The sequence below is a fragment of the Pteropus vampyrus genome, unplaced genomic scaffold, assembly GCF_000151845.1.
Source record: "Pteropus vampyrus isolate Shadow unplaced genomic scaffold, Pvam_2.0 Scaffold1100, whole genome shotgun sequence".
In the NCBI taxonomy this organism is placed as follows: domain Eukaryota; kingdom Metazoa; phylum Chordata; class Mammalia; order Chiroptera; family Pteropodidae; genus Pteropus; species Pteropus vampyrus.
Genome location: NW_011889881.1, coordinates 124347 through 196117, shown reverse-complemented (window position 1 = coordinate 196117; position 71771 = coordinate 124347). Strand labels below are relative to the sequence as shown.

The 71771-nt window shown below is 40.4% G+C and overlaps 2 protein-coding genes and 1 long non-coding RNA gene across 21 annotated transcripts in view; 2 read left to right on the top strand and 1 right to left on the bottom strand.

Annotated features, from left to right (window-relative positions):
* ZNF3 (zinc finger protein 3) overlaps nucleotides 1-6945 on the top strand; it is an 8773-nt gene extending 1828 nt beyond the window's left edge. For 6 of the 10 annotated variants that reach the window (XM_011386321.2, XM_011386324.2, XM_011386323.2 and 3 more), the window contains 4 exons: nucleotides 1380-1515; nucleotides 2573-2664; nucleotides 2957-3083; nucleotides 4744-6945. In XM_011386321.2, the coding sequence (XP_011384623.1) occupies nucleotides 1461-1515; nucleotides 2573-2664; nucleotides 2957-3083; nucleotides 4744-5813 (1344 nt within the window). In that variant the 5' untranslated portion in view covers nucleotides 1380-1460 and the 3' untranslated portion in view covers nucleotides 5814-6945. The remainder of the gene's footprint in view (nucleotides 1-1379; nucleotides 1516-2572; nucleotides 2665-2956; nucleotides 3084-4743) is intronic. The other 4 variants (XM_023526579.1, XM_023526582.1, XM_023526580.1 and 1 more) reach the window with 1 other exon arrangement.
* A 19548-nt stretch (nucleotides 6946-26493) lies between these two features.
* Nucleotides 26494-63928, bottom strand: ZSCAN21 (zinc finger and SCAN domain containing 21). Of its 10 annotated transcripts, XM_011386318.2 has the most exons (7): nucleotides 63755-63928; nucleotides 56881-57397; nucleotides 56319-56472; nucleotides 54249-54340; nucleotides 53839-53965; nucleotides 50835-51653; nucleotides 26494-27522 (listed from the first exon to the last, which is right to left on the bottom strand). In XM_011386318.2, exons 2-7 carry the CDS (start codon nucleotides 57304-57306, stop codon nucleotides 26915-26917), a joined length of 2226 nt encoding a protein of 741 aa, XP_011384620.2. In that variant the 5' UTR covers nucleotides 57307-57397; nucleotides 63755-63928; the 3' UTR covers nucleotides 26494-26914. The 10 variants fall into 10 exon arrangements, with proteins under 10 accessions (XP_011384620.2, XP_023382339.1, XP_023382344.1 ...); XM_023526571.1 differs by lacking the exons at nucleotides 50835-51653; nucleotides 53839-53965; nucleotides 54249-54340; ... (1 more) ...; nucleotides 56881-57397; nucleotides 63755-63928 and adding exons at nucleotides 29447-29636; nucleotides 29906-30383; nucleotides 33943-34074; nucleotides 38119-38174 and having other exon boundaries at nucleotides 26494-27753; XM_023526576.1 differs by lacking the exons at nucleotides 50835-51653; nucleotides 53839-53965; nucleotides 54249-54340; ... (1 more) ...; nucleotides 56881-57397; nucleotides 63755-63928 and adding exons at nucleotides 29447-29636; nucleotides 29906-30325; nucleotides 33943-34074; nucleotides 38119-38174 and having other exon boundaries at nucleotides 26494-27753.
* LOC111734397 lies at nucleotides 63929-68083 on the top strand. Its single transcript, XR_002778436.1, has 3 exons — nucleotides 63929-64374; nucleotides 67735-67809; nucleotides 67908-68083. It is a non-coding gene; the product is annotated as an uncharacterized LOC111734397 (long non-coding RNA).
* Nucleotides 68084-71771: the final 3688 nt, after the last annotated feature.

Here is a 71771-nt window from a genome sequence, read left to right as displayed (position 1 = left end):
GAGCTCCAGCTTAGGTTAACCCAGCTGTGAGGAGGGAGCATTGCTATTTTTCTCTGAAGTCACAGCCTCTGATTTTCCTTTCTAGGGAGAGTTTAGACTAAGAACTGATTTGTTGAGAGTGTCTGCTTGTAAACAGTCCTGGAAATTGTAAAGTTGATTGATAAGAACAAAATGATGGCTGGCTCTAAAAGTTAAAGGCACCCAGCTGGAAGAGTGATGGTGGCAAGAAGGTGTGTCACCCACCTCAAGCTGGTAGGCCTGGCTCATGCCTAATTCAGTGCTTTTCACTGTAATGGAATTGGTGGAGGGCATTTTATACCCTCTTGTTGACGAAAGACTAGAGTTCTCTTAATAGGGCTAAAAACAGGGTAATAAGTAATCTTGCATTTTTGAAATTACTGGTGTTTGCTTAGGGACTTATGTTATTACCCAGGGACATGCATTAGGAAGGAAGAGAGGAAATAAAGAAAGTTGGCTGCTATTTTCTCTGTTAGAGGAAACACAGCAACTGGGACTAGTCTTTTAGATACATGTAGATATATGTACCCACTCCATGTAATGAGACTCACAAGGATCTTAAAAAGGGCCCAAATCCCTTAATAATATTCCACCTTTGACTGGGACTTGAAGCAGAAAACTGTTTTAGAAAGAAAGAGGAGAAAGAATTTATCTTCTTTAATTTAATAGATTTGAGCTATTTGCCCTCGTTCTGTGAGACAGGTGATGTTTCCCTAGGTTTTTTAAGATGAGACACAGAACTCATGGAAAGTTTCTCTGACCTTTGTTATTTGGGTTCTACCTTATGGCCCCTTTTCCTCTAAGAATAACACTTTAATTTAATATAACAGCTAGAAATCTAATAAAGCAGGCTTTTTCTCCTGGCAATTCTAATGTATATGAGGTTTTTTTTTTTTTTTTCCTCTTCTATAAACAAATAGCTCTATCCATTATCCCAGTTATTCTTAAAAGTTGGTATGGTGCATATACATTTTACAGTCTGTATTTACACTCTCTTTTTATCTTTACTCTGATATTTTTCATGTTTTTGATGATTACTTAGTATTTAGTTCTGTTAATATTATTTGACACCAGTGTTCCCCATTTTTTGTTGTTACAAATATCCCTCAATGTGTGAGGGGAGCCAAAGGTGGGATACTGTTAAGGAACGTGGACCTTTTTACAGATTCTCATGTAATCTCATTACATGGAGGGGATGGATATATTCACCAGGGTCTTGAAGACTAGTCGCAGCTGCTGCATTTCCTCTTGCTGTTCCTGGGTATTAGCTGAAATGCTAGTTCCCCTCTTTCTGTATCTGGGAATTTTTTTTATTTTTATTTTTTTTATTATCTTTGAACCTTGAACTTTTCCTTCTGCAGTACTTCCTTATTCTCATTCAAAACCAGCTTCCTGCCAAGTCTGCAAATAGAGACCAGAGACAGAAGCTTCTGGCCCTATCCATGGAAACTCAGGCTGATCATGTATCTCAGGAACCTCAAGCCCTGCTTGAGAGTGGTAAGGAATAAGGATTCATTCATTTTTTTTTTTTTTAATAAGTCATTCAGCAATTGTTTATTGAAATCTCTTATTCACCAGGTACTAGGCTAATCACTAGAATCCAAAATGGGTAAGCCACAGTTTTTGCTATTCAGTAACTCACAGCTGAGTAGAGAAGGCTGACTGAAGCCAATAATTAATGTACAGCTGAGGCATTTTTAAGGGCTGTGGCTCATTGTCGAGGATTAAGAAAACTGGCAGTCACTGAAATCCATTTTCCAGGCTCTTTGTAACAGCCAACTTCATAGTCCTGATTTGTGCTCTTTAAGACCATGTGCTTAGAGGAGGCAAAAGGGTGAAATGGATAAGATGCCACAAGAGTATTTGTATTTTGCTTTCATAGATTGCTTTCATGACTTTGGATCCAGTTTCAGTCCATACTTACTGGGAAAAGCATTTAAAGACCTTTTTGTCTGGGTGATTCTGTGGAATCTAGGATCTAGGGATTTAGAGTCGCTTAAGGATAACTATGTTAACCTAGGAAAAAAGCAATCAAACAGAAATAGGAAACATTTGTAGTGTTTTGAGACTTGTAGATTGGATGGAGAAGAGCTACGGGTGTTATGTTTTCAGTCAGGATTGGGTGAAGTTACTAGTTTTCCTTAGGTCTAAGAGAATATCACGCAAGAGTTTGAGTTCAGAGATGTGGAGAATAATGGGAGGGACATGAGGAAACAACCTGTGTTTCTGGCCAGGCTTCGGAGAATGGACAAGAACACACTCATCACTAACAGTAGGACTCGGTAAATTTCATTGAGAATAGAGTGATCAGAGAGAAAAGAAGGGACCAGGGATAGATTGGAGAGCAAGAATCAACAGGATTTTAGACATCTCTCCTCAGGGGTAGGCCCACACTGTATGTGTCTATGGTAAGCACCTTTAGTAGCTGCAGAGGAAGTGAATTTATAAATGTCAGAGGGAGTGGATCCTAGGTTGTCACAGGACCCAAGAGGTTTCTGTAGGTCAGGAGGCCAGAATACAGATAGACTCTCATGGACCCCATTGTTGTCTTTAGCTCTTCCTTCCTCAAAAGTTCCTGCATTTTCCGACAAGGGAGGTCTAGGGGATGAGATGTTAGCAGCTGCACTCCTAAAGGCCAAGTCCCAGGTAAGCTGTGGTTCCCCTTATCCTCTTTTTCTTTACCATTTTGGGGACGTGGACGTTGTTGGTGCAGCAGCATCCTATTCAGTGCCCTTACTTTGATTCTCTCCATCAGGACTGTGGTCACTTCCTGCTGAATGATTGACTTTTCTTTTTTGGTCTCTAGTCTCTCTCTAGCTTAATCTCCTTTCCCCTACTTCCCAAATATGCACTCTTAAACCCCATCCCAGATTTTTCTTTTGGTGTTGCCAGCCCCACCCCTCACCCTGAAATTGCATACAGGAACATGTTGTTTCAGGAGTTGGTGACATTTGAGGATGTAGCTGTGTACTTCATTCGGAAGGAGTGGAAGCGTTTGGAACCTGCTCAGAGGGACCTCTATAGAGATGTGATGCTGGAGAATTATGGAAATGTATTCTCACTGGGTAAGGAGTTATTCTTTCTCAGTAAAATTCCCTTGGCATTTCTTTGCTTTCTCGTTTGCTAGTACTAGTTGAGTCACCGAAAATAATTAGCTAAGGATAGATTTAGTCTCAGAAAATTCTAACAATAATAATGACTTCCATTTGTTGGTATACAATTTGTAGTTTATAAAGAGGTTTCGTATAGTCTGTCATTTAATCGTCGCAGTAACAGCAATTGAAGTAGCTAAAATTAGCCTCATTTTATAGGTGAGGAAAGAGTGGTCAGAGGTCTTAAGTGCTTTACATATAGTTCTATAGCCGGTGAGTGGCAGAACTTTAGCCTTGGTCTTTTTAAGTCCAAATATGGTACTTTTTTCCATGTTAGTCTTAGGATTTAACAAAGATTCCAAAGATATTTCCAAAAGCTTAACATATTGGGATCCCTGAACGTGTGAGGTACTGCTCTGTGCCCAAGTGAATAATATGGAACTCTGTCTCTTCCCCTTCTCTTTTGGACTACTATAGGGACTTGTTGCTCTGTTCAGGACCTTGTTCAACTGCTGCTCTCATAGAAATTCTAATTTGTAATAAGGAACAGTTTGCTTCTTAAACTTTAGTTAATTCCTCATCTCTCACCTATTTTCAATGAGAACATTTTCCTGAGTAGTGCCAGGAGATCTTCCTAACTCATATTTGAGACCTCCCTGAGATTTTTTTTCTGTCTCCTGCAGATTCTGAGTCTGGAATTGAGCTCTGGGACTGCTTGGTATGAGCAGGATAAACCTTGTCCCATGAGCAGGATTCCCAGTTAAGAATTTCGACATGCTCTTTGGGCTGGAGTAAGAGGAAGAGCTGAGGGTCCTGGGTTTGAAGGGAACTGAGAACATAAAGGTCTTGAGTAGACATGTTTGGGTGAGACATGTTTGGCCATTTTTGAGTAGACATGTAGGAGTAGACATGTTTGGCCATTTTTGTCCCTAACACTCATTGCCTTGTATTTACTTTTTAAAATGTTGACAAACTAAAAATGCTAACTCTTTACGCTTATTCTCTGTGCCTGAAGTTTCTTTTAGAAACCCCAAGGCAGTGAACATAGAGAAGTCAAATATGGAAATTGTTTACATAGCCTCACATCAGCATAGCCCCCTAGGCCTAAGGCCCAGAGATAGACTAACTCTGTCTTTTGCCTACAGCCATAGATTTGGCACATGTGGCCCAACTGTAGACATGAGTGTTCTTTTAATCTGGGGCTGTAGCAGTCACTAGTGACCTCACCTTTGTTGCTCTTTCTTGTTCTGCTACTGTTTCTTACCTTCCCTACTTTTCTTAGGAAAACTGTTTTGAGAGTTTTGAGAGTCATCATCTCCCTAATTCTATCTATAGTCTCTAACCTCTCTGAGGACTTTGTCACTTCATTAAACGTCCTTCTTCTGTTTTTGGTTCTCTGGCTCGCCTGATCCATCCTCTCCTTAAATATCTAACTTTCTTTATACTTCCAGCTCTTTTCCCAGTTTTATTCCTGCCTTTCTCCTTCCCTGTTTCTTTGACCCAGTTCTTTTATTCTGCCTTAGCTACACACAGCCTGGGCAGATAAGAGGCCTGCACGTGATTATCTGGTCCTCTAGTTTTGATTTTTTCTTCCACAAGGAACAAGTGATTTTTGTATTTTGTATTGTGCCAGATGGTGAGACAAGAACTGGGCATGATCAAGACATTTCTGAAGAAACAGGATCACATGGGATGCTGTTGGGAAGATTCCAGAAGGATATTTCTCAGGATCTTAAATTTGAAGAAGCTTATGAACAAGAAGTCAGTTTAAAGAGGCAGCTGGGGAACTCTTCTGGAGAAAGACTGAATAGGAAGATACAAGATTTTGATCAAGTGACAGTTGAGGAAAAGCTAACCCCCATGAGAGAGAGAAGTGAGAAATATGATGATTTTGGGAACAGCTTCACTGTAAGTTCTAACCTTATTTCTCACCAGAGACTTCCTGTGGGAGACAGACCTCATAAGTGTGATGAATGTAGCAAGAGCTTTAATCGAACTTCAGACCTTATCCAACATCAGAGAATCCACACTGGGGAAAAACCCTATGAATGTAGTGAATGTGGGAAAGCCTTCAGCCAGAGCTCACATCTAATTCAGCATCAGAGAATCCACACTGGAGAGAAACCTTATGAATGTAATGATTGCGGGAAGACCTTCAGTTGTAGCTCTGCTCTCATTCTGCATCGAAGGATCCATACCGGGGAGAAACCTTATGAATGTAACGAGTGTGGGAAAACCTTTAGTTGGAGCTCCACCCTTACTCATCATCAGAGAATCCACACTGGAGAGAAACCATATGCTTGTAATGAATGTGGGAAGGCCTTCAGTAGGAGCTCCACCCTTATTCATCACCAGAGAATCCACACTGGAGAGAAGCCCTATGAATGTAATGAGTGTGGGAAGGCCTTCAGCCAGAGCTCACACCTCTATCAGCACCAGAGAATCCACACTGGAGAGAAGCCCTATGAATGTATGGAATGTGGAGGGAAGTTTACTTATAGTTCAGGCCTTATTCAGCATCAAAGAATCCACACAGGGGAGAATCCCTATGAATGTAGTGAGTGTGGGAAAGCCTTTAGGTATAGTTCAGCTCTTGTTCGCCATCAGAGAATTCACACTGGAGAGAAGCCTTTGAATGTAACAGGGATGAACAAAAGTTCTCTCAGAGTTACTGCTGAATTAAATATTAGAGAGTCGACATGAAAGAGAGCCGTACCCCCGTTTTTCTCACTTTTTCTGAGTCTAAAGAGCTCCTGCCTTACTATAAAAGTATGAACAACTTAGGATACACCCCTTGTGATGCGAACCTTTCACTTAATGGGGCAAATTAGGCAAATCATCCTGGCACAGTGATTAGCAACCTAGTCTATTTCCCCAGGAATGATAGACCAGCTTTGAAAGATTATGAGGCAAGCAGCAGATTAAGTACTGGGAATAGAGGGAATCTCTGGGACCAATCACCTTCTATTTTGGAAGGCAGTTTGCACTAGACTGTTTCTCACACCAAGGGAGCCTTTCCAAGGTGGGGATGGAAGCACAGTGGGAATAAAATTCTAAGGATTCTTTTAGTTAGAGTCAATATAGTCAGCACAGAAGGCAATGGAATGTTCTGGGTCCTGTTATTTCCTAAGAGTGGGAAAAGGCTATATTTGAAAGCCACTGTTTCTAATCCACCTTTAAGTTTTGATAGGGAATGTATTATTTTACTTCATGACTTCATTAATTATGGAAATTGGATGCTGAGGGATTTGTTATTTTACTGAGGGAGGTTTTCTGTGGTAACTGTATCCTCTGGGGCCCTTGGAGTAGCAAGACCAAGTTTCCAAGAGCAGACTGGCAGTTTTGTTGGAGAACCCCCCTCACTCCCTTTTGTGATAAGACTAAGTGGGAAATCTATCTAATCAGTGTGTCTAACATTAGGGAGTGGGGAATGGATCAAAAGCTTTTATCATTGGCCTCTTCATTTCCTCTCACCACATTCTGCCTCTCACTGCTCCTGTGATATGTGATTTAATCTAAACCCCTAGTTACTAAGGATACTTTTAAGAAGCTCATTCAGCCTGCTTGCCCTGCCCTCTGTCACCTGTGACCTGTGACATCTGGCCCTAGCAGCCAGACCTCGCCTGACCTCCCCTCTGACTTCAGTAGCAAAGTGTGATGCAAATAAAGAGCAAATCCCAGGGAAGGAAGGCTTTGGCCTGAGCCTGATGGCAGGGTTAGGATGGAGCTCCTGAGTTTTCCCTGCTAAAGGGATAACTTTTCATTATGTTTTCTCAATTCTGCTCATCTTGTAGCATAAATGAAGTGCACTATTAAAGAGAATAGTTTTTCAGAAGGAGAGATTGAGTGTGTTTTTGTGCAGGGGCCAAATTTGTTTAAACTTATTTCATTTTGTACAGGAAACAGTGATTGTAAGTAGAATCTTTAAAATTTTACAGATGATTTCTCTTTTAGTCACAAACGTGACCTTTCTGTCAAGACTCTCATATTTTACTAGCTATTGCCATAGACCAATCATTTACACAGTTCATGTTTATACTCACATGTAGGATTTTATGTGCTGCATATTCTGTGTGATATGATGCTTAAAATCAATAACCCAAACTAGAAAGGTGTTACTGGGCATGGGATCCCTGACAAGAACATACTTGGATATTGGGTAGCAATGGGCATATTTGGATTTCTTAGTTTGGCTGTTGGTGGGAGGATGTTACAGTTACTGAGAATATCAGGAAATGTCTGCAACTCTGGCCTCTGAAAAATTTTGGATCACGTGATTGACCACCTAATAGTTTTTAATTTTTCAAAGTTATAATGAAACATCTTTTTGGCTCTTCTCTGACATTCACCATGTACATGCAGATTGACTTTGTTCCTCAAAGTGTAGATCATGGAGTTATATTAGAATCACTAGGCTGCTCAAGTAATGTAATGCAGGTTTCTGAGCCCCAAAAGCAGATTTATAAGATGATTAATGAGGACAGAGCCTAAAAATTTAACAGAAGAAAGAAATAGTAATGGAATAGAGAAAATTTCTAGGAGGTAAATGAGGTAAGTCTTACAAGACATAATATGTAGTAAGTGAGAGGAGATTCCAGGCAGGACAGTTAAGGTAGGCCTGAGCATGGCCACTTATGTGGAGCTCTGGGGAAGACCCCTGAACAGGTAAAACTACTAAGTGATGAATAATCATTACATGTGAATGACCAACTTCTCTGCCCAGGTGCTGAGCTGCGCCCCAAAAAGATCATGACTTAGGGCTTCTCAGTGGGACATGTGACTGATAGGGACCATTGCATGAAAAATGTTGTTTAAATATCTTTGAAACTATTTCCATAATATTTCATTCACCTAATTCTCTTGATTATTATTCTCATCAATCTCTAACAAAATTTCTTAATGTTCGGTCATGGTATCAGTTTGTCTCTGTGCCATTATCCTTAGAACTCATTTACTTCTATAGCCTCAACTATTACTCTGCCTGGGTGCTTTTCATATATTACATCATTTAATTCTCACAACCTGTGTGAGGCAAATGTTAGTATAATCCCATATTGCAGATGAGGAAATGTGATTGAACTTGCCCAGTGAGATATGACGATATCAGAGAATAGAAGACCTCCCCTGGGTTGCTCTTGATGGGAGGCCTAGGTGGCTTGGATGTGAAATGGGGAGGCACATGTGGAGAGTAAACTTTAGGCAATTATCTTGATTGTCTTGTTCTGTCAATCTGATTCTACAATCTCATAGTTCTAGTTCCTCTTCATTTCCTTTGCTCCTAAAATAGAGTTCATTTAGGTCTTTATTCTCCCCTGAATTATATAGTCTAATGGATTAATATCTTTATTTTCTTTCAAGTTAATCTCCCCAAAGCACTATACCTATCTTGTCACTTCTTTATCAGAAAGTTCCAGTGGCTTCTCCCTTCTTACAGAATAAAATTCCGACTTCTTAGCTGTGTAGTCAAGGTTTTCCTTGAGCTGGTCTATACATATCTGTATGGCCTTATCTCTTACTGCTCCTCTTCACACATCTGAAAACCAGGTGTGTGAAAAGCCAGAGCTGAACAGTAGAGTGGTAAAAACATTGAGAACTACTGCAATAGGGGAAAAGACCTCAGTGTAAAGCTGGGCTCAGTTCTGAACACAGTATGGTTAATGGGAATTTATAGCAAGGAACAGAATGGGGTCAGTGGATGGGAAAGTTGAAAGAGGAAACATCAGGGATAAGGGTTTTTGGCTAAACTGACCTGACAGGATTCTTGCTGAAGACAAGCCAGGGTGATCAGGCATCACCCTGGGGTGATGGTGGAGCATGAACTGGTTTAGGTATTGAGGAGGATCAGACATGGAGGGTGGGGGGCTCTTGTTAAAGTGACTCAGCAAGGTTCTTGCTAAAAACTAGATTTTATAAGGAATCACACAGTTGGACCTAGGAGAAGGTTCTGGAACCTGAGCAAGGTTTGGTCAAGCAAAGAATCTTTATCACATCAAATAGCAAGATGATAACAAAGCCCCCTACACACCCTACATTCACACTTATGAGTTTGTTCGCTCACAGTGTTCCAGTGTCCTGCTCCAGCTCCTCACATCCAATCAATAAAAATCAGTCCAAGAAGGCCTTAAAAACCACCTTCGGCCTCCCACTCAGTGCAGAAACTTTCAATGGTACCTCTGACAGATGACTATCCATTCTTTATTGTAATATCTTCAAGGACGAGAGGGTCTTTGCACTGGACAAAAGCAGGCAATTCTACATGGAGCATTCTGATTGCTAGAAATTAAGTTGACCTGAATTCTGCCTTCTTGTTAGCTTCTGCCTTCCACTGTTGGCTTCTAGTTTTGCCTTCTCATCTGTAAAATGAGAGGGATGGGCAAGACTTTCAAGGACATTATCAGTCATAGTAAAAGCAGTTTCATTCCTAGTACTCCCCCTCCCTCACACATCCCATGTCATGCCTGTTCTTTGAAATCTAATTCGAATAATTCTGGAAAGGGATATTATGTGTTAAGTGTCCACGTAAGGGAAAAACCTGGTTTTACTTAAATGTGTCAGCTGACAGAATGTGAACCATGGAGTGATGATGGAGACATCTTAACAAAATGTTTCTTTTTAATTAAAAGGTTAGTTTTGTAAGCCCCTAAATCTTTTTTTTCATAAATTATTTGTACAGTTGAAATTTTTTCTACTTCAAAAAGAAAAGAAAAGAAAGCCCAATCAGATGCATTATTTTAAATATGTCAGTAATGAACTGAAGATTTTTAAATGAATCAAAAATTACATGGACTATTTTCTATATACAAAGATAAATATGGTCACCAGAGTGGTTTCTCCAGTAATGATAATTTCTTTTCTTCGTCCACAAGCATATTTTTCCTTCTGTATTCCCTACTTTGGTTGCTGACATCATCAACTTCCCAGTTAGCCAAGCCAGAAACCTGGGAATTGTTCTGGATGAATCGTTTCCATCTCCTTACCCCTACAGCTGGTCTGTCTATATCCTAGCCCATCCTTTCTTAACCATTCTTGCGACTCCTGCATGGGCCTAGGCTGTTCTTAACTTGTTCTGGGACTTTGGCACCAGCCATACAGCAGGTCTTTTTGTTTCCAAAGTCTTTCTTCAATCCATTCTTTATACCTATGCATGAGTTATCCCTCTAAATGCTAATTGATGACAGCACCTCAAACCCTTTCAGCGGCCCCTCCTCATCCCCTAGGTCAAAGTCCAAAAATCTTTATCATGTTGCAGGGCTTTTGATTTCCTAGTCTTGCGTACTTTCCCATCCTACCTCCTAACACCCCTCATCCTGACTCCCACCTTTCTTCCCTCCCACATACACTGGAGTGATGAAGAACCACAATTACAGGTGCACAAATGCTGTTTAATGCTGTTTGCACACGCTGTTCGTTTTTCCTGAATGCCCTCCTTGTCCACCTAACAAACTCCTATTCATCTTTGAAAACCTCATTATAAGCTTCACCTTTTCTGTGAAGCCTGTCCAGGGCATCGTGCATGCCACCTTCCAGCCGTGCTTTCATTATTTCCTCCAAGCCGCCTCTGCATCTCGTAATACTTTTATTATTGCAGTTATCCCCCCATCTGTTACTTCTTATTTGTTCATACACTTCACTATGGTGGCAGTTTTCCTACATTTTCACTCTTTTCTACCACAAATATGTATTGCTTTCATAATTAGAAAAAAAATTAAGAAAAAGAAAAATAGAAGTAACATCCATTGAGCACTTAGTATATGTCAGGCATCCTTCTAAGATCTTTATATGTTCATTCATTTAATCTTCTCAATTCCTGTGAGGTAGGTTCTATTATTGCCCTCATTTTCGTTCCTTTCAGGAAAGAAAGAAGGAAGGAAAGGTGGGAGGCACACAGTAAATGTGTAGTGAGTTTCAAAGGCATTTGGGACTCAAAGCCTGTCTTCATCTACCTTATCACACCCTCCTCCGACGACCTCCTCCAACCTCCTCCTCTGAGACCTGCCCCTATTCACTGATCCTTGAAGCTCTTCAACAGCAGTTCACTTAGTAAAGATAAATGAACCATGGTTCCTGCACTGAAGGAGGTGCCAGTCTAATGGGAGACATAATGCCTGTATTGATAATACAGGACAGAATGAGATGCCAGGAGAGGTACAATATTCATAGCTAATCTTTACTGACTGCTTACCTAAGTGCCAGGATGTATTGTCTTAACAACAATCAAATGTAAAATTAGTCCTATTATCTCCATTTTACAGATGAGAAAACTGAGGCATAGAGTGGTTAAGTAACTTGCCCAATGTTAACAGAGCTAGTAAGTGGAGCAGGGATTCAAATCCAGGCAGTCTTAACTCCAGAGCTTAGACTCTTAATTATATCACTGTACTGTCCCTATGAATGAAATGGGGGAGTTCAAAGAAAGCTTGCTTGTGTTCTGCTCGGGAAGGGGTCCAGCACATGGAGGTCACAAAAGTCTTCACTGAGGAAATGGCATTAGAGCTAAGCTGAGAACATGGATAGGCAAAACACAGACAACCATTTCTCTGATAGTCACAAACATGTGACTTCTCTTTCCCTCAAGATTCCATTATATTAATCTAGATACTTCCACAGACTACTATCTCAATCATTACACAGTTGTTGCCACCTTCACACCCACATACAGGATTTTATGTGCTGCATATCATTCTGCACATACTTAAGACCATGGGCAGGCAAGAATCTTTAAGACAAAACTATTTAGTCAGAAATATGAACTACCACTGTCAGCCCTCCCTCCCGTTCCTGTCTGTATCATCATAGTATGGCTGCCAGGATGAAAAGTTCCAGTGAAAGAGAAGTTTAGAATATCTCTTCTGTAGGAAGAAGCTATACACCATCAGAATTATAAAGAGTAACAAAAACCAAAAAAATCGCTTTTTAAAGCTACTTATATTATCTGTCTTAAACCCTGATTTGAACATGTAATTTCTTAGTAATACTTATCTGCTCTGATTATACCATTAAAAAAAACCTTACCACAGTAGCTATACCTGATTTCCTGGGGTATCTTATTGCCCCATCTTCTTCATGTCTCCTGTCTATTCAGGGACTGTCATGGCGCCCTGTCATGGATTTCCATCAGCTACTCCACAACCTGGCGTTAAAGTCCTGTCAGCTCACCAGCCTCCACATCTTCTCTTGAGCTTGCCACCCTGCTGTTCCCTCTGCTTGCAATGTCTGTCTGCAATGTCCTTTTCTCCTTTTCCTGATACTAAAATCCTAGTATGTTAATATTAGGAGTGGGGAGCATTCCAGGCAGAAGGAACAAAAGCTTCAAAGGGCCTCTGGAGAGGAATGTGCTTGCCACATTCCAGGAATAGCGAGGGGCATTGACATCTAGGAAGGGTTGCATTCTCAAAGTCCTATCATCAAATGTGAGGAGATTTTCTCCTATGGAATTTGTGATCCTTAATCCAGTTGAAATTCTGATAGAAAATTTCCCTACAGTTATTACATGTAAGAGTAACTGTTAGTATAAATCTTCATGTCAAGCCATGTCTGACCCCCAGCTTCTCCTACTAAGAAGCAGCATGTGTGGACATCCAGGTTCTCCTCAGCATGAATCCTGCCCACCAAGGCTGGCTCTCCTTGGCAAAGGCTCTGCGTGCCTTATGCTCCCAAGGTATTTGTGTTTGCTTGAGTTTGAGTTTCTTTATGTGTGCGTTTTTTAAAATAATTTCATTGACATACCTAATACGATTCACCCATTTAAAGTGTACAGTTCAGTGTTTTTTAACATTCACAGAGTTGTGCAACCAGCACAATTTTAGAACATTATCATCACCCTAAGAAGAAATGCTCATCCTTTAGTAGTCACTCACTATTTTCTCCCAACTGCCCTAGGCAGCTACCTGTATACTTTCTGTCTCTATGGATTTGCCTATTCTGGACATTTCACATAAATGGAATCGTAATCATGCAATATGTGGTCTTTTGTGTCTGGCTTCTTTTACTTAGCATAGCGATGTCAAGGTTCATCTGTATATTTTGTAGTATAAATCTGTACTTCATCCTTTTTTATGACTGAATAAGATTCCATTTTATGCATATACCACATTTTGTTTTTCATCCACTGATGAACATTTGGGTTGTTTTTACTTCAGACTATTCTGAATAATATTGCTATGAACATTAGTGTACAAGTTTTTGTGTGGATATATGTTTTCATTTACCTTGGGTATATACCTAGGATAGGAATTTCTGGGTCAAATGCTTTAACCGTTTGAAGAAATGCCAGACTGTCTTCCAAAGCGGTTGTTCTATTTTACATTCTCACCAGCAGTGTATAGGCTTCTGATTTTTCTACATCCTCAATAACACTTGTTCTTATCTTTTTTATTATAGCCATTTAGTGAGTTTGAAGTGGTTTCATTGTGGTTTTGATTTGCATTTCCCTGATGACTAATAGTGTTGAGCATCTTTCCATGTGCTTATTGTCCATATGTTTATCTTTTTTGGAGACATGTCTATTCAGATCCTTTGTCCATCTTTTAATTGGTTATTTATATACTTTTTATTATTGAGTTGTAAGATATATTCTAGGTATAAATGCCTTATATATATATGATTTGTAAAAATTTTCTACCATTTCGTGAGTTGTCCTTTTACTACCTTGATGGTGACCTTTGATGCACAAGTTTTTAATTTTGATGATGTCCAGTTTATCTGTTTTTCTTTTGGTTCCTTGTGCTCTTGGTATCTGTATTAGCTAAGGTTCTCCAGAGAAACGAATAATAGGATATATATAGATATATGAGGAGATTTATTCCGGGAATTGGTTCATGTGATTTTGGAGGCTGAGCTATGCCAGGATATTCCACTTGCAAACTACAAAACTAAGAAAGTGGTTGGTATAATTCTGTCCGAGACCAAAGGCCTGAGAACCACTGGGTGTAATTCCTGGAGCCTCAGAACTGAGGACAGCTTTGATGTCTGAGGGCAGAAGATCATGAATTAGCTGAAGAAGAAAGAGAATTTCCCCCCTTTTCTGCTTTTTCTTTTGGGGCCCTCAAATGATTGGGAATGCCCATCCACCTTGATGAGGGTGATTTTCTTTACCTGGTCTACCTATTTGAATGCTAATCTCTTCTGGAAACACCCTCACAGACACACCGAGAAATAATGTTTCACCAGCTATCTGGTCATCCCTTCATCCAGCCAAATTGACACATAAAATTAACTATCACAGTGTCATATCTAAGAAATCTTTGCTGCCGGGAATGTAAAATGGTACAGCCACTCTGGAAAAACAATTTGGCAGTTTCTTATAAAGTAGAACATACACAAACAATGTGGCCCATCAGTCCCAATCCTAGATATCTACCCTAGAGAAATAAGTTATGATCACATAAAAACCTGTACACTGATATTATAGTAGCTTTTCATAAAAAAGATTCGTAATCTCCAAAAACTGGACACAAGTCAATTGACCAAGTGGTGAGTGAATTACCAAATTGTGGTACATTGTACAATAGAATAGTATTAGGCAATAAAATGGAATGCTATGGTTATTCACGACGGCTTGGATAAATTGAAAAAGCATTATGCTGAGTGAAAAAAGCCAGTCTTAGAAAGTTATATACTATATTATCCTATTTCATGACATTAAAAAAAGACAAAACTATAGTGATGGTTCAGTGGTTGCTGGGGTAAGGAGTGGAGGGAGGCTGTGACGATAAAAGGCTAACAGGATAGAGTTTTTGATGGACTCACTCTGTATAATGATTGGGTGAGGGTTCCACAAATCTATACATGTGTTAAAAATTCATAGAACTGGAAAACAAAAGAAAAGCTCACTTTTCATGATAATTTAAAAAAATTTAAATACCTACTTCATAGATTGTTGAGTAGACAAAATAATCTATGTCCAGTGCAGGAAACAGTGCAATTGATGAGCATTTGATATTAATTCGAGTAGTTGATTTGGTTAGACAGGAAGAAACTGTGGATGATGGCTCAAACAGGGGTCCCCAACTCCTGGGCTGCAGACCTGTTTGGGTCCAGTGGCCTGTTAGGAACCAGGCCGCACAGCAGGAGGTGAGCAAGGAGCAAACGAAAGCTTCATCTGTATTTGCACCTGTTCCCCAGCACTAGCATCACTGCCTCAGCTCCGCCTCAGATCATCAGGCATTAGATTCTCATAGGAGCACCGGCCCCTGATGCCAAAAAGTTTGGAGACCAATGGCTCAGAGAACATTGTATGTTAAAGGTAGGGTTGGTGAATCTGCAGGGAAGATGGTTTGGGGACTCCTCGCAGCAGCAGATCAGAAGGGCAGGAGCGGGTGACGGGTCCTAGGAACCCACACAAATACCCTCCTGTCCCTGCGAGGGTGCGACTTGAGATCTGCGTGGAGACTGCAGGTCTGGGAGGGCCCCGTAGTGGGACCCTGGCTCAGAGTTCTTGAGTTGCCAGGTGGGAGTCTGGACTCATGGGGAGCCTGTGAGTGCTGTGGCACCCATTTCTCTGCTGCACCCGATCTGAGGACCCCATGATGGACCCCTTAGGAGGGATCCTGTATCTGGGTGCCCTGTGGAGCCGGGCAGTGTGGAATTCGCTGGGGGAAGCTGCAGTGTCTACACCTCTGGCCACGGCCAAACCCTGCAGTGCTGCAGACTGTGGCACCCGCTCCCTAGGTGCTTGACCCAGTTTCCAGAGACCAAGGACCACAACACTGCCCGAGGGAGAGTCCAGCAGTTGGGAGTGGGGCCTGTGATGTGAGCTTCTCAGCTGTTTTGATGCACAATCAAGTTTAGAAACCTGAGACTTAAATCCTCTTTCTGGTTAGGTGGCGAACCTCAAGGTGAGTGCCTGGTTGGAAGTAGGAAAATCTCTACTTTCTTGGTCTACAGATCCATTCGTTTTGTGTCATGTTTCAATGCTGGCTATAACATGCAGCCTTTTAAAAACATACCTGAACCTCTTGAACCCCAGTGGCCACCGACCTGGAGCTCCCTCTTTCAATCTATCACTTCATCACCAGACAAGCTGACTTAAGCATATGCACTGGACCAGGTGTGGAAGCACAGCCCCAGGTAGGGGCACTGTTTAGTAGAGTAGCAGGACTTCTAGTACCTCCAACCACTGCAGTAAATTTACCAAAGCAGGAAGAATGACTCTCCCCACCAAGCTGGAGAACCCCCAGAGGATATAGGGTTGAAGGGCTAAGAGTGGGGGAGGGTCTGTTTCATGGTGAAGAAACATCAGGTACACTTATCCCAGTTTGGAGAAGGGTGGCTGGCACAGGTCTGGGAAGGAGGGCAGGTAGGAGAGGAGAGAGAGTCCCCAGGAGATGAGATGGGAGATCCTGGCTAGGGTCAGGTTGGGAAAGGCTTTACATGGCAAGCTAAGGACTGATCTCTTTCCTACAGTACCAGGAAGTCAAATTAGGTTTGCAAGCATGTTGATTCAGTGAAAAATGTGAGGGTATATAGTTGTAGCTGATCCCCACCATACAATATGCCTAACAACAAAGCAACTGGGGTCTGAGGCTATGTAGATAGAATGTGGGAGGGACATATATGGAGAATCATGCTTGGTTTGACCAGCACACTCAGAGGGCGCTAGAGTTGGGAGTCAGCGGAGGAATGAGAGTGCTCGTGAAAAATTGGGAAAGGCTATACTAGAAGAGAGATGATGAGGGCTGCACAGGGTTAGGGACCAGGGAGGGGAAGCTGCGGTGAGAGTGGTTTGGTCCAGTGATTAGGTTCTCTGGAATTAAAGGGATGACTTCAGAGAGGTCATCCCCATCACCTCTCGAGCCCTGGAGCTCAGGAGTCTAGGAGGCTGCATGTTAGGGCAGGTGTTCAAGCATCGTATGAAAGGCTGCATATTCATTTATTCGATTACTGTTTATTGAGCAGCTGCCTAGGTACTTTTCTAGGCTTGTAGGTACAGCAGGGAACAAAACAGCCCATGGAGCCTCTGTTCAAGTGGGGATAAACATAATAGGTAAGCAAAGAGGAAGAGGTGAAGCAGTAGAAGGTCAAAGAGGTAAGGGGATGTAATGGTTTCATGTCTTGAGGCTATAGTCCCCTGACATTCAATCAAACACTAATCTAGGTGTAGCTGCAATGTGTATTTAGTCGATGTGATGATCACTTGACTTTAAGTAAGTGAGATTATTTTAGGTAATCTGGGTGGGATTGAGTCCATCAGTTGAAAGGCCTTAAGAGCAGAGCTACTTTCTCAGAAGAAAGTCCACCTGTTTGCAGCAGAATCGGCATGAGCCAGAGAAATCCAGCCTGCCCTTCCTGAAGGCCTGTCTCCACAATCAGCTGAGCCACTTTCTTGTAATAAATTATTTAGTCTATATCTTTGCTCTGACTGATTTAAGAGACATGTCACGTAAGGTAATATAGTCATGGTTGGGGGTTTGATCTGTTCTGGGAGCCATGCATAGTGACCATGGTCTGACTTCTATTGACAAGGGCTCACCACCCTGGTGCCAAGGGGTCATTATTGGAGAGCAGTAAGAAATAGTCTAGATCAGGAATGAAATTACTGTGCCCTAAAGAAGGGCTGTTACTTAACTGTGGCTAGAAAGGCAATGGGGACTCAGTGTTTTTGATTATTTTGAGTCAGTGAATAGCATAATGAACTCTAAATGTGATCAAGTCCTGGTTGGGTTGATCCTATCAGATCCTTGACCTCATGGACATTACCTACCAAGTCATTTCCTTCTTCTCTTGATTTCACAATCTGTTTTCAACACACAATCTTACCACAAACCTAAATAGATTCTCTGATGGTTGGCTAAACTGTCATTGAAACTTGTTTTTTTGAAGAGATGATCCATATCTGTATGGAGCCAATGTGGTGGGATTTGGAGTCAGATGTTCTTAGCTTTGCCCCTTGACTTGCTGTGACCCTCCCTTTGACAAATTACCTTCTGTAAGCCTTGTTTTTTCACTTCTATGAACAATATTTACTTCGCAGTTTTGTGAGGCTTAAATGAGAGCATGCCAATATTTTGCTTACGTAGAGGCTGCACACAGTATGTGCTCAGGAAACATTACTGATCACTCATATCAGTAGGACCTATCAGGAGCAATTCACAGTTTAGAGAGATGCCATATAGGTCCCATGTGTCTTTCTAGACTGAATTGATAACTCTCAAATAATTTTTAAAGAGCATCTACAAGCTTAGACTAATCTCATGTTTGTTACAAGAGTAATATCAAGTTTAAATATACTTTTGAACTGCCATAAAACATCTTGTCTTTAACATACCCTAAATTTCTTCAAAAGATGGACTCTATTTAAGCCTTTTCTAAGGGGTGGGTGTAAAAAATGGGCTTTATTGTACACACTAAGTGTAATATACTTTTTTAATTTTTAAAATTATGGTAAAATATACATAAATTTTTACCATTTTTGAACATTTTAAGTATATAATCCAGTGGCATTAAGGATATTCATGATGTTGGAATCTTTTTGATACATCAGACTCACAAGGTTGTCCTGAAGTATGAGTGGGTGACTGTATATGCCTGATGTAGGATATCTCCCATTTTATAACAATTATAGAGCCCCTCTCTGGAGTGGAGATCCTGAATTATAATAACCTGACATGACATATATACTATATATGAGATAAAATCCTAATTGTGCTTGAAGGCTTTCAAGGTTTCCCTTTAGGTGAACTCTTGAGTGCTTGGTAAGATCCGTCCTGAGACAGAAGGTTCTTTCACACTAACCATGTACATAGGGCCTCTCTCCAGTGTGGACAGTCTGATGATTGATAAGGCTACAGCTCTGGCTGAAAGCTTTCTCACATATATGGCACTGATAAGGTTTCTCTGAGGTGTGGACTCTCTGGTATCTGCTGAGATTCCTGCTAAGGCAGAATGCCTTCTAACACTTTCATAAGGTCATAAGGACACAGTCATAAAGTCTCTCTTTAGTGTGGATACTAATGGGTGAGATGATTTGAGCTTTGACAAAAACTTCTCTCACACTGTTTGCATTAATAAGGCTTCTCTCCAGAGTAAACAGCCTGATGTTTGGTGAGATCTCTACTCAGGTAAAAGTTTTCTCGCACCAGTCATATGCATAGGACCTCTCTCTGATGTGAATGTTTTGGTGTGTGATAAGGTTTGAACTTTGGCAGAAAGCTTTCCCAGTTATTGCATTAATAAGGTTTCTCTCCAGTGTGGGTTCTCTGATCATTGACAGAAAGTTTTCCCACAATGAATGCATGTGTGAGGTTTCTCCCCTGAGTGCACTCTCTGATGTGTGATCAGACTTGATTTCTGATAGGTTTCCCCTCAGTTGTCACATTGATGAGGTTTCTCTCCAGTATGCATCCTCTTATATAAGTTGAGAAAGCCGTGAGCAAGTCCTGAAAACTTTTCTATACTCAGAACATTTATATTTTTTCTCTAGAATGAATTCTCTGATGTATGGTTAGGCGAGAGTTCTGCCTGAAGAGTTTTCCACAATCACTGCACTTAAACAGCTTCTCCCCAGTATGTTTTCCTTATATGCATTACAAAGTGGGACATATAAGGCTGGATTTTCCTACAGTTGCTACATACATAGGATTTCTTTACTCTGGGGATTTTCCGATAATTAGCAATGGCTGAGCAACCCAAGCGACATTTCTTATAGATCTTTCTTCTTGTGGAATGTTGACATTTCTGTCAACTCTTTTATGGTTATAGGCTTTTTCTGCAATGGAGTTTTCTGGGGATGACTGTTGCTCTGCCAGACCATAACCTGCAGGAATTTCAACACTGTGAAATCTCTTGTGGTATTTTGCTGCTCTGTTTCTAAATAGCTCATAGATTTATAAGACTCATGAAGTCTTCTATTCATACCTGCTGCTTCACAATCACCCCATTGTGGAGTATTCAGCTCATTCTTGGTTGTCCACTTTTGGTCTAAGACAATAAATAGGAAAGGCAAATATCACTAATCTCTGTGGTTAGGAAAAGGAACATTCTATAAAATGTCTAGAATGATCTATACGACTCTCAGGTAAATGGGCAGGTGGCCTGGGCATTGGAGGCAGACAAAGCTTCGGTGAGAATTCTAGCTCCACCACTTAATTGCTTGGATATCCTAAGTCCATTTCCACATGTGTAAAATAGGAATATAAAAAATAGGGATATGGTAATTTTTTATGTTATTTGTATTTTACAGTTTAAAAAGTTGAAAAAAATAATTGAAATGTAAAAATATATTTGTTCTGATACTATTAAAAGTAACAATAGGACCATAATTGGTTTATTCATCTAGAATCACGTTGATGAATTGTATATTTGAGCTATATTTTAAGTCATTGTGGATAGATGAGATGGGATGAAATTAAGCCATTATACAGGCAGCTTGTGGAGACAACTGTTCTCATTCTTTCCTGTCATCTCAAGATAGATCAGACCCTTCTGTCTCCTGGTAGCTGACAATCCCACAGAAGAAAATTCTGGAGGCGGGCTGCAAGGAAAGAGCTGCTGCCCTCTGTAATCCTCATATTTCTGGGCTAGCATGTTGAGGTATTCTAGAAGAACTCATAAAGTCACAGTGTATTTCCTGAGATGCACAAAGGTGCCACTTCATCAGCAAATATACATTTTACTGGAGTCACTTAACTGAGTTTCCTCACTTCATTAAATCATCATGTTTGGGTAGACAAAGGCGTGGAGGCATTGCTGCCCACTCATGTTGGGGGTAGGATTGCCAGATAAGATACAGGATGTCCAGTTAAATTAGAATTTCAGATTAACATGGAATAATTTTTTTTAGTATAAGTATTTCTCAAATATTGTTTATCTGGATCCAAATGTAACTATAAGTCTTGTGCTTTTATTTGCTAACTTTGGCAGCCCTAGCCAGGGGTCCATTGTGCATGTATGAATATCAGCATGTGTGTCTGTGTGTGATATGGGGGGATGCTTACAAACATCTTCAGATGAAGCCAGCCTCAAAGTTCCTAGGGACAGTTTCCTTCCCAGTCTACCAGGGGTTCTCACTTATTCTCTTAGAGCAAAGCGGGCACTGGCCTCCTAACCATGGGAGGTGGGCACTATGAAAGGAGCAGTGCTAAGATATACCAGTTTCTCCCATTTGTTACATGATGTCTCTGAAGGTTTCCAGCAGAATGGAGAAATAGTTGCCTACAGAAGCAGCAGTATTGCCTTTTCCTCCTCCCCCCGCCCTGTCTCCCTGCTCCCTCACTCCTGCTTCCTCGAGTCACCTTCCTAAATAAACTATCTGCCCCCTAGCCCTTGTCCCAGGCTCTGTTTTAGGGGAAATCCAAACTATGACAGTTGGTACTGGAAGTGGCCCTAGAAATCAAATCTTCAGGATGGGATACTGGAACAGATCATTCACTGGTCAGATGGTAAAAAAAGGAGCCTGGTAATAAGCGTGGTGGTGATAACCTCTGACATGCTATAGTATGGTGATTACTAAGATTCTCACTAGTTGTGGAAACAATGAGGCATAGGTAGAAAGGGAAGCATTAGCTTATGCAATAGTTCTGTAACTTGAACATTATTGGGATAGTGGCAATAATAAGGACTGTAGACTTTCTCTCTCTCTTTTTAAAGAAACAAAATGATAGGTGCAGGTCAGCCAACTTCCAATTCAGAGCATGCTGTGAAAGGGATCTTCATCTTCTGCAGCAAGCAGCCTGGCCTGAAAATCAGGCACAGTATTGAATTGTAAGGGTGGCAGGACTGCAAAGGTAGTACAAAGCCTTGCCAAGTCATTTATGCTAAAATTCTGGGCCCTAATTGGGAAAGATTAGGATCCTGATATATGGGACATTTGGGTATGTGTATTTGAGTACCTCAAAACCGAAATTCTCTTGAACTCTCCGACCTAACAAAAGCATCTCTCTCGCACTTGCTATAGGAGAGCAACCTCTTTTTGTTTGGAGACCATGCAAAGATCTCACCTGAGGCAAGGGCCTTCCGAGATGCTTGTCCTCCTCAAAATCTATCCCCCCAATACATACAGACAAAATAGCTGTGGTCAGGCTTCGGCATAGCCAAGTGGAAAAGCACAGTCACTGCTGCAAGAGAAAATGTCTCGCTTGCTGGGAGTGTTGCAGAACCTGGATGAAATTACCTGCAGGAACCAGAGGAGCATGTGTGAAAGTGGATCTTGAGGTAGTGAACTTGGGATAGTGGTGGTGGTGTGCTGAATATAAAGCTGGGATAGGGAGAGAATATTGACATAGGTGCATTCTCCCATGCCTCAGGTTTCAATGTCCTGGCAGACACCCAGGGACAGCCTGTGATAGGCAGAATAATGGTCCCCAAAGATGTCTACATCCTAAGCCCTGGACTCTGTGCCTAAGGTTGCAGATGGAATTAAGGTTGCTAATCAGCTGAGCTTAAAATGGGGAGATAATCCTTTTTTTTTTATTTGACATGTAGCAATTTATAAATTTAAGGTTTACAGCATGTTACTTTGATACATTTATATATTGTAATGTGATTTACATTAAAGCAATATTTATCAGATTACGTCATTATAGTACACTATTACTGACTATATTCAATCTGCACATTAGATCTTTATGGCTTAGTTTATTTACTACTTGAGAGATTATCCTTAATTATCCAGATGGCCCTAGTATAATCAAAAGGGTTCTTAGAAGTATAAGAGGCAAGTAGAAGAGTCAGAGGGAAATGTGACTACGTAAGAATAGTATTGCTAACTTTGAAGACGAAGGAAGGGAGGCTATGAGTCAAGGAAGGTGGGCAGCCTCTAGAGCCTGGAAAAGGCAAGGAATCAACTCTTCCCAGGAGCTCCCAAAAGGGGAGCTTGATTGCAGCCCAGTGAGAACCATGTTGGAACTCTAAGCTACAGATAATTAAGTTGTGTTGTTTTAAGCCACTAAGTTTGTGGTAATTTGTTATGGCAACAACAGTAAACTAATACAATCAATACACTCTAGGGTGGCTCATTAAAACTTGAACATAAATGATGTAGAGATGCTAGACCTAATTAGCAGAGCACCGAGAAAAAGGTGAGCAGGCTCATGAATGTTAAAGTGAACTTATTACATGAGACCAGAGAACGCAATAACTATGTTACTGAGAGAACCCAAAGAACTCCCCATTCACTATGACAGTAAGGTTACCAATGCAGAGAACACAGGTATTGCTGAGAATTTCAGTGGTGACTGTCTCTGTAGGCTAGGATTAATAGGAGATGCTGTCACCGAACTGAGTTCCTTAGTGTAAATGGGGTTGACTGTTTTCTAGAGTAGCTACTATGATGAGCGACAAGGCTGGAATGGCCACTGGGTTGTCTTGACCCACAGGAACCTGTGACAGTGGCTAACTTTTGGTGTTCCTAGGAAGGACTGAGGGCCAACAGGGTAATGCTTGACTTGTATAAACAAACAAAAGATCAAGAGCTGGTGAGAAGGTTATCAGTGTTGCTATGGGAAACTGTAATCCCTCACCAACTTTCCAGATCTGAGCTAGTTCTCTAATCCAGAATCATCAATTAAAGGAGAAGATATGGGTTTCTTTGGGGAAGAAACTTACAATTCCACTACAACTATATGCAATAAATATTCCTTCACAGGGTCTTGTGGCTGTTTACTAGGGTAGGATACTAGGGAAAAGGAATGCCCAGACCTTTGAGGCTATTGGATACAGTGTCAGAGGTGACACAGATCTAGAGAATCCGAAACTTCCATCATTGCCATCCAGATAGATGCCAGCTAATAAATTGAGTCCTGACCCAAATTCATCTCAGTGGGCCCAGAGACACATCTTATGGTTCTGTTTCTGAAATGATCATTAGAATGGAGATACTCAGCAGAAGGGTGGATGATTAGCACATTGATTCCCTAAACTGTAGCCTAAGTCATTATGGTAAAGGGCCAAGTGGAACCCATGAAATTCTCCCTGTACTAAGCCAAGATTGTAAATCAGAATACTAATTCCTGTGTGGAATTAAAGTGATTAGTCTTACCCTCAAAGATATGACTCAATTCTTCTGTATTACTCCTGTAAAAAAACAAAACAAAACAGATTGGATTTGTGGCCGATGATGATTGTCTACCATAAAGTTAATCACACAACTGCTGTACAGTCCTTACTGAAACAGGTCAACATGGCCTCTGGCTCATGGTATGTAGCTAGTGATCTGGTGAATGCATTCTTTCCCATCCCCATCAATAAAGAGGGTCAAAGAAAGTTCACAATTAACTAAGAAGGACAGAATACATTCAATTTCTCGACCCAGGCTTCTCAATCTTCCTGCTACTTCACACAGGACCTTGATTTTCTGGACGTTCTGTGGAACATCATTCTAGTGATGACATAATAATAATCAGACCTGGTGAACAGGAAGTAGCAAGTGTACTTGGATCCCTCAGTAAAATACACACATACCAGTGGATGGGAGATAAACCTTACAAAGATTCAAGGGCCTTTTATATCAATGAAGTTTTTAAGGGTCCAAATGTCTGAGGTATCCTGGGAACTTCTACGGTAAAGGACAAATTACAGCATCTTGCCCTCACTACTAAGAAAGAGGCAGTGTTTGGTGGGCTTTCTTGAATCTTGAAGGCATCATATACTTTCAAGTGTGGCCGTCATAAAACCCAAGTACCATATGACTTGGCAGATTCAGATGGTGTTAGAGGTATCTATGGGTAGGTAAAAATGTTTTGTAGAGGTCTGGCAAGCCCCAATAGGAGCTTACCAATAAAATTCTAGAGCAAGGCCATGCCTTCTGCAGCAAAGAACTATTCAATTTGAAAGGCAGCTCCTGGGATGCTACTATGAGACATCGACCATGTAACTGGATCTGTCAATCACATCTGAATATGCTCTGACCCACCAAGTCATTAGATCTGGATCAGGTGGACACAGCAACAATTCATCATATGGAGGAATCGTCACATTTGGGATCAGGAATGAGCAGGTCCACAAATCACAAGGTTTGTAAGCAGGAGGCTCAGACCCTATGTCACCTGCCTTTACTGAACTGATGCTTCAACCTCTGCTCACACCTGTGGACTCATGGAAGCCTCCCTTTGACTTGGTGGAAGAAATTGGGGTGTGTTTCAGAGGGGTCAGCTCAACATGTTGGTGTAACTAAAAAGGCATTGATTCACTATGGCCTTCCTTAGGAGTGGTTGTAACAGCCAGTGAGAAATCTGGTACAAGCAGTTTATTTGGCACCAATGTTGTATGGAGGGAGAGTGGTCTGAGGTTATGTCATGGCCTCTTGGGTGATGGCAAACAGCCTGTCTAGTAGACAAGGGACCTGCAAAGAAGGTAAGTCTGGAAACAAGATCCGAGGAGGATGTCTGCTTACGGACAGACCTATGGAAGCCGAAACAAAGTGTGTAGATCTTTGCGTCCGACATCAATGTTCTTCAGAAAGTACCCACTGCACAGAAGGTGTCAGGATGATAAGGGTAGCATAGATGTGGAACCCATTCACCTTTTGCCAAACTAGGAGGATGAGAGGCAGGTCTTTGGGCTTAGCAGGGCTTACTTCCCTTATGTGGAGCAGCCCCAGCAGGAGCCCTACAGATAGTCAGCGGCTGCCTAATCGCTAAATTCTCTGTGGGCCTCCATCATGGTTAGTATATAAACATGAAACCTCACATGAAAAGGTACTGAATTATAGGGCTGGCAAGACATCCAGAAGATTGTCAGCAAGCTACTGAACAGCAAGAACATTTCAGATTTCAAGCACAACTGATTTTTTTTTTTTTCAGTAATGATCCCCTCCCTAATACATTTGGCTGGCGCATAAAGACTTATTACCCATATTTTAAATGATTTCAGGATGGCATGCAGGCAGTTTCCACAGATCAGAACTGGTAATAGACATGGCACTTTCTTGCTGGCCCTAATTCTGGCATGTCAGGTTTGCCTGATCACTATGGCTGTAGCAGTAGACAAAAAGGTATTTTAGTGACTACTAAACAGAAGTGAAAAAACTCATAATATGAAGAGAAGCAATTGATAGGAAGGAGTGAAGAAGTTGGGTTTCTAGGTAACAAAAAGAACAATTGGCCAAGAGTTTACAATGTATATATAGAGAAGTATCTTAAGAAATCAAAGAGAGTGCAGACAGAAAAGAGTTGGGATTGATTTAAAGTAATCAAATTGTATATTATTGCCTCCTGGAGTTTAGAAAAAGAAAACTCAGGGAGAGTCAGATTTCCAGACTTTGGCAGAAATATCCACAACCACAATGCAGATGAAGCTGACAAAATGTTGAACGATGAACAAGATGCAGCTACTCTACAGTCTACTGCAATTTCCTAATACACATATTCACAAGTGCTAAATGTTCTATTTACCCCAAATCCAATTTTTCCAAAAGCTATACCAGTATAGTTTTGTCTCTAGAACAGTATTCAATAAACACACCATTTATTATGACAGTCCTGAAGCATTACAAGATGTTATAAATTTATTCGGAATCAGATTGTGTTCAACATGGCTCAAATCTTTACAAATCATAATTCTTGTTAGTGTAATGTTTCCTCCATAATTATACTACATACACATAAGTTTAACTATACAAAAGGCAATGCTGGCATGGTTTGTGGGACCTGATGTGTGGTGAGAGGACCCTGCTCCAGTTAAACTGGGGAGCGCGGAATCCACTGACACCCTCCAGGGCCTGCCTCCTACCGTGCCATTGCTTGAGCCCTTGATGTTGAGTAAAGCATAATCTACCACTGGAGTTTATATTGTAATCACTGGGCTTCTCTCTAGCATTAATGTTCTAAAGTTAAAAAAACAAAAAGAACTAAGAGAGCATATTTTGACGGTTAAAGTACTTCTCCCTCTCCAGTATGGACTCTCTGATGTTTGGAAAGATTTGACTTACTACAGAAGGTTTTTCCACAATTATTACACCAATAGGGCTTTTCCCCAGTATGGATTCTATGATGTTTATTAAAATTGGAGCTGTGGTTGAAAGCTTTCCCACACTCCTTACATTTATACGGCTTCTCTCCAGTGTGGAGTCGCTGATGAGAACTAAGACCTGCATGCTGACTAAAGCTCTTCCCACATTCATTACACTGATAAGGTTTCTCCCCAGTGTGTATGCGATAGTGTCGAATGAGGCTGCCTTTACCACTGAAGGCTTTTCCACAATCTTTACACTGATATGGTGCCTCTTCAGTGTGCATTCGCTGGTGTTTAAGGAGGTCTGAGCTCTGACCAAAGGCTTTTCCACACTTACAGTCATAGGGCCGATCCACCAAGTGTGTTCTGTAATGAAGGGTAAGGTTTGAGCTGTGGCTGAATGCTTTCCCACATTTGGTGCACACATATGGTTTCTCCCCAGTGTGTGTTCTCCGGTGTTTAGTAAGATTTGAGCTATTACTAAAGGCTTTTCCACACTCAGCACATATGTAACGTCTCTCTCCAGGGGCAGGTTTAATAGGCATTAATTCTCTACCTTTCTTAGAACCTTTGTCTACAACAGGGGTTTTTATTCCTCTTTCTTCTTCAAGGTTTTCCCACTGCTTTTCTAACCTGGCCTCACATTTATTAGTAATAATCATGGGGATAATATCCTTTTTGAATTCTTCTGCATGAGACTCTTCAGAACTTTTCTGCATATCTGTTGATTCCTCATTCTGGGTGTTCGATTTACAATCTGAAACAGTAAGTAGAATAAGACATGTCAGTTGTATTCTGTTCTGAGAAGAAAGTGTTAAAAGACAAACAGAATGATCAGGTGACACTGATGGGTTTTGAAGGCTGCCTACATATTGCTCGATGAGAGCTCATAATATCAGAATAATACATATAAGTCATCATCAAATCTAGTTTACAATGTCAGACTTCCACAGAAGCCCCCTACCAGAAGCTATTAGGGTATGATGAGTACATTGCTTTTTCTGCTAGGAGAAGAACTTCATATATAGAGGGTAATAAGGCAAAACCAAGCATACTGGGATAGCTGCAAGGACATGGTTAATGCTCAGGCAGAAGGAAACAAGTAAGAAAGATTGATGAAGGGTCTTTGATTAAGGAAAATAAAAAGGATAATTATGTGAGAAGAGACTAATGGCAAACTCACAAAAATCTATATGCTCATAGAAGCTGAATATAAAAGCAATGAAAGAGAACATTCAGTCCATTTATAATAATTCTAGTCCCAGATCCTTATTAATTTGAATGAAAGTACTTAACCCCCCACCAGGGTTCAACTCTTAGCACTTAACCTGTATTGGCTTTATCTTGTAATTCTTTTCATTATAAAGTAACACTGTTGAAATCAGATCGAGGTAGTATACCTTTTTAGAACATTTCACTAGGCAGTCACACTTCTAAAAGTCCATCTAACCACTCACATACATAGAAAAAGTAAGTAAGTTCCCTCTGAAAAATGGGCTCTGTTTAAGCAAGGTCGTCCCTCCATGAGTACAGAAACCCTAAATGACAAGGTACTTTTCTCTCACCCCTCTTTTCCTTGTCTCTCTCTAACTGACTTTCTAATTCCTTCCTCTGCCAGCAGTAACCACTCAGCTGCTTCCAGGCTCACCTGCTATTTGCTGTCTGCTGGTGACCAGCAGCAGGAGTTAAAATCCCTTTCACTCTCCATGATGAGCAATCACTTGGCTACTCATACAGACTTCCCTTTAAGTTGCCATGAACTATGTGTGGAAAATAAGTAACTTAGTAAAAGTTAAAAACTTTAAATAGCCAAATGAGGCAGAAAAAGAATTTACCAGGGACCATTTCTGCATAATCCAAGGCTGATTATAACCAGTTCACTAAATTATTAACAAAGGAACAAGCACCATCTCTTATTAGTTTATTCAGCCTGTCCACACCTCCTTAATCAGTCCCTTTATTAGGGACTGATTAAGGAGGCAGTTTGGGTACCATGGTACCCAAACTGCCTGAAAGGACTTCAGCTGTCCTTTTTATAGTGTGTCATCTGTTCTCACACTAGGACTGACTGAGACACACCTGAGGGAGGATTGAGAACTCATTCTGTCTAGTCGGCCAAAAGAGTCAAGTCAATCTAGATCAAGGATCCCCAACCCTGGGCCACGGACGAGTACCGGTGTGTGGCCTGTTAGGAACCAGGCCACAGATCAGCAGGTGAGCTGCAGGCAAGGGAACAAAGCTTCATCTGTATTTGTAGCCGCTCCCTAGCACTAGCAACACCGCCTCAGATCATCAGGCATTAGATTCACATAGGAGCAACGGTCCTGGTGCCAAAAAGGTTGGGGACCGCTGCTCTACGGGATTGTCTCATAACCAGTAATCAGAATTAGTCTGTTTCTTCAAACACAAAGGCCTGGGGTACTGACTGGGGCCTGACAGATGGTTCCCACCTTGAATCTGTCTCAGCTCAGGAGTGAAATCCTGTTCTTCGCCAGTCTCTTGGATGTATAGTGGTCCCCAAGATTCGTATTTGGGACTGGTCTCCACAGACTGTGGTTGTGTGCTGCTCAGGGATTCCTTTGCTGTTCCTGAAGAGGACATCGCCCACACTTGTTTATGTTTATTTGGAGGTGGTGAGACCTAGAGACAATGAGGAATGGCTAGGTTTAAGAACTAGAATAAAAGAAAATCTCAGGAGAGCTATGTAGAATCTCTAGGAAAGAGAAAAGAAAAACACCCTCCGATTTAATTAAGGCTAAAGTTAGTATAGGATAGTAGGGAAAAATAGGAGGAAACATGATCTAACTCAGTAAAAACTTCCATTCGGCTATTATTATATGGACAAACCACTCCTGCCTGGAATGCTATGCTCCCAATCTCACGGTTCAAAAAAATTTCCTGCAGCCTACCTGCTGTCCTGGTTCATCCAGTTCTTGTTCCAGATCTTCCAGGAGAGTGACAGCCTCTTCAGCACTCTCTGGACAATGCTCCTGCACCCAGGCCTGCAGCTCCCGGGGCAGGATGGTCAGGAACTGTTCCAGCACGAGTAGCTCCAGGATCTGCTCCTTGGTATGGATCTCAGGCCTCAGCCACTCACAGCAGAGCACCCGGAGCTGGCTCAGGGCTTCCCGGGGTCCAGGTGTGTCATGGTACCCAAACTGCCTGAAGCGCTGGCGGAACATCTCCAAGCTAGGAAAGCATTTCTCTTTCTCCTCCCCGATTTTCAGCCCCACCTGCTCCTGTGGAGGCCTAGGGCCCAGACCTGTGGCCATGCCCAGTACCTTGGTCATCATATGGACTCCAGAAACAGCCTCACTAAAGATGGGACTCTGTGTAGCAGAAATATTGGTTCTTTTGGGTTTCTGGTTCTTTAGCTATAGGTTAAACCTAAGAAAATACAGTTAACATAAAATTACCCAAAGAAAAAAAATGGGAGTGGGGGAGCGGGTGTTTACAGCCACATCTTTAGCACACGCAATTATGGAAATCATGGCCATCATAAAACTATCACATAAAAATTACTGTTCAAAATTTCTCTGGAGTTAGCTCAGGATATCCTACTTTGATTTTACTTTGTATTCACTCTCCTAAAAAAGGCACTATGACATAATTTAAAAATGAAATTTAAATTAACTTTGCTCCGAAAACTGTCTCAGAATCTTAGAACTCCTTAGATTTCGATAGGCTCTCTGCTGGCCAAATGCAGTCTGTTTAAACCTAAGACTTTTAGGGTCATCGTTCAGAATTTACTGGTCAAATGACTGGGCTAGTCAGCATAATTAGGAATCATGTTATGAGGCTGGAATTAACTCGTAAATTTAAAAATGATTGAGTATAATTAGTGATGTAATTTTGAGCTTCACCTGACCCATTTTAAATAGGGCATACTGAAGTTTTTAAATGCCTTTTACCTTTAGCTTTCACCAAAAGGCAAGTAGAATGACAGAGATTAGACTAAAAAGTAATCTATATTCTTATAGAAGTATTTATTTTGATGATATATGTATTACTGAGAAGAAATTACTGAGGGAAAAATTAAGTCATAATAGATGATACAAACAAAAATGTTTAAAAATAAATTTTTCCTTTAAAATTTTAAGTATTCTAATAATTCAGTCAGTTGATACATTAGAATACCAAAAATTGCAGTAAATATAATTACTTCTTTTTCTTCATTTACCATAAAAGTGAAGTCCATTCATTCAACATTTAATGAATATCTGCTATGGGCCTCGAGCTAGGGTTGTAATGACGAATAAGACAAATACACTCCTACCCTCACAGAGCTTTCTAGTTAGTGAGGGAGACAGAAAATAAATGTGTAAACAGATAATAGAAGCAGTCTGTCATAACTGACACTCATTAAATAATTTTGAAAGAAAACTACATGAATTAGTAGATTCATGTAAGATTTTACATGCTGTGACTGGCCTTCCTGAGCATGTTTTCAAACTTTAAGCAGCACCTTTCATGTCACATAGATGCTTCCATCCTGGATTTGGATAATCTAGAGAAGGAAAACTCCAGCAGTCTCAATAAAGAGCCAAGCAGATTAAAATCTATGTGGGTGTTTGTTACATGAAATTATATTGATAACAAAGGTAGAGACCATAGAAAGGAAGCATAAATGGATTATATAAGCTGAAGATGAGGAAACAAGAGTTGAAGATAATCTAAATCTAAGGTATTTAAAAACTGAGTACGCTAATTTCTAGCATGCATATTCACACACAAACCCCATAATACACACATAATCACAATGAAGGTAAAAGAACAAAATATTAACAGTGATATTTCTACGTTTCATTTTTTAAATTCTTATTTTTGATTTTTCAAATTTTCTATAATGGGCATTATTACTTTTATAAATCAGAAAGTCTTTAAAGGGATCATAAGCAGTCTTTTGACAAAACAGTTTTACTACTAATGCCCAAATTTCATGGCCTTCAAAAAACCCCAAAACCCAGGAAAACAAAAATGCAGCAATTCCAGCCTAGGCAGAAGCTCCCCCCGCCCCAACAAATGTACATTTATGTTAAAGCTTTTATATTAGGTGTTTAGATTCACACATTTAGTGAATATCTATTAAAAACATGTCTTTTATATATGACTGTTTCCCTTCACTTATTTTTGCAACCAATTTTGGTAATTTTTAAAAATATGAAATGAGATTCTAGTAACAGGACCTCAGTACATAACCTTGATTTTATGAAAAGTTATTATTAGTAATTATCAGAATTCTAGGGATGCCAGTACTCGGATTCCCCTCCACTGTGCCAGTTCTGATGCATCCTATTGAGATGCCAACAGGTGTTCTGACTGGGTGAACCAGAATCAGCACCGTCCACCTGCTAATGCTGTCCTACACACACAATACACTGCTAGAGCGTGGAGTGCCCAAGTTCAGGATTACGTTAAAACTGAGCCAGGGGAGAAGGACTGACATCTAGTCTCCTAAAATAAAGGCACTAGCACCCAAAGCATTTAAAATAACTAAAAATAACAGATGTAGCAGTGCTGGGAGCATTCCTTAGAAATGCTTAAAAGTAGGCCTCTGTGTCTGAGTAAATATATAACTGGTCACAAAATTTCACACTCTAGCCAGAGAAGGGCATCCCAAGAACAGGAAAGACACTGGAACCTGTTTGGGCTGCTCAGCTTCTGGGATCAAACCTGGGAAACTCAACAGGACACTAGGAGTTATACAGCATAGATGGCATGAAACAGAAAGTATCCTATATCACATTCATGTGGATCTGTTCCCAGAACTTGGCAAATCCAATCTCACACATGCCACTGTATAACATGACTGCCTCTGCAAAACAGGTACATAGTTATAATTAAAGAAGAACGTTTCCCTAAATGTTGCTGCCAGGCTGCTGGGTGGGCTCACAAGCTAAGTGATTCATTCTAGTGCATTAGTTCTGTAGTGCTCACAATTAAAATTCATGTCTCAGCAAGACCACAAACAAGTGGTGGGCTGGGCACTGGGACCTTTTCTTCCATGCTGTACTTATTCTCCTTGGAAATTTCATCCAGTCATGTGGCTTTAATTACCATCTATAGCCTCACAATTGCTAATTTATCTTCAGCCTGGACCTCTCCTTTGAACCCCAGACTCATATGACCAACTACACACTTGACATTGCCACCAGCCCAACCAATGGCATCTTAAGCTTTATATGTCCCAAACTGCACTTCTCATCTTTCTCCTCAAAGCTGTTCATCTCAGTTAATGGTAACTCCACTGTTCTATTTTCTTGGACCAAAAACCTGGTCATCCCTGACTCCTCTTTCTTTTACACTCTACATACGATTCATAAGCAAATCCTGCTAGCTTACGTACAAGAGATAGACTTCAACCACTTCTCTCTACCTTCAACACTGTCATCCCAGACCATGACCTCTTGCCTGGAACGACAGTCTCCTACCTGGTTCCTAACTGGTACTGCAATAGCCTCCTAACTGGTTCCACCCTTGCCCCCCCAGTCCATTCTTAGCACAGAAGTGAGAATGATCCTGTGAAAATACCAGTCAGATCACATCATTCCTCCACTCACACCTCAAGGCTTCATTTGTGTGTTATACAGAGTAAAAGCTAAGTTATCATAATGGCCAGCAAGGCCTCACAAGATCTCAGCCCCTGTTGCCTCTGATCTCATCTTGTACTTCTCTTATTCATTCTACCCCAGGCACATTCCCATCTCAGAGCCTTTGTCCATGCCGCTCCCTCTGCCTAACACTTCCTGCAGATCACACTTTCTCCAGATTACACATGACTGGCTCCCTCACCTCCTCCAGGTCTGTACTCAGATGTCATCATTTGGCTGAGGCACCCTGACCACAGTTTTAAACTGCACACTACCCTCCCTCACTCCAGAACTCCTTATCCTCCTATCCTTTTCCTCTACATCATTTACCACCATACAAATATTATATATTTTACCTTTTTTTAAAAAAACTGTCTGTCTCCTTCCCTGAATATCAGCTCTTGAGGGCAGGAACTTTCATCTGTTTTGTTCACTGTAATATTCCAAACATCTAGAATATGCCTAGTACTTTGCAGGTGCTCAAATATCTGTGGAAAGAAAGAATGTGATACATGGATCTTTGGGGTTACCCTTAAAGAGTAAAAACTATAAAATTGGGTTTTAAAAAATACTACCGATACAAATTTAAGTTAAAAGATATGGAAGTATGAACTCATATTTAGTGTAATATGAGACTGATACAGAGTATGTACATAGGTTAGTATACAGACACTTATTTCCTAGCTCTGTATGCTGTGAAGGTCTAGAAGCAATCAGCACATTCAGTGCCCAGATCTCGGTTTCTAAATATCATTCTCCCCTAAAAAGAACTAGAAATGGAAAAATGGATGATTCCAAGGTTGGGGAATACACAAGATGAGCCTGGGGCATCTTGTAATGCCAGAAAGTGTTTGAAGAAACAAAAAACAAACAAAACACTAGTGAGGCATGTCAAAGGGACACAGTATCTAACATATAAAAGCTCCCAATGGCCACAGATGAAATAATTTGAGCAACAAAATAAATACTGTAGTACTGGATTATAACTCTAAGTGTAAAATAAATATCCATAAGCCCATACTGAGGTAAAACAAACAAAAAAAAAAAAGGTGGCTAAATAGAGAAGAAATGACAAATCTCCCATACAGAATTTTTCCAAATAATTTATGTAGATACTCCCCCCTCAAGAAGGTGGTACTTAACTCCACACCCTTTGAGTATAGGCTGCACTTACTGACTTGCTTCCAAAGAGTATAGAAAGGGGCTGGGAGAAAGTAACTACAGTGGAGAAACAAACACTATCTCAGCCAGTTGATCAAGATTAACATCATCACGGTACACACCACACACACCACACACACACACGCACACGCATCCACACCCACACACTCTCTCTTTTTCTCTCTGAAATACTATTCTACCATAAAAAAAATAAATGAAATACTGCCATCTGCAATAACATGGATGGATCTTGAGGGTATTGAGCTAAGATAGAAAAGGACAAGAACCATAGATTTCACTCAAGGAATACAAAACACAAAAGTAACAAATAAAAACTCAGAGACAGAAACATCAAAATGGTAGTTATCAGAGGAGTAAGGGCAAAATGGAGAAACGGGGTCAAATATATGGTAATGGAATGGAGACTAGACTTTTCGTGGGGGAGTATACAATAATGTACAGATACTGAACTATAATGTACACCTGAAACTTATGTTATTAGCCAATGCTACCTAAAAAAAATCAATTTAAAAAAGATTAACATCACCACTGATAAAGTGCCCTGATATATAATGATAAAAGTACTTCATCTCTGTGGTCTACCTCCTCAAGAACCATAACCCTGGCCGAACCATGAGAAAAACATCAGACAAACTCAAATTGACGGACATTTTACAAAATAACTGACCAGTGGTCCTCAAAATTGTCAAGGTCATAAAAAACAAGGAAAGCCTGAGAAAATGTCACTAACCAGAGGACACTAAGTAGACATTAAGACTAATGTAATGTGGTATCCTAAATGGAATCTTGAAACAGAAAAAGGACATTAGGGAAAAACTAGTAAAATTCGAATAAACTGTGGAGCTTAATCATAATGTACCAATGTTGGTTCCTTAGTTGTGACGAACGTAAGCAATAATGTTAAAAATAAGGGATATTGGGTGAGAGGTAGTTAGGGACTCACTGTATTATCTTTGAGCTATTTTATAACTCTAAAACTGTTCTCAAATGTTATTTTAACCCTTTTCCCATTTAGGAAAAAAGTGCAGCTCGCTGCCAGTGTTAACTGAACATCATGAGTAAGAATGCTACGCTTTCTAGGATTTGACATTTTCAGTGATCGAAAATTACTATAGTTTGTAAGTGGAAAGGCCACTACTAAAAACAGAATGCTATAAATAGAATGATGTCATTTGTTTCCAAAGACTATTGATATACTAGAGCGATGTGAAAATAATAATAAAAGTAAGATATTTCAAGGCAAACTCTGGGGGTAAAGTTAGGACTGTAATCTGTGAATTATTTCAGGGTAAACGTTGCTGCTGCAAGCACTGCCAGCGAATATTCTTGGGGCAAATGGGAAATGGGTTAAAAAATAAGGAGTGTTGAGGCAAACAAGCAGTTTTGGTAAATGCTGTCTATTATGGAGAGGAAGTAAAGAGAAATATAGCTGTTAACTTCAACAACACATGATGTTGAAGCAGACCATTCCTAGACATTTAAAAAAGCTGTGAAGCCTTTTTCTTTTATGATTAATTTTTAAGAGACACATGCCTTGTCTCTAGGAAGAATAGTGAATTTCTCGCTCTCCTAATAATTGTCAGAATATTGGCCTAATGAAATTGTTTCTAGCAGATCTATTACAATCGTAACACAAAAACTATTTTTATCTAATATTTTTAGCTTTGAACTTGCTGGCAACATAATGACAGCATCCCTTCATCCTTTGAAATCACATAGGCCATTTTCCAGTTTAGCAATTCTATCTCCACAAGCTCAAAGGCTATCTGTAGAGTTTTAAAACACCAATCTGCTCACAAAACCCAGGTGTCTGAAATCACTTAACTTCTTTGGATGGCAAACAAATCCCAATCTGGCCTCTGCTTCTCCATTCAGTCACCACTTCCCTTCTCCTTTCCTATGCTCAATCAGCGACCAATTCTCATAGCAGGCTTCTATTTATCTTTTAAGTCTCAGCTCAGTAATTAATCCATGAAAAGATGCTCAACCTTCATTATAATAAAAGAAATGCTTCAATCTCTCAGACTGGCAAAGATTAAAAAACAAATCTGATAATGCTCTGCCTTGATTCTTTTTTCCCCTGAAGGAAATCAGTAATTTCACATTTGGCCATGTTACGTTTGTCTAAAGGTACATTTAGGGATACCCTCTAGGTCTTGGCTTCTGAATTTTTCTTAATAAAGTGCTCATCAAAAGCATGTGGATAGAAAATGGAGGCTTCATTACTAACTTACATTACTAACCACAGTAAACTACTTTTTAAAGGCTATTTAGAATGTTAAGATAAAAGATCCATCAAGCAAACGCTCATGGTCTACTACTAGCAAAAGGCCTTTGTTCTGTTCCAAGTTTTTTCCCCTTTTATACCAATTTCCCAAAGCTTATATGCTCTTATAAAGGTGCCTCAAATTCATTAACAAGACGAAGCATCAATGTATCAAATTATCATAGATTCTAGTAAGTTAATGGGACTTACCAACTGATGCTAGAATGCCTTTAAAACACTCAGTCTGTACCTGAAAACTCCTAGGCAGGCAAATTTGATAATTCTTGAGGCACAGAATTCTGTTAGTTCTGTTAGAGGTTTTCTTTAGACCGAACCAAATTGTGTATAACTTTTTATCTTCTAACGTCACGGATCCTAGCTCAGCCCTACATCAATACTTACTTTCTCCGCAGTAGCTTTCCAATTCCTGAAAAAACAATCATCTTATCACTTAAATCTTTTCCACAGTTGTTTCAACTCTTCCTTATATAACATAGGTTTCCAAGTACCCCGCCCACCAGATCACCTTTCTCTTGACAAACTCTATTAACGGTCCTCTAATGTTGTTTCCGAACTTGAGCAGATCCCCGTTATTTGTATGCTTTCTAACCTGAACAAAGCCCAGTAGGACTATTCCCTCCCTTGAATCAGATAGGATCCTGGATTTCTAACGAGGTTCGTTTTCTAACAAGAGGTCTCCAACCCCCTTGGGCGTGTTCCACCAATTAGCCCTGAGTTCGGACCTCCAGTTGAGAGCTAGGGAAAAAGAGATGGCAGCCCAGATCAGACTGATGGCTCGGCTCAGGCAGCGCACACACGAAAAAACTGCTCTGAAACACGAAACAAAGTTTCATTTGTTAAAGCCCTTGGGGGAGGAAAATACTTTCCAAGGAGCAAGCGCCTCCACCATCTGGGGCTGGGCAGAGATGCGGGGCTCCTCCCCACAGCTCTTCCAGGACGGGTCTGAGGAAAGGGGTGGTCCTCGGAGGCCACAGGTGGTACACCCACTCCTCCCTCCCCGAACCCTTTTGGCCAAGGTTCCCTCTGTCTCCCACCAACCTAACTGGGAGATCAGGAGGCTCACCGTGAGTCAGAGCCGCTCGCGGGCTGAGACACCTCGACGCGCACCGAGGCCAGCGCAGCCGGAAGTGCGTCATAATCCCGCCCGCGGACAGTTGTGCGCGGCCGCAGCGGCCCCTCTAGGGATTCGGAGGTCTTCTTGGCACCTCTGTTTGGGGTGCGTGGGAGATTGAGGTCCTTATCAGGCGAGCAGAATCACCCCCAACGTGAAGGGGCAAGGATCTTGTTCTCTTTCCTTCTTATTTTTCACTAAGAAAGGTCTGAGAAATGAGCAAATCGGGAGGTGTGAGGTCTGAACACCATACCATTTGACCTCAGAGAATCTGGAGGTTTTTTTTTTTTTTTTTTTTTTGCTCTGGAGTTTTTTTTTTTTTTTTTTTTTTATAACTTGGGTAGGAAAAGATGAGGGAGAATGAGGGATAAAGCAGTCTTAGTTTTCAAATATGTAAAATGCTATCATTTGAAAAAGAAATTTGTATTATGGAACCCCAGAAGACCAATGAATGGAACTGATGTGAAAAGGTCAATGCAAGGAAGGACCTTCTCAAGAAAGAGTAGCTCAAAAATGGCCACTTTCTGCATCGTATTGTGCTGTTTTGAAGAAGTTGAGCCCTGGGGATGGGGATGACAGGAGTTTCGCGGAATGAATTTTTTTGGGTTAAACGACCCAAAAAATCTTCCTACAGCTTGCTCCAAATTCCTATTAGTTTCCCCTTAATAGAGGAAAAACTTTTTACAACACTCCTTCATTACCACTCCCTCTACACACCTCCTTTGAGTACTTACTATGGGCCAGGTACTATGTTTTAAGCATTTGGTTGCAATTCTTTATTGCATTAAAAAACAAACAAAAAACCTTAGTGCCTTAACACAACAATTATTATTTCTCACATTATCTTAACGAGTCTGAATTGGGGTTTGTTCTGCTTCCTGTGGTGTCAACTGGGGAGCTGGGATGGCTGGCAGTTGGTGCTGGCCCACAGATGAACTCAGCTGGGATGTTGGCCTGGGTCCTTGATACTCTTCCGTGTTAGTCTGTTGGCATGGCTTATTGGGCTTTCTCAGGCATGATGACTGGTTTCCCCAAAAGGAGCATTTTAAGGCATCAAAATGGGACTCATAGGCGTTTAGGGACCAGCCTTGGAAGTTGCATAGCAACATTTCCACCACATTCTATTGTTAAAACAGGTCACTGGGCCAGATTCAAGGGGAAGAAAAACACTCTATCTTGGTCAAATAGCAAAAGAGTATGTGGGGTGGGAGATGATTTGACTATTTTTGGAAACAATCTACACACATTTATCTTCATTATATCAATCCTATGAAATACTATAATCCTAAGAATGCTTACCCCTGTGAAATAGTAAAATATGTTCTATAGATTAGGAAACGGGCTCAGAAAGGTAAGGAATTTATCCAGTGTCATCTTACTGATATGTGGGAAAGTCAAGATTTGAACCTGGCTCTTTTTCTCCAAAGCCTATGATTTTAAGCACTATGCTGCCTCTTCATTAGGCTAGAGAAAGAAGAAATGGTTAAAAGGAACAATAAGTAGGGCTGAGGGAAAAACCAGGAAACCTGCATCTGTTCCATTAGCCACATGTGTTGTTGTTTTGGTAGCGCTCTTTCAGCCTCTTAGTCAAAAGATCTTTTGCCTAGTCATGCAACCAGTGAGTTGTGATGCTGGGGCTTGAAGCAATCCGTCCAATTCCAAGCCCATTGTTCTTCCTAAAGCAAAGGGGGTCTAGAGTTGCAAAATATTAACACCAAAAGAAACCTTAAGGACAATCTGGATAAGCTCTTGTTTTCAGATTTAAAAACCAATGCCTGGAGAAGTCAGATCTGAGGTACACTAGTTAGCTAATTAGTAGTAGAGCCGACAGTAGAATCTAGATTATCTAATTCAATTCTGTGTCTTTACTATATCTCAACAGATTTTTAAAGATATCATTAGAAAGATCACGATGCTGTCCATCCACAACATATTATATTAAAACAAGTTAACTCGGGGTGATCCATTATTCTCTTCCATTAATATATCAATGACCGCATGATAAAACCAGGAAAGAACAAAGGAAAAGTTAGCTAATGTAATGGTAGATCACTGTGTGTGATGTGTCACCTGCATTTCCTCTTCAGAACGGTTTTGACTTCCAAGAACCTCATATTCTTCCAATGAATTAATTCAACAATTGCCAAGAACCTATAGTGTGTCAGCTATTGTGTTAAGGCACAAGAAAAAATTGAAAAAGGAAAAATATATGCAGTTCTTGGCAGACATTATGGATGAAAAAGGGGTTCTACAGAAAGTAACCACATAGGATAGTCTGATCATAAATTCTTAACTGGGCAAGTCGGGGTGGGTAGTTACAGCCCAGGCCTGTAACTTCTTCAGTAAGAAGGTTTTTAGGCCAGCACTGTCCATTGTTCTTGTTCATCTAGGCTAATAACAACTTTGAAATGCCAGAAGTAATATCCCTTGAGGGCGTAACCACCCTCAAGTGAGCATAATCTTAACTATCCTAACCAATCCCCACTTTGCTTTCTCCCACCTTCATGTAATCTTCCTTAAATTCCCTCAATTCCAAATGCATTAAAGGAATTAAAAACTGTCATTCTCCAAAGCATTTGAGATCTTGCTCTCTGGCAACTGTCATCAGTTTTGGCTTAAACTCTTTAAAAATTCTCTTTTTCATCTGACTTGAAAAAGGATTCTTTGCCCTTTGTAGCAGAAATCTGGAAAGGGAAAAGCTACCAACGGTTTTTGTAGGCCTTGGTTTCCTCTTTCCTTTTCCATCAGGGTGGTCATAGTTCTCTATAAAATGGTTGCTTTCTGAATCTTCTCGCTCCTTCTTGCCATCTATTTTTGCTGCCATCGCTGTGGTTGGCCAGTAGAGGGGGATCAAACCTTGATTTCCCTTAGAACAAAGCTGGGTAAGCTTCTTATCTATTGCAGCTCTGAAAACTTCCTTTTTTTCTTCCTGTAAGGAGTCTCCACATACAGCATGTTGGGAAGCTGCAAAGATATTTTCTAAAGAAACAGAAAGGAAAAGAGAATAAAAGTGGTGTGGTTAGATAGCCCCACAGCTTAGCGCTGGAGCTCTGTTGCTAATGAGCCTTGGGAGATGTGGCTATGCAACCTGATTATGTGGAAAATAGATATAATAATAGCTGCTCTGGCAACTCTAAAGCATTTGGATCATGTGAGAGTCAGCTTTATAACTAGCTATACCAATAGTAAGGGATTTTTAATCTTCAAAACTTGCTACAATATTATTTTTGATCTCCTTTGTTTTAATGTCAGCCCCCCATCCCAAGGGATAGATGTGGCTCTACCTATCATAGGTCCTTTTTTCCATTTTGTCCTCCCTGGTGAGGGCCACCTGCCTTCTCCTTAATAAGACAGGGTAAAATTTCCTGCCAAGACTTTCACAAGAGGAGGTTACTGGCTTGTTACCCCTTGTTTGTGGAAGAACTCAGGAAAAATTTGCATAATCTCAGTATAAGGAGATCACAAAGGATATCTGCCCAGTCCTTCCCCATGCAAGATCCTTTCCTGCCCAGGACCCCTGAGTGTCCCCAGCCATACCTGAATGCCTGAACGGATGCAGGCACCTGCTCTGGCTGGCTCTGCAAGGTTTTTTCTTTTCCAGTGGTTTCTACAAGGGCCACTCCTTGTTGTGCAACTTGTGCCATCATTCATCTTATCAGAGAATTATCAGGAAATTGTATAGGAAATCACAACTTGTCAGCAGAAGGTAGTCAAGTGTCCTGAGGAAGGGGTGCCTTTTTCTAATTTGCCCAAAGTCCTGCTAGTGGTTAGGCAGAGCTGGCTTTACTTATCTGCCTTACGCATTGCTATGTCTTTCTTTTTTTCATTCTTAACAGCGTGTGGCCTGACAATAATGTTTGTTGAAAGGGATTTAGTTTTATTTCTTGGAGTCAAGCAGGACAAACTGAAATCCTCTTCAGATGAGAGTCCTTTACATCTTTGATGGCAGAGACCAAGTTCCCAGTGAGTTTTCTCCTCATCAAGCAAAACTCTTGATTGTACGTATGAGGTGGTTTTGCTTTTACCATTCTGCAGTTGGTCTGTCTCTTCTTTAAAATGTGGAATCCAGAACCAAATGCAGGGCATACAATGACAGATAACCCAGGTAGGGTGGAGTCAGACTAACAGCTCCTTTGTTCAAGAATCAGGGATGGATGACATCTGAGGCAGGCAGTGGTAGTTAACTACTAACAAAAGGACAATTTGAGAGAATCACAGAGGCCATATGAAATTCTGTCCATTCCATCTGGGATTAAAATGGGCCCAAAGCCTGGGTCCTCAGTTTTCACAAAGACCTGATTTCAAGGTTGCGTGTTTTAGGTACTCATGGGATAGAGGACACTGCCAGCATGTTTCACTTTAAAAAGGGAGACTTTAGTGAGGGGTAAGTGAATATTCAGGAAAGAGCTAGAAGCCCATGAGGAAATAATAGCTAATATTTTTGGAACACTTATGTCAGGCACTATTATAGATGCTTTACATGTAATGGCTTATTTAATGCTTATAATAACTCTATGCCCATTTTGCAGATGAGGAAACTAAGACATAGGAAGTAAGTGGTAGATAAAGAATTTGATCCTAGGTAAACTGGCTCTGATGCCCATGTGCTTAACCATTATGCCAGGCAGCTCCAGAAATGTAGTTGTGGAATGATGTAAGTGATGCATGAAGGTGGCGAAATGATTGGACTCATAAAGGAGCACAAGGGATGACAAAGTAAAGAATCTGGTTGCTGGAGTCAGATACACCTGGTTTTAAAATCTAGCTCTGCTACTTAATGGGTAAACCACTTTTCAGTCCTGTTTCCACATCTGTAAAATGCGGGCAACTGTCTTTGCAAAGTTGGTATGTGGATTAGAGAATATTCATGGTTATTATTCCCGCGTGGAGGAGGAAGGGAGAGAAATTGAAGGACAGTCTAATGAGAACCAACAGGGTTTCAAGGAAATGGTCAAATGTTATAGCAAAGTAAGGAAGAATTAAAATGAGAGAAAAATCCTCTGTCAAGAACACCAGCAACCTTTAACTGCCATGCAAATGGTTAAGAGCTGTTACAGGGGCTTGAAGAGGGAGGATATCAGCAGTGAAGGGACGAAAACAGTGGTTATGGTCCACCTGGTAGAGGAATTTGGTAGCAGAAGGAAGGGACAATGTCAAACGAAAGATTTTTAAAATTTGCTTTTGCTCCTTAAAGCTACAGGTTTTTGCTCATGATGATGTAGAATAAGTGCTGAGGGGTTAGGAGGGGCCTGGAGGCACCAGAGTGAGACTACATTTATCTGCAGGCAGCAAGGTGAGGGGCACTAGTGAGCAGGAAGGACCAGAAAGTGAAGCACATCTGGATGGCCTGAGGCCCTTGGGAGAGAATATTGAGGGGTATCTGATGAGAAAGGGTTAGGTGAGGCTGTGGTAGGTATAGGAGTTTGGGGAGCAGGAGAAACTCTGAAAACCCAGGACGACAGCAGAGAATAGGATTGCCTAGCAGGGGCAAGGGTAAGAATGAAGGTGCCCCTGTCTGCACATTTTCCTTCTGCAGCTCTGTAACTGAGGCACAGGAATGGAGAAAGTGGAGGAAGTCACCAGGGTTTGAAGTGGACTGGACAGAATAAAAGGTTGAGAGCAGCTCTTGGCAGGTAACCTCTGGCCTTTATGAATGCTGGGGCCCTTGACTGTCCTGGGAGCACTGAAGTCTCCGGTCCTCTTCACACACATCTTTAACAACTTGGGACCAGTCTCTCTCACGGGGCCTTGTCTACAACAGTGACCACTACGTTCAATAACATAACTAGATTTCTTCCCATTTCTGTCAACTTTGTCCCTCACTTCTGTTCTCTGGAGTCATTTTCTCAAATACATCTCCTGCACAGGAGCCCTCAACTCAGGTTCTACTCCCTGGGGGAACAGAGGCTAAGACAGACAGGATAGGGTGGAGTTCCCTGGAACCAAGATTTGGTTGTGAAGATAGCTGTGTAAAAATATTTTTATATGTGGTACTTTACTTTTTTTTTAAAAAAACTGCAGTTTCAATATATTATGCAATAACAAAACAAGGTTATTAGGTTAGAGGTCACAGCTTGAAGGTATCAACTATCAGATTACACGCTGTACCTACAAGCAGGAAGTTGTCATTTTTTTGGATGTTCAGTTTTCTAAGTCATAAACTGGTCAAAGGTCATTTCAATGGTTCCATCTTATGAAATTATTCTGGGGGATCATTAAAAAGCTACTTTATTCTATGGCTTTTCATCTTGTTGCCCTTTCCCAGAAGCCACCTAGAGCTCTAAGGTGATATTTCATAGGAAGCTCTTATAAAATTAATTTAAAACATGTTCATTTGTGCAAAGATTGTTTGTGGGTCACAGTTCGTTTTTAATTTTGAAATTATATTTTACCAAAAACGTGCATTTTTGCAACCAAGAACAAAAAAACCCCACAAATATTGTCACCTAGAGATAATTTATTGTTTTACCATGACCCAGAAGAGAAACAACATAAAGAGAATATTTATTACAAATCCCCACAATTTCCTTCCCCAACCTCACTACTCTAATTTCTTTGTCAGATACCACCGGCCTCCTAAAATGAACCATTGACTAAAAATATAAATTTTATTTTGCTGCCATTCCTCATGATTGAAACTTTAGTCCTCAATCAAGGTTTCAAATTATTATTTTCAAAGGAAGAGTTCTCTAGCTTAAAAAAAAAACCCCATCTTTCCCCTAAGAGTCCATTATTTACTAAAAGTAGCCTTTCTAGAAATGTTAACCAGGATTTTAAATGAACAAATTAAATTTAAAAATCATTTAGTGAACATCTACCAACCATCAGGACTCTTCAAAAGACTAGTGAAACAAAAAGGCCAGATTTTAACAACAGTAATTGTGCAGGTATACAAAGACGAGTTTCTTCTTTTGGTCTAATTCACTCTTAACTAAGAAACCAGGAACTGATGAAACAGAAAAGGTTTGTTTTATCCAGTCTACAGATAAACAAGACAATGCCTGAGTTAGCTCTCTATATACTTAGGCTTATCATGTTGTGTTGATTGTAATAATCTATATTTAACTAAAAGTTAATAAAAATACGTTTATTTTAAAATAACTGATTTTGCTTGCATATCCCACCCGACCCTAAATTCATATTTAGATTTTTCTGCATACTCACAATCTGCTTCCTCCCACCCCACCCTCTCATATGTTATCCTGTAATAACACCTGCTAACTCGCAGAAGCATCTCTAAGTCTAACATGCTTTGTCCTTGTCAGGGCAGACTAAAACTTTAAACTATTAAGTAGTTTAGGTGAGGAGCAAGGCAAGGGAGCACTGGTCTCAACACATCCCACGTTTCTCTAGCAGGCCTTGTTATTTACTCTTCCTCAGCTGGGAGTTCTGGGCTGTTACAACCCTTCTTCTCCACTCTCCCTCCTAACACACCTGAACTTGTCTGGAGGCTAAATGATAGTTATTCAAGGTGATTGCAGCTGCTTAGTCCCTCCCCTGGACCAAAGGAACTTAAAACCCAGATCGGAAACTGGAATAAAATCCAAGTTTTAATACCACCTTTCAATCACTCATAGATCTATCTTAAAACAGTCAGCCTCACTGCTTAATGAGTGCTCGGTGAAAGGAGAAAATAAAAATTTACAACCAATTAACTTTGTTGATTACTGTGTAATTTGAAGTGAGTCATGATTCCTTAGTAAATGGAAGTGAGAATCTCAAAAAGATTTTTTAAAAATCTGTTCAAGTAACAGGAAACCACTGTTTAGAAGTCAACTTAATGCCCACTCTTTACCTTTCACTGTTTTAAGAGAAAAATATGAGGTTTGTGGTGTCCAAAATTAAATAGAACCAAACAATATGAAACTAAGTTCTCACGTTAAGACATTGTTTTATGAGATGTTCAAAGTATTTCCCTAGCTTTTGTTTGACCTGCAGAATTGGAGATGGCTTACCTCCCTATAACTTCAAGTTTGTTTTACAAAGCTTTGAAAAGTAAAACAGATTTCATTTTCAGACACAATAAAAAATTAATTTGAATAGCAAAATAACTGCTTTTAAATGTACAGTAGTATCCATTCTAAAAATGAAACCTAAATCTGTTAGGAAAAATTTTCAAATAATGTTTATTAAATTCTCCAGTAGTATTTGAAATAAAAATCCACTCTAACTTCTACGAAAAGATCTACTTATACGACTTAATTTCCTTTTCTCTGATTCTAATTTCACTTGCAACCTGCAGACCTTCATTTGGTTTACCAGATGGGGAACCCCAGCTCCCTCATAAATATTTTTTGAGAAGTTGATCAGGGTGGGACACACAAAAACATGGCTTCCCTGGCAAGTACTGCCGTCACTATTTGACTATATTTTAATACTGTTACTCCAATTCACACAATGGATTTTCTAGGATGGTAAAATGAACCTGGTTAGCTAGCTTTAGATGAGTACATTAACATGACCAGACTCTGGAATAAAGGTGATGAACTCCAGGATAAAAACTAGGAAAAAAAAAAAATCTTTCACAGCTATAAATCTTCACAACTCCTCTCTACTAATAGTCATAAACCAGGGGAAGTAAATGGGAGTAGGGAAGGTACACAAGAGCACAGCCAAAAGGAATACTGCAAAATGCTTATCACAAAAACTTCCTGCAATGCTGGAACTGGATGCATCTGTGCCTATTTTCCAGGAAAGAGCTCATCTTGGTGTTTTCCTATCCCCAACTTTTTAAGCACAGAAATTGAAGAGTTAGTGGGTGGGGGATTGGGGAGGAAGCAGGACTATGGTTTACAGAATCTGGTCAAATTAAGTGGTCCCATTGATTTTTCTGGTACATTCCCCATCCTTGATTCACGAAGACCTTATTCTCTTTAAAAGCTCAGAAACACATTCTCTGCCTGAAATGATGATCTGGCAGCTAAAAGGTCAACTTCCTTGCTTTGAAAACTCTCAGGAAGCTACAGATGTTTCTAGGAATTGTTCCATTTTATACCCTATTAACCTCTCTCCTTATCAATCTACTAACCTCCTCTCTGAATTTGATAAGCACCAAACTATGAAGGTTTTCCTCATATTCCCTCTCCTCAGTTCTGTGAATTGATTTGCTGTCTATAATGACATTGACTTCTTCACTACTCACTCCAAAAACTTTGCTCTTTTGGAGTGATGTGTTCTGTCAAGTAGATTAAAATAAAATACATCATCTCATCTGTTTACAAGGAATATACAGAATAACAGGGGCTGGAGGTACAAAACACAGACACTGACATTTTGGTCATACAAAATATAAAGAAGTACCCAATACTGACAATTTTTGTAAGAAGTTGCACATTTTGCTATTTCTTTAGCATTTCCCCACATTTTTTTTCCCCCTCTGTGGATCCTCTGGAGTTAAGATTGAGCGTCCTCTGCAGTGTTTCTGAAATTCATTACATGATTGGAACATACTGATGGAATTATTTTTCTGTCCAAAGCAATGAGTGCTATACATGAATGTTTTCCTCACATATATTAATAACATTTATTTACAGTGTAAGCTTTCTGATGCTAAGGGCTGAGATGTGATTAAAGGCTTTGCCATATTATCACATTCAAGATGTTCTCTTCTGGAATGTTCTGATGTACATAAGATGTGGATTCTCACCTATCAAACACACTGACCTCTCTGTACATATTTAGCAGTTTCACTTTTACGCCTTTAATAAAATACTAAGTGCCTTACATATCAAGATGACTCATGCATCTTTATTCCTAGGCTTTCGCCTTGCCTGCCAGGCTGGATTAGGGACAAATACCACACAACTTAAAAGAATTTTACTTTTCTTCCCAGCAAGGTTAAGGTTATTTTAAAAAACCTTTTGAAAACTTCCATTAGGTCAACTAACATACTACTGGTTAACTATAGTGTATTTAAAGTTAGCAGACTTCAGCCAGGCAAGAATGTTTGAATGACTACCCTGAGCACTAATTAGATGTTGTAAACCTTTTTGACCATGACCTAATTACACTTTGCACTGAGCAGCTGATAAATGCAATGCAAATGGTTTTAATTCAACAGCTGTAGCCTGTTTTCTTCAGAAAATGTATCTTCAAATAGCTGCTTCAAGGAGTGCATCTGCTGAAGATCTGAGGCAATCGCAGTGGCTATCCCACAGTCAGTACGACGTCCCAGAAAAATGGGAATTAAATGTGGGGGCACAGATTATAGTTAACTTGCATTTAAAAAAATGGCTGAATTACATCAGCATGTGGTTGTGGTTAAAAAAGCCAATGTGGAACCAACCAAAGTTCTTTTCCTCTTAAGAACAGTCAGTGCTTTGATCAGTGCCTGGAGTTAAGCACCTCACTGCTTTGTTGCTTCCCAGCAACAAGTCTTTGCTCAAAAGCACTGGCAGTTTACCAGACAACCATCACTGTGGCTCACTCTTTGAAGAAAATCCCGAAAGCATTTCTTCCACCTTCACTTTACTATAAAATGTTACTTAGGTATACTCTTCTGGAGTATCATTTGTTTTTCTCAAATTGGATGGACAGAAATATTCTGGTTACCAGCTGACTTCCTTGGAGTTTCCTTCTCCAGGCAACACTGATGAAACGACTTAGAAACAACAGGGAAGCTGTGGTTGGTCCAACTTATGGAGAGGCCAAAGAATTACTGCTGTCCAGAATTTTAGTTTGGTCTGGAGCTGAGACCACAGCTGCTCCCATCTGACTGGCTCCCCATAAAGCCATGGGCTTGAGTTGTTGGTTAGGGATCAAAATGATGACAGCTTTAGTTCTGTTTCTTGACGGGAAATCTCAAACTCTATGTGGGGTTCTGTTCTGGGGTTAGTCTTCAGGTGTTTGTAGTCTATGCGTCTAAGTTCTTACAGAGCTGTCCACAATCAGGACAATCAGGTGCATGCTCTCATGAGCACAGTCATCCCTGAGTCCCAGATGACTACCTATGTAGCCCACGATACCTGGGTCTCATGTCTGTTTATCTGAAAAGTCTTTCTAATAGCTTCCCAGCAGCCAATTGCATCCTCCTGCACAGATGATGGAAAAGATCAAAGTTTCATAACCTCACCTCTGTGATGAGAGAGAAAAGACACTGTGCAGTATGACTATGATACAACCAACCAAATCTTAGCACATTGGTGAACTTCTCAGAGCAACACATTTAGTAACTGCCAGCTAATGTCATATGCTTTTGTGGAGTTTCTGCAAAGTGTGGGGGAAAAAACACTCCCTACAACTTTCTTTTTTCTGAAAAGCAATAAAAATTACATCTTCTGAACTATATTAAGTTACAAATGATTCAGAAAGTGCCCAAATCATTGTGTTGTTCAGCAGTTGACTGAAGAGAATTCTGGCTAAGATCTTTGCCATAGAAAGATGTCGAAAAATGGCCTTATTAAAGTTTTTGTATTTTTAAGATGACAACAGAGTCATTTCTGACACTTCATGGTATTTATTCACTGATCCGTGTTTAGAAAAAGTCTATGCAGGTGGCTAACCAGCATCTTTCTTTTCTATTTAGGACTAAAATAGAATCAGACCCTAGAGCTTTAGCATGCCTCAGGCTCTAAAGGTCCTCTTCAAAATTTGGGCCAGGCTACCATATTTCAGGTACTCATGATTCACAGGGCTTTAGCATAAATGTAAAAGTCCTGTTAGAAGTCAGTCATAATGAGTGCCTCTTATGTGTTCAACACTGTGTCCAGTGCTGTGAGAGATAGAAAAATATCCCTTGGTGATCAAAGCATCTCTTTGGGGGCGGAGGGGAATGAAGACTTTCATACACAAAACAATGAAGGATTAAAAGACAATATGTAATTAAGTGCTAACTTGTGGAGAAATGCATTTAGGGGTGTGATAGTGCTTTAGGGATTTCTTCCAGAAGGGAGATGTGTTTTGAATCCCTGTTGCCATTTCAGTAGAATTTATCTCAGCGATGAGGATAAAGCAATCTACATTTGTGGCAGTCCTTTGGAACTGTAGACTGGTGCACAAACCCTCTCTTTAGGAAGAGATAGAAATCTTTGGTTTGATACTGATCAGCACAGTCCTAGATTTCTATAGCTTTGGTAGGCTACCAGTGTCATATATATAATGTATTGTATATATAACTAGTTTGAGCAGCATGTCCCAATGTAGTTTTTAACCATACTTCTTTTTTGAGAAATAAGGTACAGCAAGATGTTAGCCAAGCAGGGCTTGTTTGCAGCAAGCAGCTTTTAACCTCAGTTATCATTTTCATGGAGCCAATCTTAATCTTTCAATTCTATATTGTGGTTGCTGAGAGTCCAAGAGCACCTTAAAGGTATCCTCATTACCGAAAAGCTTGACAATTACTGTGTGTGTGCTTTTACTCATGTGGAAATTCCATGTGGCTTATCCACAGGACTAGCTTTTCCCTGCAGGGACTGTGGGGAAGAACTACATGCCCACAGACTATGCAAAGGCAGAACACTGCTCATCTAACTATAAGGATCCTTAAGTGTGATTTTTAAAAATCTGTTGAGGATGTTTTTTTCCCTTTCATGGGCACACTTTTCTGAAATAATTTTGGAAACAAAAGGGGAAATGGCTTGTTGACAAATTCTCACTTTACACACAGCTTTTCAGGAATGCTCCAAACGCATCAAGGGAGGCTGGACTGTACTCGGAGGCTCGCTCTCTGGTATGGATTCTGTGGTGCAGAGTGAGGGTTGAGCTCCGGGTGAAGGCCTTGCCGCACTTGGTGCACTTATAGGGCTTTTCGCGGGTGTGAATTCGCCGATGCAAAATAAGGTATGAGTTTCGGTTGAAAGCTTTTCCACATTCACTACATTCATAGGGTTTCTCCCCTGTGTGGATTCTCTGATGTTTTGTAAGGTCTGAGCTCTGGCTGAAGGCCTTTCCACACTCATTACATTCATAAGGTTTCTCTCCAGAGTGGATTCGCTGATGCAGAATGAGATTTGAACTATGACTGAAGGCTTTGCCGCACTCATTACATTCATGAGGTTTTTCTCCTGTGTGGATTCTCTGATGCAGGACAAGGTTTGAGTTCAGACTGAAGGCTTTCCCACACTCACTACATTCATAGGGCTTTTCTCCAGTGTGGATGATTTTATGGCGAATAAGGCTTGAACTCCTTGTGAAGCATTTACCACATTCATCGCATCTATGAGACTTTGTTCCTGTCGGAACTTCTTCAGGGGTGTTAAAGTTGGAACTCAGACTGAAGCTTCTTCCCAATCCTTTACCTTTCTCCCTGGGACCTCTCTCTCCCGTGGTGGGTTTTTTTTCCTTGACTGTAGCTGGCCCCGAATCTCTCTTTTCTCTTCCGGTTTTCTCCTCAGGATTTCTTTGCTGCCTTTCTGCTGTTCTACTCTGCTGTTCACGTTTTTCTCCAAAATCTTTCTGAATTCTTCCTCTTGTCTCCGCATGTGATGTTGAGTCTTCTGCGATTTCAGCCTTGGAGGTTGACTCCTCATTCTCATTCCTGTTTTCACAGCCTAACATAATAAATAAAAATACAAATAGTACCTTTTACTTTTCAATCTATATGTTAATCAAGTAACACTGTTTTCCAGAAAGCTCCCACATGCCTGCAAAATAACTTCACAATATTAATCGATAAAATAAGGGAAAAAATAGAGAAAACAGGGAATACAGTTGGGAAATAAGAGAGCAGGCAAAGAGTGGAAAGGGCAACAGAAGGAGTGTGCAGAGAGGATGGGAATGAACAAACGCACAGTAGGGGATGAGCAGAGGAAACAGAACCAGTTAAGGAGGGAAGGGATGAAGAATTAAGGAACATAAGTGGTCAGAATTCAGTTTTATTATTTGGTCACCCAATAATTAATTCGAAGGAACAAATATACATTTAGAAAATCAGGTTCCATTTCTAATATATTTATGAGCTTAAATAGAGAATGGGCAGATCTTTCCTAGAAAATGGTAAGTGGCATTAGCAGAAATAAAGGAATATAGTTAATAAAGAAAAAGCGAAAACTCCATTCTGTGAGATTTTTATCAATGAGATGGTTCATGGGCAAAACATGCAGCTCTGAACTTGGCAGGTTATGTGGCCCTTCAGACACAAAAAATAGTTTCTTTCTAGTAGGGAGAGCAGCATAAGGCTGACAATGCTCAACAGAAATGAGGAGAGGGTAAAGAAGTTGGTTAAGGCATTAGTAAACATAAATAATACTTTCAATGAAAACCAACTAAGAATAACTGAAGACAAAAAAAAAAACCCTGAAAACAATCCCAGAGATAGTCCGTGAAGGAAATACTAGAAGAAAACAAAATTTTACAAATGCAGAACTTATCTTCTCATTTTAACATTCAGCATATTAAAACACTGAACTATATTTCTATATGGACTGCAACAGTCACTTTGTTTTTAAGTACAGATTAAAACTTGTTCAATGAACATATACTATTTGATATGTGTTTACATTTATCTAGGAAAAAACCCCCCAAATATCCCAACTCTACTTTTTACTTATCTGGCCTTAAGAAACCTGTCCAAGAAGGTCTGCAGTATGCCAAACAGCCCGCTGAATGTAACTCCCGAGGGAGCTGAACAACATCTAACCCCTGACATTACTGATGAAATCGTCATAAATACTGAACCGATCTTAAAAAAGAGGAAATTGGTCTACTTTTTTTGAATTCCAGATAGTCAAGGTCCTTCACTATCTGGATAGTTCTCAGGCTGTTCCCAATTTTTTTTTCCGTTATGGAGTATGTAATACCCAGCTCATAAACACAGATCAGTTCCTTGGCTTAATTTTCATCTAGTCCAAAGAGCAAGTATCAAGAAACCATAAACCCCAGTTATCTCAATGGTTCAAAACAAAACCTGACATTTCTTTAGAACATCCTTTCTTCATGAAGTCTTCCTTCATTTGCCATCCCGCTGCCCTCCCCAGGCAGAAGCCTCACTGTGAACTCTCCTATGACAAGACTTAGTTCAGAGCTTCTTTGCAGTACTGTCTCCCAGAGGTTGAGATCTACCAGAGACAAATGGGAATGTTTGTCAACTGTGTCACTCTGTTTTATCTGATTTTTGCCTCTTAGGATTTGTTTTTACTACACACCCAGGAACCAGAGCTCTTCACAGATTACTAGTAAGTTTGGAAATTGGAAATCTTGAACATGAGAGGTACAGGTGCAAGTTCATAGAATTATGCAAAGCTGTCACAGAGCGGCACTCAGAGGATGGAAGAAGACAGCCCACGGACGGATGCTTGCTTGGTAGGTTCAGGAATGTGGTATCAGGTTAGGATTAGATCGATGATCAATTCTCATCTGGTCCTCTACACTAGGAAATACAGATACTCCCCACCAGAGGCACCTAAATCGTAACCTACGACAGGTGGAGCAGAATCCTCCCAGGTAATGGAATAGTGGAAGAGATGAGGACTCAGACTACAAGAGTATTTCTGATTTCAAACAGCAAAAACTATCTAGAGGTAAAAAACCCACGTGGAATAAGTGAGTCACAGCCCCAGGCTTTTGGGGTTACATGAACACAAATTTTCTCATTTTCTATCTGGTCTGAGGAAAGGGGCTCAGTAGTCTCTAAATCCTGTCAACACTCAACTAAACACATCAGAGATCTGAAAACTAACAACAACAAAAAAAGAGTCAAAACAATCTTATCAGACAATAATCCTGCATCAGTCTTACCCTGGGAAAACACGTTCCCATAATTCTCCTGCCTGTTGTCCCTACTGAGATTCCTCCGAGCCAGGTTCTGACATCCCCATTCCTCCAGGATGAGAGACACGGCCATGTCCTCGATCTTCACCATTGCCTGAAATAATATGAGATCCCCACACTCAGTTTTCCCAAAGCTCAGGGACAAACCCACTGCCCAAACCTGGAGTTAGGGACAGAGGTGACTGCAAACCTACAGGATGCTGGGAAAGAAACAGTGACCATGCCAGGCTCTGGTGGATTGGGGTGGGTGGGTGGTTGGGGCTATTCTGTGGGCAGGGATATCAAGAGTGAGTGTCCTGGGTGGAGACTGCTAAAAGAGCTCCAGGAAGAAAGGCAGGTACGAGGGACTCAGGAGGGCAGAGGGGCCCACAGCTCACCTGGGAATCTGCTGTGAATAGTGCAGATGCCATCGCCTGGTCTCTGGGACTCCCCTCGTGATGAGGGGCAGGAACATGGGTGGCAGGGAGAGCTGAGGGAGGAGAAAGGGGCTGTGAGTTAAACCAGCTCTGCTTTGGGCCTCCCATCAAAGAAGGGCCCAGGGACACTCTTTTTCCTGCACCACCATGTTCAATGTTTAACTACAGAATAGAGAACTAGAGAGAATATAAATATATAAAAAAGTGATCTCTATTTTTCTAAGACTTCTATTCTTAAGCAGGAGTCACAAGGAGTCATAAAAATAAGTCCTTAAAATCGCTTGGTCTAATCCCTTTGTTTTAAAGAAGGGGAAACTGAAGACCTGAAAGGGCAAATGACTTGTCTAATGTCACACGGTTTAGGATGGCAGAGCCAGATCTAGAATCCAGGTTCCTACTCTCAGTTACATAAGTGGGTAACACTCAGCCCGTGATTCAAGCCTGGCTCAAAGTTTAATTTCCTCTAGTCCAAGGAACAAGTACCAGGACATCAGAATTCCATTTATTTGTGAAAAATCCAACAGAGGTTTAAAAATCTTTAGTAGTAATATCTTGAAACACAAGATAGAAAGGGGGGTCTTCTTACTTCTGGGTTAAGTTTTGTCGTTTTTTGTCCCTCTACTTTTCTCCCTCACTTATCCAGTTTTTTGATAAAATGTATACATGGTTCAAATGTTAATGAGACATTTATAAGTATAAAGGTATGGGCTGACACTCATCTAATAAAAGTTATTTATAATGTATCATATGATCAAACTAAATGCAATGGGTAAGAACAATTAGAAAAATTTTAAACTGTAAAATTAAAATCCCCCTTTGCCAAGTAATATTAGATCTGGAAATGTTACAGATGTTACTGAGCTGCAAAGATATTAGAGAAATAAATTTGAACCTGAATTACTAGACTTGTAGCTATTTCAGATGGTACAAAAATAAGATAAGCAAAAGCACTTTAACCTTCCAAGAGTTAGGAAACACTCTGGAAGATGAATAGCATGAAGAAGAAATTGAGAATAAAGGCATATGCCTCAACTGTTTGAAGAACTATTTGCTAAGTAATAATTATATGTACCAGGGTCTCTAAAACGGTTACTATGGCAACCTGAAGCTCTAATCTGGCACTTTAAATCATAAATAGCCTCTTCAATTTCCTGACTTCACTCCTTGTAGAGTGTGGAGACATTATAAGCCTGAGAAAGTCATAACTGGGACAATGTGGTCAATGGTGGGTTAAACATCACAGTGCATTGGTTTCCACAAAATTCTCCAGCATATGATAGCTGACTATCCTCCAGAATCCACAGAAGAGAATGCTTCCGTAAGCTCTGATATTCATACCTTAAATGTCATCACAAATAAACACATTGGTTAAAAAAATGTGCCTTTAAAAACTATTTTTGAACAACTATACTTTTAGAATGTTATTGTTTTTGCTGATTTCTATGCAATATTTTGATTTAAAATTCAGTATTAATATTTCCCCAAAAGGAAAAATAATCAAACTGATTATTTATGACTCTGAAATGATTTTTCCCTCGTTTCTCAACCAAAAATAAAATTTTTCCATCCTTTCTCATTCTTTGAAAATTCTGAGAGTAACCTAGAAAAAAAGTGATGTTACACAATCTTTTTATACATTTTAAATAAAATGAACTTTTAAAATGATCCTTTATAAGGTGATTTATGACATATTATAATATGTTTCAAAACTCAAGCTGGAAATATATTGTCTCTTCCCAGCACTTTCCTGTAAAAAAAAAATCTGTTAAGACATCCAGAATGCAAACAATTCAATAAACAATGTAAAGTCCTTCCAAGTTCATTATACACATTTCATTTACTTCCTTAGTAACATTATTTAACTCCTGACATTGGTGTATAAGTTATATTTCCCCTAATATTTAAAAATAATGACAATAATGTATGACAATAGAAACAAACATGCTTCTTTATTACAGGCACTTAGCAACAGAGAGAGGGCACACCCATCTTGATAGTTTGTTTCCTATCCCAAGAAACCTTGCTTCTTACCCCGTGATTGTAAGAGGCGGGGTTTCCGAGATGATTGCTTGAAATGGGACTGGGTGGCCTCATGATGAACATCAAAGCTCGAGGACTCCTGTATTGGATCCAGAGGCACCATCCCCCTTGCGAGCATCTCAGGTCCATGAACTTGACCTGGGACCTGAGAACAAACAGGTTGGGTTTGTGGGTAAATCACTTTTAAACAGGACTTTAAAGGAAAAGACCTTAAGTATACCAGTGGATGCAGGTGGGAGAAGGCCATGATACTTTTTAATATCCAAGCAAAGCAAGGGGAATAACCACCATTGACTACTAATACTAGTTTGTATTAATAGTAGCTTATATATTGGTAGTTTATTATATGTGTAATATTATATATACATATATAGCTATTATATACTATATATATAGTAGCTTATATATTAATACTAATGCTACTAATGCCAGTCTAATACTAAACTACTAATACTAAGACTATTAATATGAGCTTTAAATCAGTAACTTTCTCTTTGCTCCAGTCTCAAAGTCCACGTGCTACCCACACATAACAGGTTTCACCTCTTCTTACCTGCTGTCCTGATAAATCAAGCTCCAAATCTTCTAGAAGGGTCACGGCCTCCTCCCCACTATCAGGACGGTATTCCTGAAGCCAGACTTGGAGCTCCTTGGGCAAGATGGAAAGGAACTGCTCCAGCACCAGCAGCTCTAGGATCTGCTCCTTCGTGTTTATCTCTGGTCGTAACCACTGATGACAAAGTTCCTTCAGTCGACTGAGAGCCTCTCGAGGCCCAAAAGTGTTCTGATAACAGAAGTGCCTGAAACGTTGGCGGAAGATCTCTGGGTCAGGAGGAGGAGTCTCCTGCAGGCTGGAATCCTGCCCCCACATGTGGTCTTCTTCATCTTCCTCTTCTACCTTTACTATTACAATACCGTCTTTCTCCTGGGCAGCCTGTGGGGACAGACCCGTGGCTTCCCTTGATTCAGCAGTCATCATTCAGGTTCAGGGAACTGACTTGATCCAAATAGGGCCTGTGCTCTCCTTTCTGTTCTAGGAGATGTTTTCTGTATCTGTTTCTGTACTATTCCTGAAGTATTAAAAAAAGTTATTAGTACTTTTATGAAAAGTTAACGGTGCTAACACTTTGTACAAGGCTATACACCAAGGCACTAGGAATAGTTAAAAAACTCTGAATAGTTAAAAAAAATAGTTAAATAGTTAAAAAGTTAAAAAATAGTTGAATAGTTAAAAAACTCTGAATAGTTTTTTAAAAAAAACAAACCCTCAGAGCTGTACAGTTTACACTGTCACTTTGCACATTACGGTTTGCAAACAGAAACCTCCAATGCGGGAATTCCACCCTTAGAGTGTGTTCGCCTGAGTCTGAGCACCTTACCTCCAGGATGACAATAGGTTATGACACGATGCCTTACAGTGATGGCTGAATGTTAGCTGGGTGCAAGCAACAGGCTTCTAGCAGTACACACACACTTATTTCCTCCTATAATAACTACAGCAGATTGGCACAACTGCTAGTTTTTTTTTTTTTTTTTTTTTTAGGCAAGGCAATCCTTGGTTGACCTCACAGATTGCAAGGACCTTTCCTTCCTTCCTTTAATAAACAGGTGATCTCTCATCCAAGTACTAACCAGGCCCGACCCTGCTTAGCTTCTGAGATCAGACGGGATCGGGCTTGTTCAGGGTAGCATAGCCGTAGACATTAGTACCATTTTATAGATGACATGACTGAGGCTTAGATAACTTATTTGCTTAGAGCAAATGGCTACCTACCTAGTGGAGTAAATTTGAAGCCCCAGACTTACTAATCTACTATCTAGCTATTTCTATTATTTTTACAGATGCCTCGCTAAGTCTAAAGGGAAGAGCAGGAGCCCCTGTTCACTCACACAGAGGGCTGCCAAGGTACCCTCATTCACTTGTTCATTTTTAGGTATTGTGATGTTTCCTGGTTTATGAGACCAGTTATATGAAATAATGGATCATTTTATCTGGCTCTGAATAATCTTGCCTTCATAAGAGACAAGCACGGGGGAACAGGAAGTAGGTGAAGTGAGTGAAGGACGTCAAATGATACAAACTTCCAGTTATAAAATAAGTAAGTCCTGGATGTAATGCACAGCATGGTGACTATAGTTAATAATATTGTATTGTATATTTGAAAGTTGCTGAGAGTAGATCTTAAAAATTCTCATCACAAGAAAAATATTTTTAACTATGGTGACAGATGTTAACTAGCTTTATCGTGGTGATCATTTCACAATGTATATAAATATCAAATCATTATGTGGTACACCCGAAACTAATGTTATATGTCAATTATATCTCAAAAAAAGAAGACAAGTAGCTTTAAAGATTCTTGCAGAGAAACTACAATTACAGGAAATACTAATGACGCAAACACACATGAACAAGAAAATGACACAGCTGAAGTTTCTATCTAGAGCAAGGTTTTACTCAGCTAGATTAGGAGGCAAAAACCAATGTTGATCTAAATCAAACAAGAAGTCAACCAATAAGTGAGAAAGTAGCTGCTTTAAAAAAAAAAAAGGAGTGTGAGGAAAGAACTATTATGAGAACAGATGTATGCTGGGAAATACTTCTACTGTTATTTTAACTGCCAAAAATGACTAAGTATCCTTATTACCTACACATTTAAAAACCTTGGAAATATTTTTTAATCTGTTTAAAATCTCCCAAAGAATTTAGTGGGTCTTAAGCCTGTTTGTTAAAAAATCTAAAATACTTTTTGATTAGTTTGTAAGAACAGGTGATTTAAGGTCATGGAAAATGGAAAAGCATTCCAGTTGGGTTAAGCTGGCCAAAGGGGTGATCTCTTGGATTTCAACCACAAAAATCTAATTGGCGGACAGGACCAATCGTGAGTTACTAAACAGAGTCAATGATGTATTTCCTCCATCTGAATTGACAAATCTTTGTGAAGCATCTTTTTCACCTTTACAACCATCAATATTAAGCATCAAATATAAGTTTTAGAGACAGCATTCAATTACTGTATCACAATGAGTTAGGCCAAGAGTTTTAGCAAAGCATTTTTAATCTATGGCTCTCATTAAAAAATCATTAGTAATTTTGGTGGCAAAGGGATCATGTACATTTAAAGTATAAAAGTTAATTTTAATAGTACAATTTAATGTCTTTTAATGTACTTTTTGTTCTATTATACAAAATGTTGGTATAAAACATTTATGTAATTTTTATAAATAATTTTTACTGATAGGAATATGTGACCATAAAAGTTTGGAGATGACTTTTAATCACAAAGAATATGATTTCAATCTGAGATTTATCACAGGATTAGTTTTTCTATATCATTTTTTTTCCTTAATGAAAAACAAGAATCTTATTAAAATAGCAGCCTATAATAATAAAGAATGCTACATTCAAAAATGCTTTTACATAAAAGTAAAGAGGATGAGGGAATTAAGTCATTTCACCAATGACTTTAAACTGGTAAAAGTCCTATTGCAAACCATCTTCTAGCTCTTCCCATTGATTCCTTCAGACTTGTTTCGTATCCCACCCTCCTTCCATTTCCTAAACATTTCTACATATCTATAACATGCAAGGTTTCCCGCTAGACTGACTGGAATAAAGATGAGAAGCCCATTCCTATTTTTACACAAATAATTAAAGTATAAAGCAGAATGTCCCAAAAGTTCTAAGAAGGTTTCAACAGGAGCGCTAGAGGAGCCCTGAGAAGTAACTGATGCGTCAACAAGGTAGCTTGTAGGAAAAGGACCCCTGGAGCTGGGGCCATCAGAACAGCCAGGACCTCTGCAGAAAAAGGCAGGGAGTAGGTAGTCCAAGAGATCATCCCTTTGGTTATCTTAACTCAACTGAAGGCTAAATAATTCCTGTCGGCCTTAGTTTATTTTTTTCTTCTGAAAAGTCAAAAGAAAGACTGTCTTTTCCTGCTATATATATGTCCCACAATTATTTTCACTACCCTAAATGAAGCTTCGTATCTCCTGCCTAGTCTAGTGCCAACACCCTCCAGTACTCAGTATCTCCGTATCTCCTGCCTAGTCTAGTGCCAACACCCTCCAGTACTCAGTCCCAGTTTCCCCTCACCCTTCATTTCTCATAATTCTCCCTCTCCCCTGCATGAATCTTTTCCATCCAGCAAAATGAGTCTATGCGGTATTTCATAAATATGCTTTGTATTTTGATTGCCATCCTTTCCTCACATCATACTCAATGCCTACTTACCCATCAGAGCTAAGCTGAAATGCAAAAGGCCACTTGCCCCTCACTGCTGTTCAATTCAAGAAGCCTCTAGTAGGCATGATATAGTAAGAGCCAATGTTTACACAACAATCTTAAGAGGTAGGTACAATTATCACAATTTATAATGACAAAACTAAGGTTTACGGACGTTAAACAACATACCCAAGGTCACAAGCAATTAAACGGTAGAGCCAGGATTTGAAACTAGGTCTGTAGGACTCCTCAGTTCAAGCTCTAACCATCATGTCAAACTCACTCTGTCCCAACATGTGGGGTAAGAAAGGGTTTTTGTATACACAGATTCTAAGAGGAAGGCCTATGAAGGATGACCACTCAGGAATAGGAATAGGCCTCATTTGCCATCCATAATTTTCACTAGAGAGCTGTGTGACTAAGGAGACACAGCAGGAGATGCAAGCAGGGAATAATCTACAATCAGCCCAGTGGGATCTTCAATCAGGATAACTAAGCAGAACTAGTGCAGTAACTAGCCTAGCATCAGAAGACTATTTTTATGAAAATTCTATCCTGTCTCAGCTATATTAAGGAGAATAAAGGAAAGGATTCTTGATTTGTGCCCAAACCTAGGTCAGAGTTTTAAAGAGTAGGATACTCTTTGGGTCAATGGGACTTAATAGGAAGAGACTCTGGAAATGAGACCTCAAGGGACAGAGACAAGGGCATGGGCACCTTCCCTCTTCCCTTAATTTCAACAGGTCCTCTCCTCCATCCCCAACATTTCCCTGCTTCTACTCTGGATGAGAGAAAAGTCACAACAGAAGTTGCAGGGCTGGGTTTTATTTTAGGTTTCCCAGATAATGTGAGCACACAGCTTTTCTCCTCTCTCCAAACCTCTGGCCCTAATGGTCTCCACCAAGCATCTGCTATGGAAGTTCTCATGCTGTTTTTCTTTCTTGTAATTTAATTTTTCATGCCTTCCCTCCTCAACTGGACTATGGTTAAGGGTATGCTTCTTTGTACTTAGACCACTTAGTTTGATTCCTTGCAAGCATTAGTTTTTAAAAAATACTTGACTGAATTTACAATGTTACTATTTTTTGCCCATTCAGACATCATTCAATGTTGCCCTCAAATTGGTTACTTGGAAGTTTCATTAAGCTGTCCCACCACTTATCGGCTGACGATTTTAGGCAAATTAATTTCTTTCTGCATGTTCCTCATCTGTACAATGGGGATAAAAACAGTATTTGCCTCACAGTTGTAAGGATTACAACTGTTAACATCCGTAAAGCACTTAAAAAGAGTGTCTGCCATTTAGTAGGCACTAGAGAAGTATTTTAATTTTTTCAATAAATTTAAGAGATGATACTGTACTTTCCAATTTTCAGCCTGCTTAAAAGATTAAGCAATAGGAGAAATCCTGCAATAATGAAAGCAGTACAGGTTGGAACATCTGAATTCTAGTTTCCCACAAATAAGTTGCACATCCCTGAGTGAGTTATTTAACCTCTCTGGCACTCAGTATCTTTATCTGTCAAACTTGGGGAGAGGAAAGAATGCAGAGGAGCAGAACACTACCTCTGGGTGCCTCTCAGCTGAATTAGATAAGATAACTCCCAACAACTGGTTCTCACCAAGAATAAATATGAACAATTTTTTTACAAAAGGGCTTGGAATTACAAGCTCAGCGTATTCTAAATGCTATTTTCTAAACAAGCCATTATCCTTCCCAGGGTGCAGTCTTCAAAGTTTAAACACTCCCCTCCCCAGCCAATTTTTGAACAAAGCTATAACCCATTTTAAAATATAAAAAAGCTACCTTTAAAAACAGCTAGCTACACAAAGAATATTGCTATCTCAAAATGAAAAAGTAAGATTTAACACTAATGTGTATTTAGATGCAATATAAAGGCATAAAAAATTTAAATGCATAGATCAAATAGGGAATAAGTAAAAGACTATGGTATCAAGCAGCTAGCTTCCCTGTTTGTATTTTAAGATTGGTGAAAACTGCCTGAAATAATGAACAAAAATCTTGCACAGTAATTCAGAGTCAATACAAACTTGGAGGAACATTCTGGGGCAAATAATCATTATGGTTCCCTATGTAATAAAGCTATTTTCATTCAGCCAGCAGTGCTTTGTTCATTGGTTTACAATAAATTCTCCACAATTCAATTCAACAAGTATTTAGTGACCACCTCCAAACCGCCTATCACTGGCCTGTACAATAAATGCTTTCTTTGGTCCCAGGCCATGTAACAGCCACTCTATAACGAAAGTATCTTATTTTGTAGGAAAGGCATTGCAAGAAAGGGAGGGCAGGGAGGTAGTAGCGTCAGGGTAAACTGTAGCTGACTTTTTCAATTACAGAGACTAAATTAAATAATTTCTAAGTTGGAAGGACCTTTTGAGAAAACCTAGTTAATTTTATTGATGACAAAACAAAAGCGAGAGTTGGTGAAATCTTTCTTATCCAAGGTCACTCAGTCTCCTAATGGCCCGGTGCAATTTCCACAAATTCCCTTCACTCTTCACTGCCAAGTCAAGCGGAGCCACTACCCAGAAGCGAAAAGTCCATCTAATCTTCCTGACAGCTCATGTCTAAAAGACTTCATAATATTCCACACAGCTGAGAGAGTGGGTTCGCAACACTTCTTTTTCCACTGACTAGGCTTCAAATACTCTTTAATCACCACTCAGGGAATACGGGTGGGGTGAGAAGCAGGTGATCTGGAAACACGTATGCGGCACTTCAAAACATGTCCATTTCTCGGCCTTTCTCATTTTCCACCTCAAGGTCCTGAAGGAGCCCGAAAAAAATCTCACTGGATTCAAAGCAAATGGCGACGACGGGAGAGCAGAAAAATCAGACAAGGGTCATCGGTTCGCTCGCGAAACGTCAAATGACGATGATGACACTGCGGGCGAGGGGCCCGGAAGGAGCCCACAGCCCGCCTGCCCCCAGTCTCTGAGCACCCCCAGTCACTAGACCCTCGCCTCCTCCCCGCATGGACCCGGGGGTGGGGCGGGGACGTCTCCCTGGGGGGACGGCGCATCCTACGGCCAGGCCTGGAGACAGGGACTGGGACTTTCTTCACACTCCGCCCGGGCTGCCTGGAGGGGACCCCGGGGCCGCAGCTGCAGAGCCCACCCTCACGTACACCCCCTTGCGGCCCCGCCCGCCCTCCCCAGAGGCCGGCCCAAGTCTCACCGTGAGCACCGGGAGCGGCCTTGGGGCGCTGGGCGAGAAAGGGGAGCTGACTCTGGGGCTCAGGCCGGCCGAAGGGCGCTGCACAAGGACCTAGGCCCTCCCGACGCCTCCACACAGACACAATGAGTCACAAAGGCCGGAAGTGTGTCAGCACCTCACCTTCCGGGACTGCGCTGCGCTTCCGGGTTCTCTCTAGGAGAGCGGGAGGATTTGGCATCTCAGTTTCTGAATCGTAGACCCGGCGCTTGCGGTCGGGAAGGTGGTAAAGCGTCCGCCTTTGAGGTTCTCGGCCTGTGCTTGTGCACCCTGAATTAATACTGGGGACCGACGAGAAGGGGGTTCAGGCTTTACGAGACTGTCCAGCTCATACGCCAATTCGTATGAAAATTCGATTTCTGCTGTCTTTTCCATCTTGGGTAGTCCTTGTAATTATAGTTATTATCGAGCAATAATAATATTTAGTAATTGTATGTCTGTGGCAGAGGAACTGAAACAAAGGTGTAGACCGAGAAAGATCAAAGTGAAGTCACGGGTGGCTGGTTTCACAAAACTGCCGTGATTGCTTCTCTTGGGCCCTGGAGATGTCTGCCAATTGAGTGGCTGATATTTTCAAATACTTGGTGGGTAGACAAAGGACGGCTTTCCACAACCAAGTTAGTTCTGTGTTTTGTTTATGTGGTATATGCTATTATAGCAGTTTAAAAGGAGTTTTCATAGTAATAACAAGACACTTTTGCCTTCAAGGTGTTTTCACAACTTATAATTATGGCCTTTACTTTTACCTGGCAAGATAAATTGCTTCATTTTATGTGCAAGGGTAACCAAGGGCTTTAATGGTTGTGTCTTAGCTCTTTGTTCCAAGACAAGTTCATGGAAAAATTGAACTCAGTAGCTTGGTTGCATGACTAAAATTGCTTGGGGGAGGTTATAGTTTTCAAATACTTGAAAACTATAAAGCAATTACAGTATCATTAAATGAAAATTCCAAAATAGAGAAAAATAATCGTGTAATTCCTCCACGTATGATGGCTTTCATTTATCCCTTTCCTCTCTGTTTTCATATGTATTTAATACATATTTTAATTTATTATTTTAAACATAGTTCAAAACTATAGTTGTATTAGATAAGTGTCTGGTATGCTTGAAGTACCTGCCACTTTCATGTTGTATCATCACTTTTTGGACCAAAGCTGATGGGATCAGGTTTGGGCACCTGATGGAAGCACAGTTTCTTTATATGCTGACCAGTGGAACTATGGTCATGGCCTGGTCTGAGAGTTCTCATGGAACTGTAGGGAACTAAAGCAATTAGATCCCCTTTCTTGGGTATTTTAAATGTGAGATGCAGAAAACTGGGGGGCAAGCAGAAATCAGTAAGCAGAAGCCATTAGGTAATAGAAGCCATGGAAGTCAAGAGTGAGCAGAGGCTTGAGTAGAGAAAAAAACAAACCGAGCTATAGAGACAAAGACAAGCACACCACATGGCAGACTACACAGAAGGGAACCCAGTCACCTAGTAATAAGGGCCCACAGCATAATGAGGTGACAGCTTGAATAATTTTCAGGCCCCAAACAATGTTTATTCTCTGCATTGCTTGACTTTGTTGCAGATGCCTTTGTACTCTGTCCCCTTACTTCCCTGAGTGTTCTTTGAACCCCTGGCCAACAAAAGAGTCTGGTTTTGTTCCTTGCCACAGGGAAAAGCCCAATGTGATTGATGTAAAAATCATGTGTACTACTTAAAAATGCTTAATATTGTATCATTAACATCTTAAATTTTGCTTCTCCAAAGAGGTTTAATTCTTATCTTCATCCTGCAGCAAAGTTACTTGCACAAGAAGGGTGGCAAATGTCCTTCCATTGGTCTCGCTTAATTTATTGGATTACATCAGAGTCACGGCAGAATTTATTTACTTATTTGTAGCCATTTAACACTTAAAATATATCAGGGATTATGCTTGATTTTGGAGGATACAAAAGTGACATTGCACTGGTCTACAAGAAGTTTACAGTCTAGTAGGGAACATTACATCAATGTGTGAGTCAACAAAATACGAAGTGAAACGATGCATATATTCCTAGCCACATAAACAATTCTCTGGCCTGGTTGCCAGTTTCCCAGGGCAGAATTAAGGGTTCTGTGGCGCTCCTCTTCTGAAGGTTACTCTCTGCTTTTAGAAAAGAGGGTGGGAGGTAGTCTTGAGCCTGCTCCAAGGTAATCTCTGTTGCAGCTTCTCCTCTTGCTGCTTCTAAGTGTCACTGCCCACTGCTGTCTTCTCTGGGCCCCCTGGCTTGGAACAGCCATTTCTTCACTTTTTGGACCTATGAAAGGTCCATAACACAAGATTGTTGTGTACAATAGATTTAATCCTCGATTTCTGAATGAGGAAGGTTATAACAGCGAAGATTGGAATCAACCTTAAAGTGAATATTCAGCATTTTCAGCCATCTCAGCCATCAGGAATTTTTCCCTGGCCAACTTTCTAATGCTTAGTCCCCTAGGCCCCCCAGTCCTCTGCTTCATCTAGATCCTTCCTTACATCTCATTTCTTCTAGAATCCTAACAATTTTTTGGAGCTTTTATTCTACTGAGTGTTGATTTCTCTTTATGTACTTCAGTCCACCCCACCCTCACCCCCCAAATGCCCACAGGGGCCAGGTAGCCAATGCCTGGGATAAATTTAATTGTTACCTGACTGTGAAGTGGGACAGTCGGTAGCTGCCCATCTGTTGAGCACATGCCCTGGCCAAGGAAGTTGCTCTTTAGGCTATTGTTGCCAAGGAGAGTGTAGACTCAGAATTACCAGATAGGTTCATTTTTCCAAGGAGAAAAGAGAAATGGGATTTTTAGATGAAATTTCTTTATTTTTAAATGATACTCAGCAAACAAGTGGGCATACTTGCACAGGGCATGTGTGCTCTTGCACAGGGCAGGTGCACGCACACACCCCCTCTGAGTTGGGAGCAGACGTGTTTGCAAGTAGGTGGTGTGTACTACCTCTTGTCTAAAGAGCCCCATGGCCAAGGGTCCTCCCCTTAAACAGGTTCCCTCAGGAGATTTCCCTAAACAAAGAGCCATCTGCCTGTGAAGTGAATGCTGATCCTCAACAATATGGAAGCACAGCTGCAATTATTTCCCTTTCAAAAAATACTCTTTTTCTTCACAGTGCATGAGGAAATTGTGCTTCATGGAAATGGGTCCACCAGGCCTTCAGTGAAGGACATTGACAGATGTGGCTAGTTGTTTTTAATTCTTGGCATCACTGCCTTAGACAACCAACCATCCCAACTCTTTGTGGCCCTCAAAGCCATGGGAAGGGTGATGACTGTGAACAAACTATCATGGTGTCTGTGAGTGCCCACTGGCCCTGTTTGCAGGAATGCTGGTGCTCCCCAGCAAGGTGGACAGCTAGGATGGGAGGAGGCTGCAGAAGGCTCTCCTGGGGTCTGGGTGAGGAGACCTTAGCTGGGTCCCAGTTGACCACTTTCTGAATTGTGTAACCTTCCCCAATCACTTTTTCTCTCCCAGCTATAGTCGGTCTCTAAAAGAATGAGCAGAACAGTATTGCAGTTCCCTTTCCACCGTCCAGGACAGGATAAGCCAACATCTGGAAAAGCTTTTGATAAGTGCTACTCAAATATTGATTTGTACTGTGGTTTTGTAGCTTTCACTGAGAAAAGGCTTCGAGAAGCACCTGTCAGGTGTGTATGATGAGGGGCGAGGTGGAGACAGGTGGGTGGATAATAGAAAAACCTTTCTTTTTTCCCAAAGCTATGGAAAACATTTTCCAGAAGCTACAAGGGATTAAGAAACCCAGCTTGGAAGGTGAAATACATAAGCCACAATTTTTTTCCAGCTATGTCTGGTGGCTGCATATGGAAGGCAACACAGACTGGGGTTTAAATCTTTGCTGAACTACTAATTCACTGTGAGTTTGGGCAAGTCAGTTAATATCTCTGATCCTTTGTTCCTGTTATAGGTTGACTTGTGTCCTCCAAAAAACATATGTTGGAGTCCTAGACCCCAGTACCTCAGAATGTGATCTTATTTGGAGGTAGGATCTTCACAGAGGTAATATAGTTAAAATAGGGGTGGGCCCAAATCTAATATAACTAATGTTCTTATAAGAAGAGGAAATTTGGACACACACAGGCATAGAGGGAAGATGATGTGAAGAGACACATGAAGAAGTTGGCCATCAACAAGCCAAGGAAAGAGCCCACAGAGAGAACCAACCCCATCAACACCTTGGTCTTAGACTTCTAGCCTCTGGAACTATGAGGCAATAAATTTCTGTTGTTTAAGCCCTCCAGTGTGTGGTACTTTGTATGGCAATTCTTCATTTCCAAATTGGGGGCAGTACTACCTACCTCAAAGGTGATTGTGAGGATATCATGGGTATAGGTGGTGAGGAGGTGACACCCTGATTCTGACCTGACTCCACTTTAGGGGTTCAGGAATGTCTAGAACTGGAGGAATGTGTCCTCCTCAGGGTTTTTTACACAAAAGGTCTGAGAAACCTCCTGAGACATTGCCCACCCCATAGGAGAGGCTGGCAGACAAGTCTTGTGATAAAGCCTCTCAGATTTACTCCTTGAGCTGGCCTCATATGGCCTCTTGTTCCAGTCTTACATTCCTTAGGGCATGTACGAATGAGTAAAACTAGACAGAGCAGTTTCAGTGAATGCTGGTGGCCATCGCTGCAGTGCGATTGGCTTGCCAACCAACTTTTCCTCCTAGCAGATTCCCAAAGGTTACTTCCTAGAAGCCTCTTATCTGGGGCTAATTAGTTTTTGTATTAGTTTCCTATTACTGCTGTAACAAATAACCATAAATCTAGTGGTTTAAATAATACAAATTTATTCTCTTACAATTCTAGAGATCAGAAGTCCAAAATTGGGTCTTATATGGCTAAAATCAAGGTGTCATCGGGGTTGCATTTCTTCTGGCGGCTCTAGGGACAATCTATTTCTTGTCTTTTCTATCTTCTGTAGGCCATCTGCATTCCTTGGCTTGTGGCCCCTGCCTCCGTCTTCAGACCCAGTAGTGTAACATCTTCAAATCTCCCTCCTTCTCTGACTTCTACTTCCATGCTCATGTCTTCACTCTCTGATTCTGAGCCTTCTGCCTCATTCTTATAAGGACCCTTGTGATGACACTGAGACCCGCCCCCCCCTCCAGACAATCCAGGATAATCTCCCTATCTTGAGATTTTTTCATTTAATCACATCTGTGAAGTCTTTTTTTTATCAGGAAAGATAACATATTCACAGGTTTAGGACACAGATATTTTGGGGGGATTTTTCTGCCTACCACAGTTTCCTGAGGGAAGAATCCTTCAAACCCTCCCTGTGGGCTATATGTCCAGCTCCTAGGTCCTGGGCACTTATGGACTTGCACCCCCAGCTACTGCTTCACCACCAGCTGTCATCCTGCTGGCTTGCTATCACCACCACCAAAGCTATTTTTGCTGCTACCACCCCATAGGAAATGACACCAGAATCACCTGTTGGCAAAGAAGTCCAAAAGATATCATTTGCCCATTCCCAGACTTCTTCAAAACAGAATGGAACACAGATGGGAGAGAATTGAGCTGAGACCTGAGATAAGACAGGCAAAGTCCATTGCATCCATTCTTAGCCTTTTATCCAGATTTAACTTCTACATAACAACAGTAACAACAAAATACGCTATGCTTTCACGTAAGATGATGCAACTATCCCTCAGACAAATTAAGCGCTTTTGCCCTTTCCACAAATCCCATCAGTCACTGTATCTGCCATTGGGTGCTGTTAATTTCTCTTCTGGTTTGGTTCCAATCTCTCACCTGTATAGTCTGTAACCTAAAATCTAAATTGTAAGTTAACCACTCCTGATGTAAAATTAAGAAAATTTTTACATTAAATAATAGGAGAAAGAGAGAGAGGAAAAAGGAATTAGTGCATATAAATACATATATAAATATAAAATATAATACAAATAAGGAAGAAAATAGGCATAATTGTTATGGGTCTTATTTTTGTAACTCATTGCATGGTTATGTGTTGGAGTAATTGGCTACCAAATTTGGAAAACATAAAATATTAGATGTGTACTTCATACATACATAAAAATAAATTCCAGATAGATTGATAGTTTAAAATTTTTAATGTAAAATATAAAACCATGTAAGTAATAGAAGAAAAGACACATGACTATTTGCACACTGTGGAGAATGAGGAGATTATTAAGTGTGGCACCTGAGGTAGACATCCATTGACTTGTCTGCCCAGCAAACCCCTGCTTCCGAGGAACCTAACCCGCACTTTCCTACCCCTACCATGGACATGTGATTTGAACAGGAGGTGTCTTCTTATGTGAATCCATCTTCCTGGCCACCAATCTGAGCCACTCTGAGACTCTTTGAACCCCTCTGTGTTCATAAAACTCAAGAGATGTGAGTTCTTGCACTGCCTTTGAAGGTAAATCTAACCTTTTGGATATAGCCATCATGAGAAAATAAAGCTAACAAGGAGAGAAAAGCAAGTTGATAAGCAAAGAGGTGGTGCCTAGTCCCTGCTTCCTGTAATGCTAGGTCATACCCCTGTCCTTTCTGGTTATATGAATCAATAAATTCTCATTTTTGCCTAAGCTTATTTTAGCTCAATTTCTATCATTTACAACCTAAAGTTCCAATTCAAACAATATGCAAAACAGGAACGTAAAAAAAGGTAGACATTTAAAAATTAAAATCCTGTTAAAACCAGTTTGTAAAAAGAAAATTACCTCTACAAAATTAATAGACAAGTCAGAAAAATTGGCAACACACATAACAGTTGCTTTTGGCTGTTTTCCCTCATGGTACCAATATGTCTGCCACAGCTTCAGTCATCTACTTCTCATACCATATCCAGAGAATGGAAAACGGACTGAGCTGTCTTCTGTCCTGTGTTTCCTTTTAAGGGCAAGGAAAGTCTCATAACTCTTCACTCCGCCCCTATTCCAAGTAGTCTTTCACATTTCTTCAGCTAGAAGAGCATCACATACCATACCAAGAACCATCAGAGCATAAAGGATGGAATTACCATGATTGGCTAATACTTATGAAGATTTGCTGCCTGGGATATGGTACCTGTGAGCTGTATGGATGGCGGGTGAGAACCTAAACAAAATCAGGGCTCTGCTGGCTGAGAAAAAATAGGACAGCTGATATCCTAGGAGTAGAAGGGGCAGAAATTTGAGTAGACTAACCAACAGGTTCTGCCACACTAGACAAGAAACTTAAATATCTAAGACACTCTTGTACAAGAAACTGCCTATTTCATGGAATTTCAGGAGACTGGTAACTCCTCTTAAGCTTCATCTTATACCAGTCACAGTATATGCTTTTATTCAAAGCATAAAAATTAGAATCAGTGGTTATAAGAGGAAAGTTCATATCATTACAGGCCTATCTTAAAAACAAGAATGAACCCCCCAAAACAACCTAACACTTCATCTTAAAATACTAGATAAGAAAGATCAAATGAAGCCTAATCAGCAGAAGGAAAGAAATAGTCAAAATTAGAGCAGAATTAAATAAAATTGATTTTTTTTTTTTTTTTTTTTTTTTTTTTGCTATTCCTGTGCCCAATTATATATTTTTTTTCTGGAAGATTTTAAGGTCTGTATTTTTGGTGTTATGAAATTTTTCAGTGGTATGCCTTATAAGGTTGCCAATAAAATACAGAACACCAGTTAAAATTGAATTTCAGCTAAATAACAAATACTTTTTCTCCACAGAAGTATGTCCCAAATATTGCATGTAATAACAACAACAACAACAAAAAGTAGAAAAAATAAATACAACAAAGAGCTGGTTCTTTGAGAAGTTTAATAAAACTGACAAATCCCTGGCTAGACTCATTAAAGAAAAAAGAGAAAGGACACAAATAAACAAAATTAGGAATGAAAGAGGAGAAATTATAACAGACACCGCAGAGATGCAAAGGATCATATAAGAATACTATGAAAAAGTATGTAACAGCAATAACCTAG

Coding starts and splice junctions, on each gene's coding strand:
- ZSCAN21 (XM_011386318.2), bottom strand. CDS start 57,306: ATGATGACTGCTGAATCAAGGGAAGCCACGGGTCTGTCCCCACAGGCT. Junction 54,341..56,318: donor CCGCCTCTTACAATCACGGG/GTAAGAAGCAAG, acceptor CTCCTCCCTCAG/CTCTCCCTGCCACCCATGTT. Junction 51,654..53,838: donor TGGGAACGTGTTTTCCCAGG/GTAAGACTGATG, acceptor TTATTATGTTAG/GCTGTGAAAACAGGAATGAG.